The 60,479-nt window shown below is 39.3% G+C and overlaps 1 protein-coding gene and 1 pseudogene across 2 annotated transcripts in view; both read right to left on the bottom strand.

Annotated features, from left to right (window-relative positions):
* Nucleotides 1-543, bottom strand: part of LOC113025604 (lysosome membrane protein 2-like) — a 26,388-nt gene extending 25,845 nt beyond the window's left edge. For both annotated transcript variants that reach the window (XM_026173518.1, XM_026173519.1), the window contains exon 1: nt 515-543. In XM_026173518.1, coding sequence (XP_026029303.1) covers nt 515-535 — 21 coding nt within the window. In that variant the 5' untranslated portion in view covers nt 536-543. The remainder of the gene's footprint in view (nt 1-514) is intronic.
* Nucleotides 544-11,717: 11,174 nt separating this feature from the next.
* On the bottom strand, nt 11,718-41,681 carry LOC113025603 (lysosome membrane protein 2-like; annotated as a pseudogene).
* Between the last annotated feature and the right edge of the window lie 18,798 nt (nt 41,682-60,479).

Raw genomic sequence — 60,479 nt, 5'->3', positions numbered from 1 at the left:
GATTGCCATAGTAACAGGCTATTAACCCCATAACAGCCCATTTTTATGGCCACCCTCTCCAACCTCACGCGGCACACTCCTTCTGAGACACCATAGCTCCACACTGATATCTGTCTTGAAACAGTCGGCTGGAACAACTATGTTTACTCTTGTTTCTTACTTCACGCGCATCCACTTCATGCGTTTCTGAATGCTGGAATAAACTAAAACTTTACTTCTATTTTATATGACCAAAAAAAACATGCAACTGGCAATAAAACAACAGGAAAAACAGGTCATGTTGGAAAGTGTGAAGAGAATTGGAGGTATGCAAAATGAGTAGAGGTCTCACACACAGGCACACAGACAATGGCATCATTTTAGTGTTTCATCATTCTCAACACTCTCCTCGTAACAATTAGCCCCATTCACAGGGGGGAAATGCACAGTCACACTGCATTCAAGCAGCCATGCATGCACGTGGAAGCTTTAAAAGGTTAGAAGAATATACGGTGTGTGTGGTCTTTCCCTTTACCTTTTTCAGGCGGTTGTTCATTAATGTGCGGAAAAACTTGCCCTGCAAAGACAAGCCAATCCAACCGCGAGCAGGACGGCGCAGGTGATCCCAACCGTAAATGGTACACGATCTCCGTGTCATTAGTTGGGCAAGTGGCAGGAAAGAGAGAGAATGCGAGCGGGACTCTTGAATGATGAATGGATGGATGGATGGACTGGACACTTTAATGTCCCCACGTTTCCACTGCAGACACAGATTTTTCCCCCTCTTTGGCGCTTACTGAAAAAGTTGCAGAAAAGTTCTTCACGGCTATTATCTCAAGGTGTCTTGAGCGTTTAGTTTTCCAAATTACAGAGAGGCTGCTGCAGGAAGTTTTTTGTGACTTGTGGTGATAGTGAAGTTTGTCATTTATTGAACTACCACGAGGTCCCCATTCCTCTCCCATCGGTCTGAGCGGCGACCTTAAAAGTAAAACATGTGTCCACGAGGTATCTTGTAGAGGCTGGATAAAAAAACTCCCTCCCTCCTACGGAGGGAGCGCCGATTGTTGTTGAATAGGGTTTACGAGCCAGCAAGGGTTGTGTGGCTGCGGGCGTACGCCCCGTGAACGCACCACCACATGCTGAGCAACAGCCTAACGTATTCACTGTTAGCGCAACTGCTCCAAAACTGAACGGGTTTCTCCTCATGTGACTGAAGGCTGGTTATGTGCTAATCTGAAGCGCTATCTGGTGACACCAAAAATGTGGCGAGTCAATAAGTCGTCACTTTCTCGTGCTCTGATTCAAAAAGCTCAGAGCCAGATGGATATCATTTCACTCATATGCACGCGCAAACACTTCCGGCTACTCTTTTTGGTCAAAAGGCCCTTCACCTTGCTCAGGGGCAAGATAAGAATAGTAAGTTCCGCCAGTGAGCTGGAAGTGGTTAACCCAAAGAAATTTGTTTCTATTTTATAAACCGTGAGCTAAAGGTGCTGGCTACTTTCCATAAACATAGCCTTACTTCCATACGATTGTTGGGAAGACAGCCTAACTACAGGCTGAGGAGGCAAAAAATAAACTAAAATGGATAGCTTTTTTTTCCCATTATCTAGGTGAACTTTTTAAACAATGCTTTGCTTGGACTTCTTTTTCTTACAGTTGACGAATATCTCAAGGATTAAATGAGTAATTGAAACTTTTTTACACTGACAAGAGGGAAATTCACTTGTCTGGGCCTCCAGAGCAAAGTTAGGATTGCTCTTAAAAAGTGTTAGAATAAAAGCTTGCATATGGCATAATGCTTGCATATGTTTTTTAAATGGTTTAACCGAAATATGTGTGATATCAGGACACATTCCTCGTTTAAACCATTTTAAAAACGCGTTACTTGTTCAAGCCAGTGTTCCAAAGTTGGTTCCTAAAGAAACACCTATAAAAGCACAAAGGTCAACATGAAACGTCAAAATTAGAAAAAGACACCATTTGTGATTCCAAATTCTAGTGAATAACCTAATTGACAAAAAAACATATAATTGTTAAAAAATAAGACTGGATTTAAAGCTTATATATATGAATCCTCGAGCTCCTGGGAGTTTTTGAGGGGTCCTGGCAGGAATCTTAGCCTTATCATAGACTGCATGTTCTTGACTGGAGACCTCTTGATGTTGGTGATGTGTATGCTGCAATCCATAGACAAGTTGTTGTGAACTGTTGTGTGTGTGAATAGGGTGGATGCTGGACTGATGTTAAAGCGCTTTGGAGGTCCTTAGGGAACTAAAGCGCATATACAAATACAGACCAGTTTTTTATTTACCATGGTTGTGCTTATTGAATTTCCTGGAAACCTCTTTCCAGTTTTGTGGGTGTAAAGGTCCTACATGCTCCTTTTGTACGAACTGGGTCACATGAAATTTTCCTTCCATATCTGCTCCACACTGTTCTTCAGTTCTAATTTGGTGGAAGCAGCTGAAAGTGATTAACAGCCCACTCTGCTACATCAACATCCTTGATGCTCTTAACTGACTTATGGCTTCATCTCGAATTAAAAAGTGCCTCCTTTTTTTTTATCGAGCAAGTTAAATATATATATTATATTATACATAATAATTACATATACATTATTTAAAATGAAGCTAAACTAAAATTTTATGAAAACAAACCTATGGAGTTAGCATTAATGAGGAAACAAATTGAATCAGGATGAGTAGATTTTTGTGTCTTTTGGGTACCACACCACATATTCCCCATCATTCTCTGTAAAGGGGGAATGATTCACAGTCAGACAGGAGTGATGCAAAATCAGTTGACACCTGCATATTGGAAAAAGAAATTAAAGAAACAACAATGAATCGGCTCAGAGGCTGGCTCAGACACTCAGGTCTATTCACTTTATCAGCTTGGTGATCCATATGGTGAGACTCTTAATCGCAATTAATTCCGATTACTGAAGAAGGCACACATTCCCCTGATAGCTTTCGACTAGAGCTCTTGACAGTCCATCTGGTGTATGCTCCTCATGATAATTCTCATGGTTATCCGAGTCTGTGTCCAGCAGTTTTTGTTCTAGTGTGTTCATGACCCAATTTTTCTTTTTGTATACAAAGCCGCCTTTTACATATCATCACATGTTCCCGTTTTTCCTTTCACGGCAGTGATGAGCATCAAGTTTTTGAGATACTCTGCTTTGCTAGAGGACGGTCTGAGCATAGGCCGTCTTTTATCAGAACGGCTATTCTTTTCTGGTAGTTTGTGCTTTTATGTTTGTGTTACATTAACCAACAAATTAGAACACACGTGCTGTAATAACACAAAACCACCAAGCTGGTCTATTTGGCTTGTTTTTAGAGAGTGTTTTTTTTTTGCTTACTTGCAGTTTTCCTGCCACACATTTGACGGCTGCTGAGGCAGTGAATGAATATTGCATGTCTGACTGCTTTCACCTCTTAGCAAATCGCTCAAATTGCACCACTGATATACAATTGAGGGTCATCATCTGACTCATCCCTGTTGGGGGCATTTGTTTTGCTGGGCTGCGGTGCTCTGGCTTTGAATAACGTCAGGCTCAGCGTGCATATCCATCCATAACAGGCATCTGTTTTAAACTCCTTGAAATTGAAGGTAGTTGTCCTCTCCCAGATAGCAGAAATCACAGTATGTGAAATTGCGTTTCTATACGTTGCTGATCATTACACAGATTCTGCCTTCTTCTACATTACCGTATGCTGTACACCGCCGTAGAAGGCCTTTGGAGAGCGTATTCATTCACTCCCAGTCGGCTGAAATCCTATCTGTGAAAAAACCTGCCAGGTGTTTTTTTATAAGATGACCTGAAACTCCTGAAGAACACAGTTTTCATGTGAGGTCAAATGAAGTTTTCACAAATGCAAGCAATCCTTGCTGTCGTATACTTTGATTTTTCAGACAACATATGCTGTGCAAAATCTTTTTGGGTTTCTTTCTGCTTTTCAGATGCAGCGTTAGGAATGCAAGACACAGAAGAGCGCTTGAGGTTCTTGGCTTTAGGAATCTGTGATCTGCTAATGGAATGAGTCGGATATACGCATCACGGATTTCCGTGCTCGTTCACTTGTTTTATACTAATCTCAAGGCAATAATCCAGCTAAATCAGGAGATTATCACATGACGCATTAACGACTCCAGTCTCTGCAGTAATCCTGTCATGGGGTTATTGGAGTGGAGCAAATAGACACTGGACTCACCTATAGTGACTGACTCAAATGGAGAACTGAACTGTACGTTTTACTAGATAACGCTATTAGTGAGTGTGGCAGTGGGGTGCTGGCCGCTATTGGAGTCATGTGAATTCCTATTGCGCAGTGCATTTCTCAAGCATGACACACTGTGTATTGGGTGAAACGTATACTTCCTCTTGTAAGCATTAGTTTTAGGCTTTTCTAAGCACCTTACTATTATAGGTTATTAGGATCTCTGTGTGCCTGACCACAATTACAATGTTTCCAAATTGAATTAAACCAAGCTTTGAAATACCAAACTGCTCTTTATTGCAGTCTGTTTACAGATGATACAGCCCCTTATGAATTGTAAAGGTTCAAAGTTAGTCCTGAGAGCTGTCCTTGTACTTATAGCTATTGATAAAGGTGGTCATTTTTCATCACTCCCTGCGTTTTTTGTGATTTGAATCATGTGCATTATTTAAGGTCAATCTCAGTTAACTCTCGTCTTGATAATCTAATGGTTTGCTATAGACATATATATAAATGTTGTTGTTGGTTTTTTTGCCGTAATCTGTGAATTCAATCGGTTGTAATTACCCCTGTAAGCCTGTTTTGGTCGTAACTTGCTTCCTTCCCAGATCGCCATTCCAACGAGGTTGTCTGTTATGGAAAAAATCAGACCTCCAGGCAATACTGATATTGCTTTGATCCCTGCTTACTTTCATTAATTGGGCTATACACATGCTCTTCAGGTTTTCTCATGTCCAGCCTCTCCTCAACGCTTTAGTGCTAACTCGTTTAACAGAGAGATAAGATCGACGTTTGACTTCTCTTCTCATTCGCCTTTCGATACAAGAAGTAGTGTTTTAGTGTCTGTGTTTCTGTCATGAGACCCAAAATAACCAAAAAATGAATATGACATGGTTTCAAAACTGTGTATATATAAATACCAAAAATATGTAATAACCTAAAAATTTTTCGTCACAGAGAGTGACTTGTTAGTGGGTGAAATGCTTATTTCACCCACTAACACTAACACATCTTGTTTCCTGTAGATCATCCCATGATCTTTTAGCAAGGAAGGTTAGAGCCTTCCTATGCCCATGTATATATCAAGTAATATGGTTGGTGGTGTGTGACATGCTGATGCGATTCCATTGATATTTTCATGGTTTGTTGTCTGAGTCATAATACTCCTATTACTCCATAATAATTTAGTATGTGGGGCAATAGCTTTTCTTTTTGCTTCTGATGTGGGCCACAGCCACCACTCATTAAGACACAACTTTTTAACGCACATTAATCTGACTTGCTAAAGCTTTTTTGCAGCTAGTTTTTCCTCACGGTGTGACCACTCAACACACTTGCTTATTTCTTTCCCACTTTTTGGTGTTTGAAGTTTGTTGTCCACCGTCAGCATTTGCGAGAACTAGAGTACATTTCACTTTAACTCATTAACTATCAGTCCAGATAATTGACGCCTTTTTATGCAGTGTCTGCATTGTTAACTCTGCCTTTGCAACAGTGCTCCCCAGTTCATACTATAAATGGCCAGTAGACTTTAGCCCCAAAAATGTTATCCTCAAAGTACAGGACAGAGTAGAATGTGTTCGAAGCACCCGTAAAATTATCATTAAATTATATATAATCGAACTTTTTTCTCAAGGCAAACAGCATCTTCTCTGGGGACCCTCGGATTAATGGATTTTGGAGTATGAAGTCAGATTGTTTGTTTTAGTTGCTTCATAGGTGAGAGACTACTGGAGGAAACACAGGTGATTACTGTATATCTTCTCTGTTTCTCTGTGAGATTTGAAAACTTCCATCAACTGTAAATCAGAGTGTAAATACAGTTTCAATGAGAACATCCACATTTGGTTTATTAATGATAAAACCCCTGAAAAAGATGCTGTGGCCCATTCTGATGAATAATTGGAAGGAGGCTTCCACTTCAGCTGAATGACTTCACCTGGGAACACATGCTGAGACCTTTAAAACTGGAAAATGGAACTATACAAATCTTCCTCCCTGAGTGTAAAGTTCAAATACATCATATAGAGGATGTAGATTAAAAATAAAGCCTTTGAAGTTTGCTCTTTTGAGGAAATCGGAAATACTTCCACTGATCTAACTACCACTTTATATGTGATGCATTTTTATTGTGCCAGAGGACAGCTTCCTGTAATCAAGTTAATATTTAGGAAGTGCAGTCAGCCTTCTCAGTAATTACATGTCTTAATGTATATCCCCTGCCTTTTTAGGCTCTTCTGGGCGAATCATTCTTGAGGTTTTTTTTTGTGTGGGTGGGGCGGTTAAGCTGAAGTCTTTAGGCTGTGTTTTAATTGTGTGGTTTATTGATTCATAAAAGCAGTTTCTTGAATTTGTAATAACCTAGAATTAAATGCAGACATCTTAGTAAGTGTAATTTAGTATGGTGTAACGGTAAATGTTAAAAGTTTGTTGCTGTGCAATTGGTTCTTTTACTGGATCTCCCACATTATGAAATGTAAGAAATAGTTTTTTTTTACTGAAAATTGTTGCCTTGGCAGTTTAACAATAAAGTTGCATTTAGCTCATCTATAGGTAAGCTGAAATTTGCTTTTTGCCCTTGGTGACACTATTTTCATATTATCCACTTCATGCCATTGTTATAAATAGTTTGTTCGTTGTGATTTCTTGGTCGTACCATTCGAATAGTGTTTTTGAGAGAAGGGCTCAGAGTACAGGCTTGCTTGCTCCTCCATATCAAAAGGAGCAAGTTGAGGTGGATCTGTCCTAGGATGCTTTCTGGGCACCTCCTGGGTGGGTGTTCTGCGCATGTCCACACAGGAGGAGGCTTTTTGGTGGTAGATCCAGGACCAGCTGGAGAGATTATATTTTTTGGCTAGCCTGTGACACCTCGTGTTCCCCTGAATAAGTAGAAGGCGTGGCTGTGAAGAGGGAATGTCTGGATTTTCTCTGCTGAGGGATGCTGGAAATTGCACATCTGTGCTTTCACAAAGAATTCAAAACTGATTTGTTCCTGCCGCACAGACAATTTTCCACTTAGGCCCTCACTGGCATTTTAATGGGCTTTGACCAAAGAAGGTGACCGATTGGTCGCTGGATTCTAATTGACTGGTGGCTTCTTCTTGCATGTCTTTTAATGTGAAAACTCATTATCACAGACTCTTGCAGACGCTTTCCATCGCTCTGGTTTTCTCTCTCACATGAAGTACAATCTGCAAGTCCTTACTTATCTGTTTTGTGGGCTGAGACACTTTTGCTTCGCCTTGAAAGGCATAAACATGCTTTGCCATTATCCCTTATTCGTCTGCAACTTTGTAAATCCACAGGGTGTGTTGTCATTCGGAATAGCGCTTGAGAATGCAAATAACAAGGCCTGGACAGGTCCAAATGCAAACACAGTCTAATATACATACAACTTCACAGTGAGAACCCTTTGAGAATACAAATCCAGAGCCCTTTTCATGTGTTGGCCTAATTTTTATAGGAATAGGCATTAGGAAATATATCCATTGTCTTATATTGGGCCTCACTGTGGTTTTTCATTGTAAGGCTACAACGTGATGAATAGTCTTAGAACCAGCTATGTTTAAACATCAAGCATGTTACCATATACAGGACGCCATCAAGCAGAACTCAGCTGTAATAGCATGCTCCCTTCTTATGCTGTATACGAAACATTGAAGACTAACAGGATCTATGATTTACAGTTTAACAAACAACAGGAAGACAATGTCAAAGTTTATTAGACAGTAGTTTACATAAAACATGTCAATGTTTGAAGAAACTTAACGGTTTATTAGTCACATTGGCATTTAGGAAGTGTGAAAAAATTACTTTTGGCTTGAGACTTTCCTTTACTTTTCTCTTCTGGGAAAGAACCCGTTGAAAACCTCCCAGAAATTGTATGAAAAAAGCCGCATGTTTCCTATATGTATACAGCGAGAGGCTGGAGAAATGTAGAAACTATCCTCCCACTCAAACAGCAAAATTTCTGTGTTAGTCTTCATTTAATTAGCTGTTACCATCTGATGCAAGAAGCGATTCTTTCTCTCTGAACAGCTCCGCAGCTGGACGTGTTGGGTATAATGCAATCATAGCTCGCTAATCATGAAGCTATACAGAATGCTGTCCATTGTGTTGGCTCAGCCTCCTAGTAGAAACCCTGCGAGAAGTTATTTTACTTTTACGAAAGGAATTCCAAACTTTTTGAAAAAGATTTATTACTTTTAAGGGTTTAAAAAAGATCACATATCAATTAAGGAATGAGAATTCTTTACTAGTTTGAATGAAATATTATATGATTTTAATAAATGAACGTATTAATTAATACATTTTTATATCAAATTAATTGCAATATCACTTTCATTTACATTTTTTCAAATCACCGACCAGTGGTTGGGCCAAGTTACTTTGAAAAAGTAATTATTTCTGGCTTTTCTGGGGACCGAGTTATATCATCACTATCTGGGCACAGCTCACTGTACAAAAGCCAAAAACTAGATCCAGTAATTTAAACAAAGAATGTCAGCGATGTACTTATTGTGATAATATTTTATTGCCAACTATCTCCCCGTCGCTTGGCGCAGAATCGGACTTCTTCACAAAAAAAGAAAGGAAATAAAAAGAGACAAACACCAGTCAACAAGACCTGTACTGAAACTACTTTTTATTTTTTGTATACAGAATAAAAACATTCAACATTTTCAAAACAAGTATGTGTTTTATGGCAGTAACAATACTTTCAGGAAACATCTACAATCAAAGTATGGCACTGCATAGCTCAGCGAACAGTCCACGCATTGCTTTATGTGTTTTGGTTTTATCGACACAGCAAAATAATTTATTCTCTTTAGCCACAACTGTGTTTTTATACTGTTTATTGTGTATTTTTCAAAGGGATTCAGATGAATCCTGTCTTTCATCTCCTTGTGAGTTTGTAACTCTTATATAAAACACTGTGCACAAAGTTTCTAAAATGCAATCATTTTTTCCTTATTATAGTGTACGTGTTAAACACTTTACTAAAATCAAATGAATCCACTAATATCTGATATAGTCATTACGATTATCACAGTGCATATAAGCCTTTAATTAAAATGTTACATGAGCAGTAATAAAAGCCGGAATTCTGCAGCATTTTCCAGATCACATTATGACGGCACATTTTCATCACCAGCATCGAGTGAGAAAACTGTGACCCTGCACAACAACCTGCTAGTCAGGCAGAGAGTTTTCAAAGTGCAGTTTGACCCTACTGTTTGATATTAGAAATATCAAAAGGTTTTGTTATTTATTTAATTATTTTTTGGTAGCTGAAAGAAGAAGAAGGAAAAAAAGTCACGAGTAGATTTGTTGATATGGCACAGTGTTATGTTCACGCAACAAAAATCTTTAAAAGGAACAAGAAATCCAGTAACTTTAAAGACACTACTACAGCATCTAAAAGACATTTAAGTATATCACTTAGTCATAAACAGTTACACAGGGCAAAATACTGTCAACACATAAATTCTGTACTGTCTGAATCATGGTGTTACGACCCGGCTCAAAAGCCGCAACATAAAAAAGGAGACGAATACCAGAGTGTATGTAAAAAGAGGTTTATCTTAAAATGGACTATCAGGTTGGCTAAAATTGCTGGTGCCACCAAGGCAAAGACTAGTGAGCTCCCTGGGAAGCTTGCCTCAGGTATGCTTTTATCCACACCTGATTAGGTGTGGCCAATTAGCACCAGCTGAACACACTGAGCAGATTCGAGGCTGCAGAGGGACGTAACAATGGTTTCAACCAAAGAAATCTGCCGTGGTTAAGGCTTTAGAGCTTTATAAATATTTATAAAGTTCTTACATGAAATGTCTTTAATTCAAACATTTCTACAATGACACATTTAAAAAACAACAACACAAAAAACCATAAAGCAAGGTTGGTCTTACTTTACAAATTAAAATTTCCAAAATATACAGTGTTTTGTCCGATACTCATCCCCATCACACGCTGAGAGGAATGTAAGCAGTTCGTCACTTCTTACACTGTATGTATTTACAAACAAATGCCATACTCTGAAGATTCTCAGGTATGCTGGTTTTGTTAGATATCCCTCTATGCGCCATGGATGAGCAGAAAATATTATGTGACATTTTTTTGTAACATGAAATGCAAATGAGACATAGTAACACTGATTTATCATCCGGTATATTGTGCTTTCTCCTGCTTTAATAACTGCTTTACAGCTTCTAAGATGAGACCCCCTGAGAGTGAAATATAACACCCCAAAAAATCATTAGTTTAAGGATTTCATCACATTGCTCCCCAAATGACTTCGGTGCGCTTGTACAAGTAATCATTCCAAAAATCTGAAGTCTAAAGCAAGACAAATGAGTTTAGCCATAATGAAAGGAAGTTAACTATGTATGGAGGACCAAGACTGCCAAATTAAGAAAAAAAAATATCATAATTATGATTTAAATGCACTGTTGTGCCAAACATATTTGCTTTTCCAAATGAACCTCTATAAACTGTGTGTGAAGCTGGATTTAAAAAATATGTGTTTTATAACATGCTTAGTGCTATATTGCGCCAGTACAGAATATGACATTACTGGACTGGTTGCTGCTAATAGACTTACATTAGCTTATGTTAGCTAACTAGTGACACTCAGTAACTCAGCGGACAACAAGGACACTTAAAACAGTCTAATAAAGACAGTCTGGGAAAAGCAGTCTCTTTGGCTGCAACAATGAATGTTTCGTTAAAAAACAAAAACAACCAGAATATAATGTCCACTTTCACTCTCCATTCCTTAAGCAGTGAGTGGTTCTTTGTTGTTTGGCTAGTTGGGACCAAAACAGGAAATCTACATGTAACCCCAACCCACTCAAAAAACACAAAAATGCCAACAGAGAGATGAAATTAAATCTGATTGTAGATAAACAGAATAATTAGACAAATGTAAATAATATGGGAGGTCGGCAGGGGGTCGCTGACCAGTTTCTGGCCCGAGTGTGACTGAGGTGTCAATCACAACAACTCTACTATGGAGCCATAGTACAAAGGTAAATAATACAAAGCAAACACAATCATTTACAAATGCATTGTAAATAATGTAATAAATTCCATTAACCTTAATTTACTCATTTTTTTCCATGTCTTCTTAATTTTGGCAGTTTTGATCCTCCGTCATTTAAAGGGTGTTGATTGTTTTAGAACAGGGGTCCCCAATCCCAGTCCACGAGGGCCGGTGTCCCTGCAGGTTTTAGATCTCACCCAGGGTCAACACACCTGAATCACATGATTAGTTCATTACCAGGCCTCTGGAGAACTTCAGGACATGTTGAGAAGGTAATTTATCCATTTAAATCAGCTGTGCTCAATCAAGGACACATCTAAAAGCAGGGACACCGGCCCTCGCGGACTGGGATTGGGGACCCCTGTTTTAGAACCACCACAGAGCACATCGTCATCTCTGCTTACTGGATGACTGTTTACAACTATTTTACATAATTAGCAGCAGCTAGAAGAAGCCACTGTTTGTGTTCTAAACACTGTTTGTCTGGGAATAGAGTTTAGCGCTCTCTAAGGAAACCTAAGAGCATATAATACAAGACATCTGAGACTAAAAACATATCCTCTTCACCTGAGCCCTCTATGACAGACCCCTTGCACATCCTCAAGCTTCCACGTTAGCCTTAGGTGTCAGACCAATGTAGGTTCCATTCTGGGGATCCTCCTTCTCTTTATCATTAACTGGAGAGTAAGCGGTGTCGTCTTCAGCGGACGACTGTAGAGGGACATTAAGGACATAAAGCAGCATTACAAACTAATCAGGTCTTATTACAATTTGTAAAGTTATACCTGTAATGGAAAGTGGTTGCTTCCCCTTAATCATGCCATCTCACAACAATTAAAAAGACAGGCAGTATTAATATGCATGCATTAAGTGTACATTAGCAGAGTTATTTTAGTCAGGTGAAACTGGTCTAGCTGTGCAATGAAAGATTAAATGAAAAAAAGGCACTTAGGTGATAAATAATAACCAAAGTAAGACAAATGAATAAATAAAGCAGATAAAATAAAGCAGCAACACTTACAGCATAAAGAGGCTTGGGTAAACACAATGCGCTTAACTTCATTCTTCCCAGGAACACACAGTGAGAAACACCAAGCTCGGTGTTATTAGTGTGCAATTAAGCAACTCAATGAATTGTGCAAAAATTATGACTTATTAGGAGCAGGCAAATTGTAAAGTTGTTAGGACTCAGCAAAGAAGCAGTCTCATACCTTCTGTTTGCGAGCCCGGCACAGGAGGATGACAAAGACCATGAGCAGAATAACACCCAGTCCCACAATGACGAGAGGGAAGTTGGACACCAAATTGCTAATCAGCAGAAGCTTCTTTAATCTCTCTGAAGACGCATCGTCAATTTCCACGCTCTGTTTATTCAGAGAGAGAAGAGAGAGGTAAAAGATCCATCAGAGGAAGAGGGAATTCAGCTGAGCATACAGAAGATGAAGAAACCAATCAGTACTAATGCATCAAGGCTGAAAATGTGGGAAAATCTAGCCAGGCTTGACTTTTGGGAACCAAATCTACTTTGATTATGTTGGCCTTGTCTAAATCTCTTGAAAAGAAATCCTTTTGAGACTGGATACACAGCTGAGAGATACATGTTTAGTGGAAACACCAAATTTGCTTGGCAATGCTAATTTGAATCAGCTGGGCTTCTTCTTATCTTAACTGGAAATCTGCACTAGTTGCCTGTAATATCACCAGAAAAACACAACTTAATTGTGTTACTAAGCACTGGTTTAGTGCTTAATCAATGCAAAACCCATCTGTCTGTCTTTTTCTAACTGCTCAATCAGTGTGAGGGGAGGAGTCCCGAGGGAGGAACCCATGCAGGCAAGCAAACATGCAAACTCCACACAGAAGAGCCCCAGCAGGCTGGTGGATTCTAAAACAGGACATTCTTGCTGTGAGGCCCCATGTGAAAAAACACAAAGCTGTGTCTTTAGGGAGGTTATCGGGCAGGACTATTTCCTGGCTGGGGAGACAGTTACTACTTGGACTCTCTGCTCATCGCACCCTTGTGCCAGTTACATTAGTTCAGAGCCAGGTCGCTTGTTTCCAGCTGTTTTCTATCTTTGCTCCAAGTCACACTCAGCTCAGTAAAGCTAAGCTGGACCGACATAATCATCTAACTCTCAGTAACACGTGTCTTTTTCAAAATGTTGACATACTGTTTAATTTCTTTATTGCACCTCATAATAAGGATCTAGGAGTTCCTGTGTTTCAGCATGTGTAATATCACTTACCTCATTGAGGAACATTACAGGAAATACTGTTTCATTCAGGGACTAGTGGTCCTTTAAAAGTGCAGCAAAAAATATGGTTGGTAATCAAAAACAGCACCTACACGCCATACGTTTAAAACAACAACAGAAGTGTGTGTTACTCACGGGAATCCAGGGATTCGCTGCATCAAGATGTTCACCTGCGCTCTTTTGTGAGCGCGTACAATCACTCCAGTGGTCTGTCAGAAAATAATGTATATAAACATAGATACACTTCCAGAACTCCACCACTAGGTGGCGTAGCAGTACATCTTAATGTTTGACCCTAAGCCTGAAGACTTACCGGGTTTAGGTCTAGAAAAGTTTGGTGATGCGTCCTTTCAGGTGACAGTCCTTCAATGGCAGCCACATATTTGTTATCTGCCAGGTAGAAATGAGGAAAGGAGGCAACCACTGGCGCACCTGAGAGAAGAAATGAAAAATGTTTAATAAGACTCGAGCTCCCGCACGCCTCTGCTGCAAGGCCATCATTTCACACTAAACTGACCCAATCTAGAAAAGGAGAAAGCCTCTTCTCTTCAAAGAAGAGAGATCAGGATCTAGATCATGTTGTCCACTGCTTGGAAGGTTTAGTGGCTCGAGCCCTGGCAGCTCCCATCTGCATGCCAAGACATCCTCGGGCAAAATTTTGAACCCTGAATTGAGCGTGACTGTCTCAATGCTATATAGATACGAGGCTTGTAGTATAAAGCACTTTGAGTGCTCAAGCAGAGTAGAAAAGTCACGTGCTGTTGTTCAGATCATGTTTTATGTCTCCTATGTAAAACCTTCGAACCTCTTTCACACGACTATGGCGAATCTACACACGTTAAGCAAAGCGCCACAAAGATGACATAACTGTTGCCATTAAAGCGGCAGCACAGAAAACATTTAATGCCCCCATTTCCTTCATGTTTGAAGTCTGATCTAATCAAGGCATGACAACAATAACAAAACAGATCAAAAGGCGAAGAAGGTGGTGAGATACGATCTGACAGGGACGCAACATGTTACTTGGGGTCCAAGAAAAACAAAAACAAACAATAAATCATCACAAATGGACAATAACCCCTGTTGTGTGAGCAATTAAAGGCGGCAGCTGATATCCAGATAAAATTTCTTGTTAGTCTTTCTGAGTTCCTTCCTTATATTGTCAATGGAGGACTTCACGTTCCTACAACATCACCTCGGTCAAACTCGCAATCTTAAAGTCAAGTGATACATTTTTGGTGGGTGGCCCAAGCAAACACAAATGGTCCAACGGTGGAAAAACCATGTGTCCCCGCAGCAGCAGCGACAAAGCCAGACAGTTATGAGAGGAGGGGGGCAGTTAGAGGTGCTGATAAAGTGGGGCAGAGGTGAGAGTTTTCCTGCTCTCCTGTTTAGCAACAGACGTTTGACAAAAACATTGGACACACGCAGTCACCTGAGAGGCTGTTCACATGACAACTGGCAAGGTCAATGCGGGCGTGCTAACACACACACATACTGGTATACTTATAGAGGCCTTTATTTACTGCGCTTGTTCTTTAACTCCGGGCCATAAACACGCAATCAAATTTCTCTTTATGGCTAAACAACATTCAAAAATACTTTTACCTTTGAAGTGAACTGCAGTTGTTCCATTTGTTTTAGTGGACAACGAAAATCCTTTTGAGAACGCCAATCTGTGACGTCTGTTTTAATCTTTGGCACAGTTACATTATTCTGAAGCAAAGCACGGAGTTTTTCAAATGTATCACTTCACAACAATAAAACCTTGACGTGAGAAAAAACAGGGCTCGACGTTCACTTGCTGGAATAACTCTGTGAAACTAGTTAGAAATGGCTGCATGCTGTGACAGAAAGGTGCAGTACGGGCCATCAACTGCATTGACCATGTAAAAAATTCCATATTTTTTACTTTAAATATGTAAAAGAAATGTTGAAACCACAAGTACTGTGATTTTACAGGATGGAAAGATGAGGCACAGCTGAGCTATGAACACTGAGGTAATGCCCGGTCATATTCAAGGGCAGAATCAGGTGACAGGGCTTACCGCCCACTCTGCTACTGGGTCAGTCATGTCAGATGACGCCTGAGGTGTGGGGAGAGCTGTGTCACATGGGTATTTTAGGGGGGTATTAGCATTACAAACAAAAGAAGGACTTTATTGATATCAGTGTAGTAGCCATTAGTATTTAATGGCTACTACATTGGACATTGAGTCTAAGCAAAGCTTTTGTGTCATTATTAAAGAAATTGGAGAAAAGAATAAAATGGGTTATGTTGGTGCTGAATCATGACCGATGCATGGAAAGTTTCTGAGAGAAACTGTGCTGCGTCGATTACCTTTCCGACAGGGGCTGACTTTAAGGACGCCAGTTCCCAGGCACTCCTTTGGGGTGACGCAGAAACCCTCATTGTCCGGGTTCTCCTCTTTGCTGGCCAGGACAGAGGGTGGAGGTGTGAAGCGGTAGGCTGGGATCCCTTTCACCTCGACGTCTTTCTCAAACTCCATGTAGATGGTCCTGGAGAATAAAGCGAACAGTCACATTGCACAAAAACAAGTAACTTCACTCAGAGCACAGCATTTCATAGTGACACATGACTGCTGGAACTTTGCTGGAAATTCTCAGCATGATCGAGTGTGAACGCTGAATACTTCAAACTAATATTTTTAAGGACTGTACCTTTGGTGAGGAACTTCATAACAAGCAATGCGATCATGAGAAATGTTCTGTTATGTTATTTAAGAAAGACTGTTTGAACTAAGTAAAAGAAAAAAAACACTGCAGACTGACTTTCAGCAGAGACACAAAGAGGAAACCAGATGACTGACATTGATTTCAACAATATGCTAAAATCCTGCTGGGGCTCCTTCATCAGTAAATCTAGACTTGTAAGGGGAGCAGGGAAGACAAATAATATATTGTGGTGTTAACCTTCTGTTAGTACTGGGAGCAAAGACACTGTGAAATCTTTAAATGTGTGTGTGGTTTTTTTCCCAACATCCAAGAGAACTGAGAGCAGTTCATCCTTGCCCTGCATATCTGCAGCTTTGTCTTGTCGAGGGAATCCCAACCAGTCTTAGTGAGAACAAAGCACTCTATACAGTGTCTGCCAGCTGGTTGGGAGGGTGCAGCCCACCAATCGTGCAACAATACTGTACAGACCTTTCCCTTGACCTTCCTGGGAAAAGCCAAGTGAAAATCCTTGGCCTTATACTGCTAGGAATGAGAACTATTACAGTGTTACCATAGAAGAGCTCGACAGGGCAGTAGAAGGTCCTTAACCCATCAGCAGGACCAGTATCTGCTCCTTTGTGCACAGAGGAACGGGTTGCTACAAAATGACCTAGATTTTGAATGTCTTTGACCAAACATCAGAAACAGACTTCATGAGGGCAGTCTAAGGGCCTGAAATCCTCTAGTAGGCCCTGCGTTCATTGCCCAGCATTGTGGAGCCTGATTAGCATTTGCCATAGCATACCAGAATTGGCAGGTCTATCACAGGAGATCTGTGCTTTTCACAGATCACAGCAGGTGGAGGCATATCCATGGAGGTACATACAAACATCTACTGACCAGGCAATGCCATTAGGTGTCGGGATGAATCCTTGGAGCCACCACTCTGGTGCAGTGGTTCCTGGGTTCTTCCTTGTGAAAGACAATGTCCGATCTCATGTGCAGAGACTATGGAGGCAGGTCTTGAAGGTTGAAGAATTTGTTACCACTGACTGGACCCCAAGCTCACCTGATCTAAATCCCACAGAAAACTTCTGTGAGATTATGTTTCCATCCTACGCACCTCAGATTGCACAGGAGGTCAGTGACGCCCAGGTTCAGATCTAGGAGGACATCCCCCAGGGCACCATCTGTCATCTCATTAGGAGCACGCCCCGATGTTGTCAGGCTACTACTAAGTAAACCTCTGAGTTGCTGCGTAGTTGTACATAAGCTGTACATAATTTCTTTGCTTTCATTTTTAGGGTGTCTTTAAACTCAGCGCTCTGTAGGGTTCTTGCTCGTACGTAACTTCACCAAAATGTATTTGCGATGCAATTTTGTTTGAGTGACCACTAAATACAGAATGAAGGCTTTGAAAAAGTGTCACAGGGCTGGTTAAATTAAAATGATATGAGAGAGTCTATTATTTCTGTCATTTAATATTCGTGTATTTTTGACTTTCTTTTTTCAACATTTTTTAAATGAAATAAAACCCTCTAATGAAGTCAGTAATGATGATGAGCAAAAGGATGGTGAAGCTGGTATTCGAACAATGACACATGTTACCAATTCTTTTTCTTTGTAGCTCAGCTGCCAGTTTCTGGACCGAGAGGCCACCACCCGTTTAGCTCACAGATGGGAATTCTGCTGCTATGCAGTCCCAGGTGTTCTCTTTTAACTAAACATGCGTTTTAAACACAAAGTTATGTTAAGCGAGTGACTTATACATAGGGCTGAGGATCTGTGTGAAAGGTCGTCATGTATTAATGGAACACTTCCACTTCAAATGATTGTAGTAAGTACAATAAAGGGGGGAGGGGGCGTATTCCCTTTAGTCACAGTTACACAGACGCCATAATGACACAACCAGGCCAAGAACAAGTAGGTGAAAGTGCTTTGTAAATATTTGGTGCAGGGGTTTTTGACACACGTCCAATCAAAGTCAAAGGTGCAACCATTCCACTCTGACTTTCCAGATTGTTTCCACGCTCAACAACATGAGGAAGACGTCCGAAACAGCTTGTGCTCTCTAAAGGACAAACTCTTGCTATGAAGACTAGGGAAGCAGCACGTCTGTTTTGCAACAAACAAGGTTTGGGATTAAATTTGGTACTCGTTGCAATTCTCAGCAGTCATCAAACTGTCTCTAAAGACATCCTGGAAATCCTGGAGGAACCATAATAAATTTCCCCAAAAGCATTAGTTGAGAACATTTCTCACAAACACTTCCAAGAGGAAATACTTGTCCTGTGCTTAGCACAAAGTAACACTTACCATCAATCATCAAGCATTAAAAGCATTTTCTTTCTCTCTCTCTCTCTCTCTCCTTATTTTCTGTTATTCCACAATTGTCCTTGCATTCCCTCTCTCACCCTGTCCCTGATGTTCCAGACGGAAACTCTCCTAATAAGGAAGCCTTTTCATGGTGTTTTCTGGAAAATGCCACTTAAGTGTTTCAAACAGTCCTCGTGCTTTAAGCAGAAAAGTCAACAGCAAAGAGAGGTCACCCACTGAGCTGTTAGTAAGTGATCAGGATGTTAAAATAACATACCATGTGATCCACAGGCTGTGGACATTATTTCCATACTAGATGTGAAAGCCTCCACACTGGTCTGCTTGTCATGTACCAGAAATAGAACATGCAATCCCCATGTAAAATGTCCTAAATGGGACACCAAGTGTAAACAGATAGGGGCACACAGGTCCCCATGGTAACCACATTACATGTGTTTTACTGAAAAACTCTTTAATTGAAATAACACTTTATTTTTACCACATGACTAATAAAATTAACGTCAAAGCTGATGCCCTTTCCCTCCTTTGCCAGCTACAGTAATTTTTAGCTATAGCCAAGCTCCAAGAGCAGGAAAATAAAGTCAAAACTGCAGTTCCTCTAATGGCCACTTGAGGTTCTCTCCAAAAATTAGCTTTTCCCCACAGACTTGTGATAAAAAAAGACCAACTTTACAGGAAAAAAAACATGGTCACAGAATGGAATTTTTTTTTAAAAAGGTCTGGGTTTTGCTATGTATATAGTAGCTAAAAACTAAACTAAACATTAGTACAGAAAAAATAAAAACTGGTGCACAAAACTTCACCACAGTGGATAAAATGTGGTTGGCATACCACCAAAAGGGCTGGAGTGCACTGTGGTGATGAACCGTACCTGCACAGGTCTGGAGTAAAGATGTGAATGCGCTCATCCTTGTCAAGCAGGGGGTGGAAAGCACTTCCATCTGATCCAACGATGCTGTTGCTATAGTTAGATCTCCAGAAAGTCAACTCCCTACAAAACAACCAAAAAAGGCTTTTGGAATGTGCAGGCTTGTATTTAAAATCGAAAAAAAGAAAAGAAAAAAGAAAACAAATCTCATTTTCAAAATAATCCCGTCCAGTGAAAACAAATTTATCGTTTTCATCTTAATAACCATAAATTGCAGTGGTACGTTTTGATGATCAAATGTGTTTTTATCTGAAAGTCACAGTTAAAAAAAAAAACACCCAGGAGCACAAGCGTAATTAGAGGCTCCAGGGGACCTAAGACAATAAAACTGGATAAGAAGGTTCAGTAAAGGCCATTTTTAAGGCATCAGGATATCCTGCTCTGTGCTCTGTGTTAAGGGCAAAGATCAGGATGAAGGCAGGCAGACAGTATCTCTATTACTGCCAAAAAAAGTAGAAAAAAAAAGGATTTCACAGGCTTGTTAATACAAAGGTTACCCAATAAAATTTCATCACTCTGGATGAAGACAGAGAGGGAGAGTGTGTTTGCGTGAGACTGTATCATCACTACCTTTGGCCTTTCCATGTTTCGATCCGGCCATAATCCATGTAGTTCTGCTCTCCAGTGTGGTAGATAAATTCACCGTCGTTGCTTCCATTTTTCTAAATAAAAAAACAAACAAACATTCAAAACGTGTTTTTCAAATGTTATTTCTGGAGAAACAAAAAATCTTCAAGACTTCATGGAGGATCTGCTCTGACAACTTTCTTTTCATAGCTTTATATTACTTGTAAAGAGCTGTTACATGCCTTGTACATGAGTCCAAACACCGTCTCCACCTCAGGTTTGGTGCCAGCAACGCGAACCAGCAGAGGATCTTTGTAGCCCCAAAGCAGTTCATCCACAGTGCGTGTAGTGAACAGATCACTCTTGAGAGAGTTCATCCAGATTGAAACCATGGAGGCCTTCCAGAAACTATCTTTCACATTGTTCATGACAGCCTGGAGACAGGAACGGAAGCAGTTGTGAGGAAAAAAAATTTGAACTAATAATACGGGATAAGGTGGACAATGAGATGGAAATGAGGACACAATAAACAATGTTCAGTAACAAAGAGAACATAAAGTCCTCTTTAACCCACTTGGATTTCCACTTTCCTCTACTTTTTCAGTTCATGACTCACCCAGGCAGGGATGTTGACAGTGGTGATGTTATCCTCAGCTGGATCACCCACAGATTTCTCCCTCAGGAACACAAAGCTTTTCGTGTTATACGCGGAGACCATTTTGCCATTTGCCACCATACTTACGTTGTCCTTGTACCTGTACTCCCTGTGCAAACGCAGGAAAAGAGTGTCATTTAAAATCCCCAAACGCAGACCACATAAACGTAGCACTGCATTTGTATTTTAGCACAACATTGCAACCATTCATCCATCCCTGCATCCATTCTCTTCCACTTATCAGGGTCGTGGAGGGTACTGGAGCCTATTGTAGCTATCATAGGGCGAGAAGCGGGGAACACCCTGGACAGGTTGCCAGTGCGACGCAGGACTAACACTTATATTCACACCTATGGGCAATTTAGAATCCCCAGTTAACCTAAGTACATTAAGTGCATGTCTTTAGACAGTGGGAGAGAGAGAGAGACCCAGAGAGAACCCACACAGATACAGGGAGAACATGCAAACTCCACATAGAAAGGCTCCAGACAGTTTGGGGAGTCAAACTCAGGACCTTCTTGCTGTGAAGCAACAGTTTTATCATTCATCGTATTGAAATTAACCAACCCAAAACTGTTAAAATGACATTCTAGGAATAGATTATCTTGATACGCAATGTTGGCTGTTGCAACGTTTCCGGTGCTTTAGAAGTTATCATCATTTAGGGCTTAATTGAGTGCAGGATTTTGATGACTAGTGATTAAAAACTAGCAACCCACACAAAAAAATAAAAAAGGCCTCCTGAGGAAAAGACAAGACGAAAGTAATATATCGCAAAGAGGAAGCAGAAAAGCAGAAGGCCACATGACACAGCCTGAGGGTTATGACCTGTGGCCCAGCCTAGAAAACCTAAGCAAAAATTCAACATGCACAGTATATGGCAACACAGTAGTAGTGGTATTATATATATTTAATATGTTTTATACTATCACAATTGCCAAATTTTACAGCATTAATAAACCATGTTTATAGCCAGAAAAAATAAGCCTTTATAGAAGTGCCTAAAAATCTGAATTCAAACTGTAGCCCTCCAGATGGCGATAGCTGTAATTGCAAAAAGATTTACAGTCCCAGATAAGACAAACCTCTATAAACACTTTCATGGTTAGGTTACGGACTCACACAATCATTTTGAATAATACAGAATACTAGGGGTGCAACGATACACAAAATTCACGGTTAGGTTAGGTACTTTGGTGTCACGGTTCGATATTTTTTCGATATAGAAAAAAAATGTTTACGCCTTTTTAATTTGTCATTTATTAAAATTATAAATATATATTTTAACTCAAAAGTACAGTTTTTAAATTTAATGTTGCTGAAACAACAAAGTAATAAAAAAAATAAATCTATCTGATCAAGAAATCACTCATCTTTGGAAAAGAGAGTTTATTACAGAGAAATGGCTCTTTCCAAATTAAAAGCTATACTATACGCTTCTTCTGGGGTATACTCTCAGCAGCATATTAAACATATCAGGTCCCCATAAGGAGAATCACGTGCTAACAGCTGTCTAACTCGGGTAAAGTTTGTAGCATGCGTGCTTGTTGTTTTTGTCTGCTTCCACTTGTCTTTGCACTAGAATGATGTCGGCGTAAATGTGCAGTCATATTCATTTTGTTCCCACTAGTGCTGTCAGCGTTAATCTGAAATGACGTTAACGCCACAACACGGAAAATCTCCGTTAACGAAAAATCTCCGTTTTCAAAAATACCCGTGTACGTGTGGACGTAGCCTGAGTCAAAAAGGTACTTGTCATGTCCCCGTGGCTACATCCATCTTTTATTTACAGTCTCTACCCAGAGCACATTTACCAGATTGTGTGATTTCAGTGATTTCTTAGAAGACTTTTTTTTTTTTTACACTCACCATAAACATCTGTTTGCTAACATTCATGTCAACAAGAAGTTGACAAGTTCTGCTCCTGCTTCTTACCTGTACGTATAGGGTCCAATCTGTTTAACTTCTGGCTTTGTCCCTGCAAGAAACTCTTTTGGATTGGTCATATTGAAGAAGTAAAACTGCATGTAGACAGGAGGGGGAGGTTTTTTCCATGAGTCAAACACGCGGCTGCCCTCTACCAACACAATCTCCTGTTGAGACATAAGAAACACTTTTTAGTTGAAAACTCATCATCATATATAATTCAAACTCACAAATATGGTTGTGAAAAGCAAATCTTTTGGGAGTAATTAATATAAAAACGCTGACTGCACATTTTACATACTGCATTAAAACATTTTTCTCTTCAATATGGAGTTTGACATCATTTTTTTTTATGTGGTTTTCAGGTGATTTCCTGCACAAAGTGGAAACTTTTGCAACAGCCAACACATTTTGAACATGAAGTTTCCACAATGTGCTCCTAGTAAAAACAAATAGTAACAACAAATCATCCGTAGGGGGTCGTGGAGGGGAGATGCTGTCTGAGCGGCAAAAACAAGAACACTGACTGCACACATGAATGGTATGAGGGGAGGCCCTTCCACTGCTCCAATTGTTAGCGGTTGCCTGTGGCAACAGGCAGTTGGGGGAGAGCCGCTAACCGATCATGTGATGCAGAAAGCTGGATGCACACTGTTTATGCAGAACTCCAGCCTTAATGAACTGAGCCACATTCCTCAGTACTGAGCCCTTATGAGGCCCTGGAGGTGGAACACAGGCAACTATCCTGCTTCATTCTCACAGCAAACGTCATTGCCTGCGGACAACGATGCTCTGGCTGGTAGCAGGAACATTTTGAGATACTGGCAAAGAAAGAGGCAAAAAACTGAAGGCTCTGAGAGGATTAGCATTTCTTTCAAGAGAACATTAAGAGAAAATCTCACTCTGGCCTAATTGTGTCAGATTTATCTTAAAGTTAATAGCTGGAGAAATAGGTCCAGAACTGCTCGATGCTTTAGGGGAATACTCACCCCCTCTTACTCCTCCCCCCTCTTCCTCTGCGGTCCCCTCTACTTGATCAGAGACAAAGGTTTAGCTGAGTGGCCAAGGACAATAAAGCTGTCACCTTAGATTGAGGAAGGGAGAGCGTGGTCTTTCTGTGATCTTATTTCATGCTTTGAACAATCAATAGGGTAAACCTCCCAGCATGGCACTTAAAATACATGGAAAACAGGAACAGAAAAAACCCTCTTATCTCAGTATCTACCACTGCTTTCCTTACACCACTCCCCATATGAAAACACATGCAGCAGGTGATTACATAAATACACTTAAAGCTAGTGCTTTGATGTGCAGACATTCACATACATAGATGTGAACAACACTGGGCACAGCAAGAGGCCACAGTATTCATTAAGTCCTCCAGTCATGGTGCACAGGCTTTGTAGGCTCTAAATGGGTTTGCCTCAGTAGTGGTTAAAAGATTCAACAAAGCCAAACAAAGAACTGTAGACCAGCCCTGATATTATTTAAACCATCGAGACTATATCAAGGTCCATTTAGTTTTCTATTGTCCATAAAACCCACTTGCAATCAAACTGCAGAAGTGAAGAATTATGGTTTGGCACAAACACAACCAAAGGATGGAAGTTTGACTTTGGGACAATCCTGCAACTTAAATCTTAGTATAATGATTTCAGTATATGTGTGTATACATATCTATATATTTTCTTCTGAATGGGTGGGCCAATCTGAGCAAAACTTTGCACAGTAGTGATGGGATTTCCAGCTCTTTTTAGAGAACCGGCTCTTTCGGCTTGGCTCACTAAAAAGAGCCGGCTCTTTCGGCTCTGAACCGGCTCTTCAGGTTGTTTTGTTGCTTTAATTAATTTATTAGTAACAATAATATAAAATTATGCACAAAAGGAATTACTAATGTAAAAAAAGAAAGTGGTTTTATTTATATATGTTTATATATAAATATATGCGGTGGCCCCTAGAGACAAAGCACGTACAAACTCCAAAAAGCACATACAAACTCCAAAACACATTTCTAGCATGAACTGAACTTCCAAAACAGAGCTACCTAGATCACTTAAATTACACAATTAAAAGCATGAAAGCATATGTGTATTGTTTGTGTATTTATACACAAGCATTCATATATAGTCAAATAATAAAAAAAAAAAAAAGTTCATTTACCTGTTATTACCACACACCAAATCCGGTCGTTGGTACTTGCTGGCTTGTGTAGCCACTAGGTAACAAACGCTCAACACTGTGCCCTAGCATCCTGGAGCACTTCTGTTGTCTTTTGTACGTGTTTTAGTTTTTATGTGCTTCTGAGTTTTTACGTGTGTTGGAGCTATTTGTTCTTTATTTTTGTTTTTGTTCTTATTTTTGAAATTAGTTAAAGTTTGTTGTTAGTTTACTTATATTTTGGGGTTTATTTGTCGGTTAATATTTTGTTTTAAATGATTTGTTTTGTTTGTTGTTATTTTGTTAAATTAGTCAGTAAGAGCTGTAGGGCCATTTTGTTTCTATAAATAAAGAGACTGGTATAGGACCAGCATGCATTGGGGTGGGCCTATGGTTTTTTACCAGAGCAGGAGAAGCAGTAGGAAGGATCTTGTTATTGCTTGCCAAATGGATAAATAAACCAAAACCAAAACTCTCAACTAAAAGGTTTGGACAATGGACTTCTTTTGCCTGCGTACGAAATATTACCTCAGTGCAGCAGTGGCTTGTGGACTTTAAGTTGTGGGACGTTTGATCATACAAAAGTAAAGGAATTGCCACTACACAAAGTAAAAAACCTTCCCGTGGACAAAGGAATAATCCTTCATTAATGGATATAAGGATTTCAAGGATCACCGTCGAACTCGAATAAAAGTTATTGGATCGTCTGGTGAGTAATCCAGACGGATTTGATGTTGAAGCCTGGATCAACATGTCACTCGTTCGTCAAAGCTGGTGAGTGATAATATTATTTAAGCCGTAAAGGAAAACGGTGAAACTATTGGAGTTTAAAGACATAATTTCACTACAAAGACTGATGAACTGAGTTTTGACGTACTAAATTGGTGCATAATTGGATCGCTAATTGAAACATGCCAACGCCCTCTGTGGAAATGTTTGTCCGCTGCAAAAGGCAGGTAAATGGATGTCATGTTTGTACTTTAGGCTATGGACTCTCAGTGTGCTGTGCATCTTTATAAAGTTTGAAATAATCCAAGAGGACAATAAAAATGTCGGATATTAAGAGTAAACGAGAGGATGACACTGAGATGCAAGCAGAGAAAAGAAGCGTTAAATTTACGCCAAAAGGTTTGGATTTGTATATAAAGACATGCCAAGAAAAGCGCAGTTCAATGTGTAAGCAAGCATCTAAGTACATGGGGAAAATTTCCGCTTTAATGACCTCACATGAAAACGTTAAGGAAGTGTCTTCTGAATTTGGGAAGTTTATTAAATGCTATCAAGATGCAAACGCTTTGCAAGAATCCTTTTTAAGTTTGCCACTGCCAGAAGATGAAGTGAAAAGGCAAGTTGCACATTTTCAGTCGAAGGTGACAGCATTCTCTGTTTTTATGGACAAAGTAAAGGTTTGGTTGCAGGAGGCGGGCGAGCCGTATACTGAACAAAACAATACTGTTCGCAATGATAAAGCTGTTGAAAGTTTGGATGAAATAAAACCTGAAGACAGTGTCTCTAATATCTCAAGTGTAAAACCACCTTCAAAAACCTTGTCACAGCAAAGTCGAATTTCATCAACATCTTCCGCATGCATTAAAGCTGCGGCTGACAAGGCAGCGCTCATGGAGCGACTGGCTGCATTAAAGAAAAAACATTCTATCGAAGCGCAAGAGGAAAAACTGAGAAAAGAAAAGGAGAAACTGAGAAAAGAAAAGGAGACATTATCCTTGGAAACAGAGCTGGCAGCCACTAATGCAAAGCTTCGTGTCTTAAAAATAAATTCAGTTTGTAGCTCTGAGCATTCTGATGGAATGAACTCTTATTTTGAAAGAGGGCACGTACAAGAAGCGCCTAGTTTAAATCCTTGTGCCGATACATTTGTTCCAACATCAAGAGATTACTCTGGTATAAATTCTGCATCTGAATCACAAGTAATCGTACCTAGACAAAGTCAAACCCAACATCAGGTTGATGATTCAGCTCAAGTGACGCAGCAAACACAGCCTCAGTCTCCTACTTTGACTGGGAATTGCACGAAGGAGATTGTAAATATTATGCAAAAACAAAATGACATCACTACTTTGCTTGTAAAACAAAACTTATCTTCTGTCCTCCCCGCCAGAAACATCCCTGTGTTTGATGGAGACCCTTTACAGTACAGATCATTTATGAATGCCTTTGAAAATGGAGTGGAAGCTAAAACTGATAACTGGAGCGACTGTTTGCATTTTTTAGAGCAGTTCACTAGGGGGCAGCCTAGGGATTTGGTGCATAGTTGTCAGCATTTACCACCTGAGCAGGGCTATTCCACAGCCAAAGATCTTCTTGAAGAACATTTTGGGAACGAAAATAAAATTGCCTCTGCATATATGGAGAGGATTGTGAGTTGGGTACCTATTAAAAGTGAGGATGTGAAAGGTCTACAGTCATTCTCTCTTTTTCTTCAAGGATGTTCGAATCTAATGCAGCAAGTTGTTTATATGAAGGAGTTGGATTTGCCCTCAAATATGAGAATGGTTGTTATGAAACTTCCATACAAATTGAGGGAAAAATGGAGAGTTGTTGCCTATGAACTGCAGGAACAAAATGGTTACAGAGCAGTATTCACTGATCTGGTTACCTTTATAATAAAACAGGTAAAAGTAGCATCAGATCCAGTGTTTGGCAACATACAAGACTCACAATCTGGAAGCAGCTTTAAAGCTTCAAGTTCTACCAAGCAAAGAAAAAAGGGAAGTAGTTTTGCCACTAATGTCAGTACAGTGCCAGGAATCAAAACTCAATCAACTGGAAGCAGAACAACTTCCGCCGTTCTGCATAGTTGTTTGTTTTGTTCACACAGCAACCATTTACTAGAGAATTGTAAGCAGTTTAAAGCTAAAACGCATCAGGATAAGTTGACTTTTATCAAGGAAAGGGGAATTTGTTTTGGTTGTTTAAAAGTTGGTCACACAAGCAAAGACTGTAGGAGTCGTTTGGATTGCGACGTGTGTCACCAAAGGCACCCAGGGGTTCTTCATATACAGCGGGGAAAATAAGTATTTGACACATCAGCATTTTTATCAGTAAGGGGATTTCCAAGTGGACCATTGACACAACATTTCCACCAGATGTTGCCATCAAGCCAAATATTGACGTCATACAAACAAATCAGAACATATAAGTATACAAGTTAAACCACAATAAATAAAGTGAAATGACACAGGGAATAAGTATTGAATACATGGAGATAACAAGGGGCAAAATGACATAGAAAGCCAGGAGATCACCTGAAATCTGTCAGTATTGATAGAGAAATCCTGTCCCCTATCAGTACCAATTGATATCAGCTGCTTTAGTCCTAATTGATGGCCTATAAAGGCTCCTCATTACCCAGAAGGCACACAGGAAAGACTTCATGATGGGTAAAAGCAAAGAACTCTCTCAAGATCTTCGTAATCTTATCGTTGAAAAGCATTTTGATGGGAATGGTTATAGGTGCATTTCCAGAATGCTGAATGTTCCTGTGAGCACTGTGGGGGCCATTATCCGGAAATGGAAAGTGCATCAGTTCACCATAAACCTGCCACGATCAGGTGCTCCACGCAAGATCCCTGTCCGAGGAGTCCAAAGAATAATCAGGAGGGTTCTCCAAGAGCCAAGAACCACTCGGACAGAACTTCAGGAAGACCTTGCATCAGCAGGTACTGTTGTTTCAAAGAAAACTATAAGCAATGCACTGAACCGCCATGGCATCCATGCACGCTCACCACGCAAGACTCCATTGCTGAACAAAAAGCATGTCAAGGCTCGGTTAAAATTTGCGCAACAGCATTTGGAGAAGCCTGTGGATTATTGGACGACTATAGTATGGTCAGATGAAAGCAAAATTGAACTTTTTGGCAGTCATTCTACATACCATGTTTGGAGAAGAAATGGCACTGCTCACCACCCCAAGAACACCATACCAACAGTCAAGTTTGGGGGTGGAAGCATCATGGTTTGGGGCTGCTTTTCAGCAAGGGGTACTGGCAGACTTCATATTATTGAAGGCAGGATGAATGGAGAGATGTACCGGGACATTCTGGATAAAAATCTGCTGCCATCTACCAGGAAGCTAAAAATGAAAAGAGGGTGGACATTTCAGCAAGACAATGATCCCAAACACAAGGCCAAGGAAACAATGAAGTGGTTTCAAAGAAAGAAAATCAAGTTGCTTGAATGGCCCAGTCAATCACCTGACCTAAATCCCATAGAAAATCTATGGAGAGAACTGAAGATTAAAGTTCATAAAAGAGGCCCAAGGAACCTTCAAGATTTAAAGACCGTTTGTGTGGAAGAATGGGCCAAATTCACTCCTGAGCAATGCAGACGACTGGTCTATCCATACAAGAGGCGTCTAGAAGCTGTAATCACCAACAAAGGCTTTTCTACAAAGTATTGAATAAAGTGTGTTCAATACTTATTCCCTGTGTCATTTCACTTTATTTATTATGGTTTAACTTGTATACTTATATGTTCTGATTTGATTGTATGACTTCAATATTTGGCTTGATGGCAACATCTGGTGGAAATGTTGTGTCAATAGTCCACTTGGAAATCCCCTTACTGATAAAAATGCTGATGTGTCAAATACTTATTTTCCCCGCTGTAGCTCCATTCACAAATGTTGGAGTGGACTATTTTGGACCTATAAGTGTTAAAAGAGGACGAAGTCTCCTTAAAAGGTATGGAGTTCTTTTTACTTGTTTCACCAGTCGTGCAGTACATCTGGAGATTGCATGTACACTTGATACAGACTCTTGTATAAATGCTGTGAGGAGGTTCATCTGTAGACGAGGCCCAGTTTCGACCATCAGATCTGATAATGCTACAAATTTTGTTGGGGCGAATCGAGAGTTGAAAGAAAGTTTGACTGAGCTGGACCATGCCAAAATTCAAAAGGCTTTTGTTCAGGATGGCATGAAATGGAACTTCAACATCCCAGCAGCTTCTCACCAAGGCGGTGTGTGGGAGCGTCTCATTCGTTCAGTAAAGAATATTTTAGCCTCAGTTCTTAAGGAGCAAGTTCTGGATGATGAAGGACTCCACACAGTCTTCTGTGAGGTTGAAGCTATAATGAACGACAGACCCATTACTAAAGTTTCAGATGACTCAAATGATCTTGAAGCACTGACACCCAATCACTTGTTGTTGCTGAAAAATAAACCAGTTTTTCCACCAGGACTGTTTCATCCAAGTGATTTGCATGTCAGGAAAAGGTGGAAACAGGTACAGTACATGGCAGAGTTGTTCTGGAAGAGATGGCTTTCTGAGTACCTACCTTTGATGCAAGAAAGACAAAAATGGATGAGGACTAAAAGATGTCTTATACCTGGAGATGTTGTTTTAATTGCAGACGCTACAGCTCCAAGAGGATCATGGATGATGGCGAAAGTCTTAAATGTAAACCAGGATGCAAAAGGCTTGGTGCGTTCTGTGAGACTACAAACAAGGACCAGTGTTTTGGAAAGGCCAGTGACAAAACTTATTTTGCTACTGGAAGCCTCATCGTGAAGAAAATCCTCAATGAAAATTAAGGATTTGTTTAAGGGAATAGCTCCTCCTTTTGGGACTTTAAAGTAATTGTGATTGTATGCACAATTAGGGGCCGGAGTGTTGGAGCTATTTGTTCTTTATTTTTGTTTTTGTTCTTATTTTTGAAATTAGTTAAAGTTTGTTGTTAGTTTACTTATATTTTGGGGTTTATTTGTCGGTTAATATTTTGTTTTAAATGATTTGTTTTGTTTGTTGTTATTTTGTTAAATTAGTCAGTAAGAGCTGTAGGGCCATTTTGTTTCTATAAATAAAGAGACTGGTATAGGACCAGCATGCATTGGGGTGGGCCTATGGTTTTTACCAGAGCAGGAGAAGCAGTAGGAAGGATCTTGTTATTGCTTGCCAAATGGATAAATAAACCAAAACCAAAACTCTCAACTAAAAGGTTTGGACAATGGACTTCTTTTGCCTGCGTACGAAATATTACCTCAGTGCAGCAGTGGCTTGTGGACTTTAAGTTGTGGGACGTTTGATCATACAAAAGTAAAGGAATTGCCACTACAACGTGTTTTGGAGTTTTTACGTGTTTTTACGTGTTTTGGAGTTTGTACGTGCTTCAGGGTTTGTACGTGATTTGTCTGTAGGGGCCACCGTAAATATACTTTTATTTATTCACTCCACATAAAATGTAATAAATAAATCATATAATACAAAAATCAACTATTCACATTTCAACTTTTAACTATTTAAATTTTCAGCTTTTTCCTTTTACAAATTTAAAGTGAAACAACACAAAACACTGCAAACCACAACACAATTAAATATAAATTAAAATATGAAAACAAAAAGAACATGCACATTCTCTGTCATATAGGCTTGCATGAATAAACTTTCTGTATCCTTTATCATCCGCAACTGAAAATAGTTGTGGATGAGTACTATACCTTTCTAATGTGCTGTTGTTATCCCTGGCTCCCTCCTGCTCAGTGTTGCCAACTCCTCAGTAAGGAAAATCGCTATTGGTTGTCCTAAAAGTCGCTAGAAGTCGCTAAATGACGTCATCGCCTAATTTGCATAATTGGTCATGCTAATCTAATTGTAACCTATGTTGTTGGAGAGAGAAATAACATCGTGGAAGAGACATAAAGTGAGTAAAAAACGTCCTAAATGCATTTAGAGTTTATTTAGAACTACAAATTAAATTTCTTTTAGCAATTATTGTTTTTTTAATGTCACAATTCCAACCCTGCTCCTTTACCCGGGCCTGGACTGGCAAAAGTGACCCGAAATAAGCACTCTGGTGGAGTTACTTTGTGTGTGTGTGTTTATAAGTAGTTTTAAACCTTGTGATCCACAAAACAGCATAAGAGTAAAAGAGTAAAAGAAGAACTGACTGTGTTACAGCACCTGCTGCTTGTTGAGAGTAAAAGCGATACACGTTTTCACGTCTTTTTTAGCGACTTTTTTTTTAAAAAAGTATGAGTATGACCTTAGCGACTTTTTTTTTAAAAAGTCGCGACTTTTTAAAAAAAAAAAGTCGCTAAGGTGTCTGAAAACTCGCTAAATATAGCGACAAAGTCGCTAAGTTGGCAACACTGCTCCTGCTCTGTTCCTGTGCTACTGAGTGTAACTACCGCCCCTCCCCCCTCTTCCCAGCGTAAAGCACAAGGCTCGCACGAGTGAAGCGGAAAAAAGTGCGAGCGGGTGAGAGAAAAAAAACAAAAAACAAAAAAAAAACGGCTGGTGATAAGGAGCCTCTAACAGCCATTTCATTCGCTACCGACCCATCACTATTGCACAGACATCATCACACATACAGCAATTACTAACATCCATGCATTTTAAATTTATATTCATAAATTAAATTTAAATCATATTTTTGTATATATTAATTAATTTCATCATCCCACTGCGAATTCAATGTTACATTCACCGTTTACATTCGTTTCACGTGTCACGTACATAGCTTTATACTCACAAATATTTCTATCCGGGACAGAATTTTGTTTGGCTCAACACTAAATATATCGAATTAAGAATTCAAAATAAAGCAGTGATCACAGGCGTAAAGCTTAAAGGGCGACAATTCATTCCAGTAAAGCTGAAGACATTTTTGATGACCGTGCAACACGTACCTCTAAATTTTATGTAAAACTTGTGGAAGGAAGCATCGTGGTGGTGCAGAATTAAATATTTATGTTTAAATTCTTAAGTGAAAGATTTTCCCCTCACACTGCAAAGAGGTTGACGAGGTTTACATGAGCATGACTAACAAGTTGGCCACAACATTTCCCTAAGTTAATATACAAATAAGCTTATTTTACTTGCAAGTTGTGCACCTTCACCAGCTTTATTAAGCAGGTTAACATTTTCAAAATAAAACCACTAAGCAAAAGAAAGTCCAGAGACGAGACAGTAGTCAGAAACTATAGTGAAGATGGTAATGATGGTGAAATTTCCTTTCAGGAATCAGTCATTTTTCATTATCACTTCACCAGTGGGTCACTTACACTGACCCTGGTTGACTCACATATGAGCTGAGAGACTGCCAGCCAGTTTCCCAATAAATCTTTCAACCTGAAAGAGGCTTAGCACACAAAGAGAGTCTACTGCTGGGAGGGTATCCATGGGAAGAGACCCTTCATGCTGGTGCAATGTGGAAAAGGCAGTAACTTGACACAGCTGAAATATATCATATTGCCAAACTAGCAGATAACTGAGTATGTCTCCATGTGAGTTAAATGCTTGTGTCACTCCCACAGATACATTCTTCTTTCCAGTTTCCACTTAAAAATGAAACTTGATATCTTCTCCAGCCATTTTATTAACAAACATCTATCTACTTGCTTGAACAAGTGAAGAAGAATTCTTTTATGAAACATGGTGTACTTTGCAAAACTTTCATTTCTTGTTTTAACAGGACTTGATATGAATTAATGTGACCATTAAAGCCACAACAATGATCATATATAGCAACTCCTGGGTAAATTCCAGAGTGTTCATCTGGGAAAATGCAAACATTTTCATTTTGAGCTTGAACACTTACATATGAACATGTGTTTACATAAACAATCCGGTCCAAAATCGGATTAATTAATTTTAATTTGTTTAATTTGTTTCCAAAACCCCGCAGTCAGGACATGCTATATTGTATTTAGATAGAAGCTAGCGAGCTAACTTCCTGTTAACTTATAACTCCGTTAAATGTCATAAATTCCGTTTTCATGGATGCCTGGATGTTAAACTCAATTGTTACACCTGGTAGAGCAGAACGCTGATCATTTTATTAAAGATGGAAGACTTTAGACTGTTTTTCAACTCTCAGTAATGCCACAGTGATCGTTTGATATATGGACCTGCAGCGGAGTTCAGGCCCAGACACGGCTAGTGACGTCAGACTGAACAACCGGATAAGTTATAAAAATTACTGCTCCAACCTCTACACATATTTCATCTTAGCAAACCATAGTTGATTTGGACATCTACTTTATGCAAGACACAAAGACATTTTTTCAACTACTTTTTACAGACAGATTACTTCACTTTCAGTCCAGTAATGCCAGAGGGTAAGAAGCTCACTTGAGTTATGTCACCTCGATACATCTTTTATATATATATATAAATCTTGCTTTAAGTTTGTATCTGTCTTGTGTGAAACTTGTATGAAAAGCATACAGTCAAACAAACAAACAAACAGATATTGCAGACATAAACAAAAAGGCTAATCCAAAAGAAGAAGCCACTGCTCCAAAACTGCCAAAAATACCCCCGATAAAGATTTCCTGTTCTTGAGAAATGTCCTTGGGTATGACGAAACTGTTTGGTCATGCACAACCCCAACCCAAGCGAAGTTTACAAGTTTACAAGAAAAATATCACATTACTTTACAGAAAAAAATACTTCACACTTCACTAAATACTTTTTTTCTTATGCAGGCTAAAATATGGGTATATAAGTGGAAGCTACAAACCATGAACCAGAGAGATGAAGCTTGTTGTAAACGGGTCTTTCAAATGGAAACTAATCTGAACTCTAAAGATTGTAACCAAAGACTAGGGTTGTCAAAATGCTATCATCTCAAGCTTAGTATTGATATTGATAACGAATACTGATCTGTGCAAATGTTTGTAGGAATAACCTCTGTTACCTCATGTGCTTCTGGTTAATTTGCATCACATTTTTGTTGCAGATTAAATATTTTTAAGGTAGACTTCTACCCTTTCTATCTGGCTGCTGGTAGAGTTTTCTTAACTTTAATCAGGAACTTTAAGACAACGATATCACATTTAAGACAAATAACTATTTATATTATATACGGACAGGACCATTAACATTTGCTGCCTACTTCTCTCCCAGTTTAATAGAGTGGTTTTATTTTTCATCATTTCTGCTCGCTGCTATATTAATGATAAATAATAGCTAATGTTTATGATGCTTCACCAAGTTTTTTTTGCTGCTCTTCATGTATTTATCTGCTAGCGAAAGCGAGGGCTGTGCCCCTGCTTGTCTGGGTGTGGTTGTCAAGTTATGTGTCAGATAAAGGAGGTGATGATGACACTGTTGGCATCAATATTGCTGGAAATGACTGGTGCATCAGTAATTGTTTTTAGTATCAATTAATATCTGAGTAGCAACATTATGTTATGTGTGTTGACCTTGTACCTTGTTAACCAGCATACTCTGCAACTTCTCTGTTTGGAAAACATGCTTGATAGAGCACAATCACAAAACTCAGCTGATCCAAGCAGAGTTGTGCACTGTGTAAAGGAGTAACCCAAATTGTACTCTGACAATAAAACAAGAATATTTAAACTATAGTACACACTACAAGTAGGGTTGCCACGATTAGTCGACTAGTCACGATTACGTCGACTATCAAAATCGTCGACGACTGATTTAATAGTCGATGCGTCGTTTGAAGCTTTGTAAGATCACAAAAGACGCAGGAATGAGTAGTAGGATTTAAGAGTGTAATAACGGACTGAAACAGAAGATGGCAGCACTGCATGTACAAGGATGCCAGCTGCCGTTAAACCCCGAAGAAGAAGAAGAAGCTGTGTCCCAGAATTCATAGCGCAGCCCTGCTCAGTTTCCAACAATGGCGGCAGCTAGTTAGTTTTAATAATACTCTTATTATTCTTTCTGGGTCACAAAATAAACTTTTAACATATTTTCAGGCGAGAATGTAGCTGTGTAAACCTCAAATATCTGCTCAGTTTATCAGGACACCACATATTATCAAAATCGCTCCGACGCCTGTTACCCCACTAGCTCGTTAGCGAGCCGGGGGCAAGGCTCACTAGCGCCGTGAGAACACCGGACTCGGTGCAAATCGTTTTCAAACCCACCGCCGTCTTTAGCTACTCAGGTTAAACATATATAAGTCACTTAGATAACTTAAAAATGTTATTGTTTGGCTTTTTTTAGTATTTTATTTATTCCTGAGTAAATTGGTTTGGCTGAGATTAAAGTTATAGTTTTTGCACAGCTGAATAAACGTCAAGCAGACAGCTGATTATCAGAAGTGTGAGATGCTCGAGAATTTACTCCGGTGTCCCGTTATATTTTAGATAGCAAGGAGTTTATTAAACTTCACTGAAATAATCTGCAAATTCCATTAAAATTTAATAAACTATCATCTTGTCTTTATTTTTAGTTACCACAGACCTGAAACACTTAAAGCTGTAAGCTAATGATAGTTATATAAGAGCAGATGCTGCTGGTGCAATAAGCTGTATGCTGTAAGTCCAATGGATGCATGATCTGATTAGTCGACTAATCGCAAAAATAATCGGTGACTAGTCGACTATCAAAATAATCGTTTGTGGCAGCCCTAACTACAAGGCATGTAGTAGGACCCCCAGACCCCCCTCTTCAGAATAACGGTAACCACCAACCCTCCACCTTGTCTCTTGACCTCAATAACTTAATGGCCTGTATGTTCTTGTTTTGTTCTGGACTAGAAACTGACTGTACTTGAGTTTTACTAATGGGCATTAAAGTACCTAAACCTCTTTTAGAAAGAGCTACTGTGCAATCCACTTACATAGAGATTTTCTTAAGGCTCCAGACTTTGAGTCAAAAGTATATTTATCACTGTAAGTGACGTGCTACTGATTAATATAAATGTCACATAATTGTGTTATTTAGCGACTAAAGACTATTCTGTTACAGACGACTAAAAATTCTGACAACTTTCTTGTTCAAGTGTGAAAATAATTTAATGACATTAATCAGTTCTGTGACATCTGTGATCAAAATATACTAACTGCAGAAGCTCATCTTCAGCTCATTACCTTTTTGTTTTTTTCTCCATTTTCAGAATCAGAATCAGAAAGGGTTTTATTGCCAAATGTTGAGCGGGTTTACAAAATTAGGAAATTGCTGCGGTGCTTCAGTGCAAACATACTGTTTCCACACCAAGCCTAACGGTCAAAGAAAATGAAAATTTTCACATCATCAATAGAAAGTCTTGCATATGGTTGTCGACCTCTAAAGTCTGCGAAGAATAATCTGATACCTGTTATGAAGTCTTGATATGAAAACAAGCATGAAGGTGTGCCATATGAGAATACTGACTGTGGGCCAATGGGTCTTTCATGTCCGCACTATTATTAAGGAAAAGTGAACCTTTTGGGAAAGCTCCACTACTTTCTACCATCTGAAATGTTGGAAATCATCGAAATGTCTGGACCTCAGTGACTAAAGATATGATGAACATTACTACAAATGTTTTCAATGTTGGGCAGATGCTGGATCAAACATTGATCGCAAAACTGTTGCATTCAATGCACCCGTCCAATTTGATAAGTTTCTGACCCATTTTTAAGTTTATGCAGCAAGACTAAGCGCTTCAGTTAGCTTTAATTAATTAAAACATTTAGAAATCAAAGACCATTGTTCAATGTACTACGAAACACAATGGCTAAAAAACAAGAGTTAAAGGAAGTGAAAACAGTAGCTATTCTACATGTTGAGAATGCAAACTTTCTTTTGAAGATGCACAGATGGCACTGTTCTTGGCCAATACAGATTATTTTTAAAAGCATGACCTGCTAATTCTGATTTTCTTTTCTAGGAACTATGACTGGCAGCTGAATAAGCATAAATTCACTGAATAAGCATAAATTCACTGAATGCACGACGCCCTGACAGTGTGTTTATTTGTAGTTGTGTCCCTCTGACCTTTTCACCTTTGGTTCTCAAGATAATCCATCTGAGAATCCTCTAAACCCACAAAACTCTTGAAACGGGATGACTTGACTGGGGTCTGTGTGGGTGACAATTTTGATGTTAACATTGCTCTAAGTATGAGTTTCCCATAAGCAACAGTAAAAAAGCATTAGGGCTACCATGATTAGTCGACTAGTCACGATTACGTCGACTATCAAAATCGTCGACGCGTCGTTTGAAGCTTTGTAAGATCCCAAAAGACGCAGGAATGAGTAGTAGGATTTAAGAGTGTAATAACAAACTGAAACAGAAGATGGCAGCACTGCATGTACAAGGATGCCAGCTGCCCTTAAACCCCGAAGAAGAAGAAGTAGCTCTGTCCCAGAATTCATAGCGCAGCCCAGCTCAGTTTCCAACAATGGCTGTATCCCAATTCAGGGTCTGCAGCCTTAAAGTACGCAGCCTCAACGATCCTCAAGGGCCGCGTACTCAAAGACCGCTAAGGCCGGAAGTGCGAGGCTTGTGAAATGGGACGGTCTAGCCTCTGTTGCGCTGTCCAGGTTGCCTAGCAACCATGATACTAACAACTGGAAACATGTCATACAGCTTTGTTTGACAGAAATGAAGGAGAAAATCTTTTGTTCATTTGTTTGTTTGTTTCTACATGAGCTTTGATCATTCTCTGTAAGATTAAGCTCAGCTATTGAACGGTGTATATTTTAAAGTAAAGGCTATAAAACCAAGTTAGTACAAACGTCACTAATGTCACATAACTTTGCCAACATGTGGCCAACAGTAATGTTTTAATGTTCGTCGTTATTAAACATTTGCACATAAATAAGTGACATAATATTCAGTACTTACTTAAAGTTTACTCTTCGGGCGCCCCTCATCCGCCGTTTTTTTTCGGCAAAATTATCCACACCCACCGCCGCGCTATGCATTCTGGGCCATGAAGTCTACACTGCCACAGCCTTAAAATTCGGGGAAATGAAGGACGCATTTCAGGGCCGCATTTCGAGCAGCCTTTGAATTGGGACAGCCTTCGGCGCGCTGCTGTGACGTAATCGGCCTTGAAATGCGTACTTTAAGGCTGCAGACCCTGAATTGGGATACAGCCAATGGCGGCAGCTAGTTAGTTTTAATAATACTCTTATTATTCTTTCTGGGTCACAAAATAAACTTTTAACATATTTTTAGGCGAGAATGTAGCTGTGTAAGCCTCAAATATCTGCTCAGTTTATCAAGACACCACATATTTTCAAAAGTGCTCTGACGTTTTCGGAGACGTCTGTTACCCACTAGCTCGATAGCTAGCCGGGGGCAAGGCTCACTAGAGCCCGTGAGAACACCGGACTCGGTGCAAATCGTTTTCAAACCCACCGCCGTCTTTCGCTACTCAGGTTAAACATATATAAGTCACTTAGATAACTTAAAAATGTTATTGTTTGGCTTTTTTTTTGTATTTTATTTGTTCCTGAGTAAATCGGTTTGGCTGAGATCAAAGTTATATTTTTTACACAGCTGAATAAACGTCAAGCAGACAGCTGATTATCAGAAGTGTGAGATGCTCGAGAATATACTCCAGTGTCCCATTATATTTTAGATAGCAAGGAGTTTATTAAACTTCACAGGAACCCACAAACACAGGTGGAAAACGTCCTCTCAGCACTGACAACACATACACTGCATTTATAGAAAGTTCTATAAATAAGTAAATTAATTATGTAACACTTCCCCCCATGGATATGTCTCCCCAGACCATAACTATCCCACCACCAAACTAGAGATGCTGAATGTTCTGTGCAGCTTCTCCTCCTTCTCACATGTACTGAAGGTGAACCTGCTCTCAACTGTGGAAATCAGACAGTACCAGTGATGGACCTGCCAATTCTGGTAATGATCAGGCACCACAGTGCCAGGTGGTGAGCACAGGACCCACTAAAAGGACCCACCTTCATAAAGTCTGTTGCTGATTGTTTTGTCAGAGACAGTCACACCAGTGGCCTGCTGGTGGTCATATTGTAGGTAATCTGGCAGTGCTGAAACTGTCCCTCCTTGCACGAAGGAGCAGATACTGGTCCTGCTGATGGGTTAAGGACCTTCCAGCTTATCTAGATTCAAGCTCTCTCTCCTACAGTAACAGCCTGTCTCCTGGAATCTCCTACTCCTAATGCTCTTGAGAGTGTGCTGGGAGACACAGCAAACCTTCTGGCAATGGTACGTATTGATGTGCCATCCTGGAGGAGTTTGACTAGCTGTGCAACATCTGTAGGGTCATCATATCACCTCAAGCTACCAGTAGTGACACTGACTCTAGCCAAATGCCAAAGTAGTGAAAAAACTGTCAGAAAAGATGAGGAGGTAAATGTCTGTTTCCTCCACGTGTGAAACCATTCCTGTTTTGGAGGTTGTCTCATTGTTACCCCTCTAGTGCATCTGTTGTTAATTTCATGAACACCAAAGCAGCTGAAACTGATTAACAACCCCCTTTGCTACTTAACTGATTGCTATACTCTGACTTAAACATTTTCCTTTAACTTTTTTGACCAGCGTAAACTGTAGTTAGCATAGTTAGATTAGCTAATATCAGAACCAACTCCATGAATTCCACATTTGTCACTGCCATGACAAACAAAGTAGGAAGATTTAACATTAAAAACAGAACGCTAAAAATGATACCGGGAACTACAAAAGGTATTCATTATTATTTTTCCACATATTACTAATTTAATCTTTAATATCCCCACTAAGGGCATTAATCATCACTGGCAACAGTCGTTGATGGCCAAAGGTGGGACTGATTTTACTCGGCAAACACACAAAGGCGGATAGTAAAACTTTGTAGGCCAGTCCACAGCACATAACTAATTCTGAAGAATTAGCGCCATGACGTCCATTAGCTTTGCATGGCAGTTCCATATTAGCATATTAATTGCAAGTTATCCAAACTTGCTCTATCTTACCCATTGCACTGGTGTGGGATGTTGAAACAGAGTTTACACAGCTAATATTTTAGTTTAGAGTGGCTGCGGCATCTTAACTTGTTACACTTAATTTAAAGTCAATGAAAAGTTATGTTGTTACGTTTAAGTTGACTTCTTATCTTGTGTGGACAAGAAAGTAACTTGTTTGCACAAGAGGAGTGACTTGTTGGGACAAGATATACATATCACAATATAAGAGATCAATAGGAATTTCTTTAGATCAGTCATTTCCTAGGAAGAAGTATTTATAGTCATGTGTGTGCTCATGGAACTGGGACTGAGGCTATGTAACTGTAGAGAAGAGAAAGTGCTGATTGCATAGTACAGGCTACTTAACCCATAACAGCCCATTTTTGGCCCATCCCCCTCCACCTCACGCGGCCACTCCTTCTGAGACACATAGCCCATCACTGTCTGTTTGAACAGTCGCTGAACAACTATTTTACTCTTGTTTCTATTCAGCGCAATCCACTTAGGTTTCTGATGTGGATAAATAAAACATTACTTTATTTTAATGACCAATAAAACAATGAATGCAATAAAACCAACAGGAAAAAACAGCTCATGTTGGAAAGTGTGAAGAGAATTGGAGGGTATGCAAATGAGTAAGGGTCTCACACACAGGCACACAGACAATGGCATCATTTTAGTGTTCATCATTCTCAACACTCTCCTTGTAAACAATTAGCCCATTCACAGGGGGGGAAATGCACGTCATCACTCATTCAAGCAGCCATGCATGCACGTGAGCTTTAAAAGGTAGAAGAATATAACGGTGTGTGTGTTTTCCCTTTACCTTTTTCAGGCGGTTGTTCATTAATGTGCGGAAAACTTGCCCTGCAAACAAGCCAATCCCAACCGCGAGCAGGACGGCGCAGGTGATCCCAACCACGTAAATGGTACACGATCTCCGTGTCATGTTGGCAAGTGGCAGGAAGAGAGAGATGCGAGCGGGACTCTTGAAGGATGAATGGATGGATGGATGGATGGACACTTTAATGTCCCCACGTTTCCCCACTGCAGACACAGAATTTTTCCCCCTCTTTGGCTTACTGAAAAAAGTTGCAGAAAAGTTTCTTCACGGCTATATCTCAAAGGTGCTGAGCGTTTAGTTTTCCAAAATTACAGAGAGCTGCGAGGAAGTTTTTTGTGACTTGCTGGTGATAGTGAAAGTTTTATTTATTGACTACCACGAGGTCCCCATTCCTCTCAGTCGGTCTGAAGCGGCGACCTTAAAATAAAACATGTGCCACGAGTATTTGTAGCAGGCTGTAAAAACTCCCTCCCTCCTCACGAGGGAGCGCCGATTGGTTGATACGGTTTACGAGCCAGCAAGGGTGTGTGCGCGGGCGTACGCCCCGTGAACGCACCACCACATGCTGAGCAACCCTAAACGTATCACTGTTAGCGCAACTGCTCCAAAACTGAAACGCGGTTTCACTCTATGTGACTGAAGGTGGTTATGTGTAATCTGAGCGCTATCTGTGACACCAGAAAACGTGGCGAGTCAATAAGTCGTCCACTTTCTCGTGCTCTGATTCAAAAAGCTCAGAGCCAGATGGATATCATTTCACTCATATACACGCGCAACACTTCCGGCTACTGCTTTATGTCAAAAGCCCTTCACCTTGCTCAAGGGCAGATAAGATAGTAGTTTCCGCAGTGAGCTGGAAGTGGTTAACCCAAAGAAATTTGTTTCTATTTAATTAAACCGTGAGCTAAAGGCTGCTGGACTACTTTCCATAAACATGCCTTACTTTCCACTACAGTTGTGGGAAGACAGCCTAACTACAGGCTGAGGCAAAAATTAAACTAAAATGGATAGCTTTTTTTTCCCATTATCTAGGTGACTTTTTAAACCAATGCTTGCTTGGACTTCTTTTTCTTATGTTACGATATCTCAAGGATTAAATGAGTAATTGAACTTTTTTACACTGACAAAAAGGGGAATTCCACTTGTCTGGCCTACAGAGCAAAGTAGGTTGCTCTTAAAAGTTGTTAAGAATAAAAGCTTGCATATGCATATGCTTGCATATGTTTTTTAAATGGTTTAAACCAGGAAATGTGTCTGATATCACACATATTTCCTGGTTTAAACCATTTAAAAAACCGTTACTTTTCAAAGCCAGTGTTCCAAAGTGCTTCCTAGAAACACCTAATAAAAGACAAAGGTCAAATGAAACGTCAAAATTAGAAAAAGACACATTTGTGATTCCAAATTCTAGTGAATAACCTAAAATTGACAAAAAAAATATAATTGTTAAAAAATAAGATGGAATTTAGCTTCATATATATGATCCTCGAGCTCTGGGAGTTTGAGGGTCCTGCGCAGTATCTTAGCCATTATTAGCACTGCACTGTTCTTGACTGAGACCTCTGATGTTGGTGATGTAGCTTGCCATCAACAGTGTGTGAATGTGTGTGTGTGAATGGGTGGATGACTGGATGTGTAAAGCGCTTTGGGGTCCTTAGGGACTAAAGCGCTATACAAATACAGACCATTTACCATGTTGTGCTTTGAATTTCCTGAAACCACTTTTCCAGTTTTGGGGTTAAAGGTCCTAATGCTCCTTGTACCACTGGGATCACATTGAAATTTCCTTCCATATCTGCTCCAACTGTTCCTTCAGTCTAATTTGGTGAAGCAGCTGAAAGTGATTAACAGCCCACTCTGCTACATCAACATCCCTGATGTTTAACTGACTTATGCTTCACTCGAATTAAAAAGTGCCTCCTTTTTTTTTTTGAGCAGTAAATATATATTTATATATACATAAATATACATATACATTATTTAAAAAAAGTAAACTAAAATTTTATGAAAAAAACCTTATGGAGTTAGCATAATGAGGAAACAATGAATCAGGATGAGTAGTTTTTGTCTTTTGGGCCACACATCATTCATCCAATTCTCTGTAAAGGGGATGTTCACAGTCAGACGAGTGATGCAAACTCAGTGACACCATGCCATATTGGAAAAAAAATTACAAGGAAACCAATGAATGGCTCGAGGCTGGCTCAGACACTCAGGTTATTCCATTTATCAGCCTTGTGTCCATATGGTGAGACTTTAATCCAATAATTCCGATTACTGAAGAAGGCACACATTCCCCCTGAAAGCTTTCACAGAGTTCTGACAGTCCTCTGGTGTATGCTCCTCAATGATAATCTCATGGTTATCCGAGTCTGTTCCAGCATTTGTTCCAGTGTGTTCATGAACCCAGATTTTTCTTTTTGTATACAAAGCCCATTTTACATATCATCACATGTTCCCGTTTCCTTTACCGGCAGTGATGAGATCAGTTTGAGATACCTCTGCTTTTACTAGAGACGGTCTAGCATAGGCCTCTTTTATCAGAAACGGCTATTCTTTTCTTGGTAGTTGTGCTCTATATGTTTGTGTACATAACAACAAATTAGAAACACAGTGCTGTAATAACACAAACCACCAGCTGGTCTATTTGCTTTTTAGAGATGTTTTTTTGCTACTGCAGTTTTCCTGCCAGCACATTTGAGGCTGGGCAGTGGAATGAATTATTGATGTCTGACTGCTTTCAACTTTAGCAATAGCTCAAATTCACCTGATATAAATTGAGGTCCATCATCTGTCACTATCCCTTTGGGCATTTGTTTTGCTGGCTGCGGTGCTCTGCCTTTGAATAACGTCAGGCCAGCGTGCATATCCATCCATAACAGGCATCTGTTTAACATCCCTTGAAAATTGAAGGTGTGTCCTCTCCCAGATGCAGAAATCACAGTATGTGAAATGCGTTTTCTATACGTTGCTGCATATTACACAGATTCTGCTGCTTTTCAATTACCGTATGTGTACACCGCCGTAGAAGGCCTTTGGAGAGCGTATTCATTCACTCCCACAGTGGCTGAAATCTATCTGTGAAAAAAACCTGCCAGGTGTTTTTTTATAGGATGACCCTGAAACTCCTGAGAACACAGTTTTCATGTGAGGTCAAATCGAAGTTTCACAAATGCAAGCATCCTCTGCTGTGTATACTTTGATTTTTCAGACAACATATGCTGTGCAAAATCTTTTTGGGTTTCTTCTGCTTTTCATATGCAGCGGTAGGAATGCAAGACACCAAGAGCGCTGAGTTTGGTTTAGGAAATCTGTGATCTGCTAATGGAAGTCAGGATAACGCATCAGGATTTCCGTGCTGTTCACTTGTTTTATACTAAATCTCACAGGCACAATAAATCCAGCTAAAATCAGGAGCATTTATCACATGACGCATAACGACTCCCAGTCTCTGCAGTAATCCTGTCATGGGGTTATTGGAGTGGCAAAATTAGACATGGACTCACTATAGTGACTGATCAAATGGAGAACTGAATGTAGTTTACTAGTAACAGCTATTAGTGGTGGCAGTGGGTGCTGCCGCTTTGAGATCATGTGAATTCCCTTTGCGCCAGTGACATTTCTCAAGCATGACACACTGTGTTATTGGGTGAAAGTATATTCCCTCTGTAAGCATTAGTTTTAGGCTTTTAAGCACTTCTTTAAGGTTATAGGATCTCTGTGTCCTGCCCCACAATTACAATGTTTTCCAAATACTGAATTAAACCAGCTTTGAAATACAAACTGCTCTTTATTGCAGTCTGTTTACATGATACAGCCCCTTATGAATTGTAAGGTCAAGTAGTCCTGAGAGCTGTCTTGTAACTTTACATATTGATAAAGAGTGGTCATTTTTCATCACTCCCTGGTTTTTGTGATTTGATCATGTGCATATATTAAGGTCAATCAGTAACCCTCTCAGTCTGATACATCTAATGGTTGCTTAGACATATATATATATGTTGTTGTTGTTTTTTGGCCTAATCTGTAATTCATTGGTGTAATTACCCTGTAAGCCTGTATTTGTCGTAACTTGCTTCCTTCCAGATCGCATTCCAGAGCGTGTTTGGAAAAAATCAGACCTCCAGGCAATACATGTATTGCTTTGATCCCTGTTACTTTCATTAAATTGGTTAAAATGCTTCAGGTATTTCTCATGTACAGCCTCTCCTGCAAACGCTCTTGTGCTAACCTGTTAACCAGAGATAGATGACGTTTGACTTCTCTTCTTCATTCGCTTTGATACAAGAAGTAGTGTTTCTAGTGTCTAGTGTTTCTGTAGGACCCAAAAATAACCAAAAATAATATGACATGGTTTCAAACTGTGTAATATACTAAATACCAAAATATGTAATAACCTAAAAATGTTTTGTCACATAGAGTGACTTGTTAGTGGGTGAAATGCTATTTCACCCACTAACACTAACACTAACACATACTTGTTTCCTGTTAGATCATCATGATCTTAATAGCAAGGAAGGTTAGAGCCTTCCTATCCCCATTATATATCAGTAATATGGTTGGTGCTGTGACATGCTGATGCATTCAGATATTTTCATGGTTGTTGCTGAGTCATAATACTCCTATACTCCATAATAATTGTAGTATGTGGGGCAATAGCTTTTCTTTTTGCTTCTGATGTGGGCCACAGCAGCACCACTGCATTAGACACACTTTTTAAGACACATTAATCTGATTGCTAAAGCTTTTTGCAGCATAGTTATTTCCTCACGGTGTGACACTCAACACACTTGCTTATTTCTTTCCCCATTTCTTGGTGATTTTGAAAGTTTTTGTCCAACCAGTCAGCATTTGGAGAACTAGAGTACATTTCACATTTAACATTAACTACACCAGATATTAGCTTTTATGCAGGTCTGCATTGTTATACTCTGCTTTGCAACAGTGCTCCAAGTTCATACTCATAAAAATGCAGTAGACTTTAGCCCCAAATATACTAAAGTACAGGACAGAGTAGATGTGTTGAAGCACCCTAAAATTATCATTAATTCATATAAATACGACTTTTTCTCAGCAACAGCTCTTCTCTGGGGATCTCGGATTATGGATTTTGGATGTGAAGTCAGATGTTTGTTTTAGTTGCTCCATAGGTGAGAGATACTGGAGGAAACACAGTGATTACTGTATATCTCTCTGTTTCTCTGTGAGATTTGAAAACTTCCATCAACTGTAAATCAGAGTGTAAATAACAGTTTCATGAGAACATCCACATTTGGTTTATTAATGATAAAACCCATGAAAAGATGCTGTGCCCATTCTGATGATATTGGAAGGAGGCTTCCACTTCACTGAATGACTTCACCTGGGACACATGCTGAGACCTTTAAAATGGAAAATGGAACTATACCAAATCTCCTCCCTGAGTGTAGAAGTTCAAATACATCATATAGAGGATGTAGATAACAATAAAAGCCTTTGAAGTTGCTCTTTTGAGGAAAATGGAAATACTTCCACTGATCTAACCTACCACTTTATATGTGATGCATTTTTTGTGCCAGAGGAAGCTTCTGTAATCAAGTTATATTAGGAAGTGCAGTCAGCCTTCTCAGTATTACAGTCTTAATGTATATCCTGCCTTTTTAGGCTCTCTCTGGGCGAATCATCTTGAGGTTTTTTTGTGTGTGGTGGGGCGGTTAAGCTGAAGTCTTTAGGCTGTGTTTATTGTGTGTTTATTGATTCATAAAAGCAGTTTCTTGAATTTGTAATAACTAGAAATTAAAGTTGCAGACATCTTAGTAAGTGTAATTTAGTATGGTGTAACGTAAATGTTAAAAGTTTTGTTGCTGTGCAATTGTTCTTTTACTGGATCTCCCACATTATGAAATGAGAAATAGTTTTTTTATACTGAAAATTGTGCCTGGCAGTTTAAACAATAAAGTTGCATTTAGCTCATCTATAAGCTGAAATTTGCTTTTGCCCTTGTGAACTATTTTCATATTATCACTTGATGCATTGTTATAATAAAGTGCTTGTACCATTCAATAGTGTTTGAGAAGGGCTCAGAGTACAGCTGCTGCTCCTCCATATCAAAAGGAGCAAGTTGAGGTGGATCTGTCTAGGATGCTTTCTGGGCACCTCCTGGGTGGGGTGTTCTGAGCATGTCCACACAGGAGGAGGCTTTGTGGTAGATCCAGGACCAGCTGGAGAGATTATATTTTTTGGCTAGCCTGTGAACACCTCGGTGTTCCCCTGAATAAGCTAGAAGAGGTGGCTGTGAAGAGGGATGTCTGGATTTCTCTGCTGAGGATGCTGGAAATTGCAACATCTGTGCTTTCCACAAAGAATTCAAACTGATTTGTCTGCCCACAGAACAATTTTCCACTTAGCCTCACTGCATTTTAAATGGGCTTTGACCAAAGAAGGTGACCGAATTGGTCTGGATCACATTGACTGGTGGCTTCTTCTTTGCATGTCTTTAATGTGAAAACTCATTATCACAGACTCTTGCAGACCTTTCCATCGCTCTGGTTTTCTCTCTCACAGAAGTAAATCTGCAGTCTTACTATCTTGCTTTTGTGCTGAGACACTTTGCTTAGCCTTGAAAGGCACATGCCTTTGCCATTATCCATTATTCGTCTGCAACTTTGTAAATCCACAGGGTGTGTTGTCATTCAGGAATAAGCGCTTTGAGAATGCAAATAACATGCCTGGAAAACAGGTCCAAATGCAAACACAGTCATAATATACATACAACTTCAAAGGAGAACCCTATTGAAGAATACAAATCCAGAGCCCTTTTCATGTGTTGGCCTAATTTTATAAATAGGCATTAGGAAATATATCCATTGTCTTATATTGGCCTCCTGTGGTTTTCATTGTATAGGCTACAACGTGATGAAAGTCTTAGAACCAGCTATGTTTAAACATCAAGCATGTTACACATAACAGGAAAACGCATCAGCAGAACCCTCAGCTGTAATAGCATGCTCCCCCTTTTGAAATGCCACTGTACATAGAAACATTGACAGACATAACAGGATATATAGATTTACAGTTTAACAACAACAGGAAGACAATGTCAAGTTTATTAGACAGTAGTTACATAAACATGTCAATGTTTGAAGAAACTTAACGGTTTATTAGTCACATTGGCATTTAGGAAGTGTGAAAACAATTACTTTTGCTTGAGACTTTCTTTACTTTTCTCTTCTGGGAGACGTTGAAAACCTCCCCCAGAAATGTATGAAAAAAGCAGCATGTTTCCTATATGTATACAGCGAGAGGCTGGAGAAATGTAGAAACATCCCTCCCACTCAAACAAGCAAATTTCTGTGTTAGTCATTCATTTAATTAGCTGTTACCATCTGATGCAAGAAGCAGATTCTTTCTCTCTGAAACAGCCGCAGCTGGACGTGTGGGTACTAATGCAATCATAGCTCGCTAATCATGAAGCTATACAGAAGCTGTCCATTGTGTGCTCAGCCTCCTAGCTAAAACCCTGCGAGAAGTTATTTACTTTTACGAAAGGAATTCAAAACTTTTGAAAAAGATTTATACTTTTAAGGGTTTAAAAAAGATCACATATCAATTAAAGGAAATGAGAATCTCTTTACTAGTTTGAATGAATATATATGATTTTAATAAATGAACGTATTAAATTAATACATTTTTATAAATTCAAATTAATTGCATATCACTTTCATTTACATTTTCAATCACGACCAGTGTTGGGCAAGTTACTTTGAAAAAGTAATTAATTATAGTTACTAGTTACTTCTTCAAAAAACAAATGAGTTAGTAACTGAGTTACAAGATTCTAAAAGTAATTAATTACTTGAAAAGTAACTATTGTATTACTTTAAAAAAAAAAAGTTTAACCCTCTGGGGTCCAGGGTATAATTGGCCATTTTTAACTACTTTTGATTAAACCTCTATATTTCACCTTTAAAAACTATTTACTTTGCCTTGTTTGGTGTCATTCTTTTCAGCACAACCACACATGTCTGAATTTACATTTATGTTTTCATTTTGACATACTGTATTAACACAATTGATCTTAAATCAGACAAAAAAACATATAATCCGAGTAGAAAAAGTTATATTTTTTTACTGTAACAGCCACAAACATGTTTAATGAATCATATTTTATAACTTTAAATGCAAATATAAATTGTCAATTTTAAAATCATATGCACAAGCTTTGCAAACAACAAAGTTATTTGCAGCCATTTACCTTTTACCCCTTTTTTAAATAACCATTTCAAACTATTTACAGAACAGTCAGCTGTTCTGCATCAATAAGATTCCGCACAAAATATTTGTGCCACTCCAAAAATTTCTGTCCACTATAAAGGAGAACATCACAGCCTGATATCTGCAGGTCTGACAGCAGCAGGTGTATCACTCATGTTTTCTACCTGGAGACAGCAGTTACCTCATTGTTCTGACACACAACACGAAACTAGTCACAACACTAGGGCAGGACCATATCATGCCGTTCACGGTAATACCGGTACAATGTTAGGCAACGATAAGAAAATGAAATATCGTGATAGAATATGGGTAAAAGGCGCATGCACAGTGCCTTTGTTTTCATACGCACATGGCCGAAAAAGCATGGCGGTAACGGAGAATGAGAAGGGAGAAAGCAGATCGTTGAGTGAAACGGATGAACCAGAATAGGTTTGTAAAAATGGTGCCACTTCAGTGATGTGGAACTGGTTTGGTGTTTGTCCGTCAGATACCCACCAAAGCACATTTTTTTTGTAGAACATGCCGTCGTTATTGCCGTTATTCCCATCACTGATTGCGACCCCCCTTTTTTTGTTGTAGAAGCTAACATTTTTTTAAAAAGTTCATGTGAAAATTGAGTGCTCTGTAGGCACACCGTCCACCTCCTCTGACATGCATAACTTCTCCCTTAATTCCCATGGGGTTGCCATAACAGATGGATCCATCTGTGTTCAGACTTGGTACAGATTTTACACCGCATGCCCTTCTTGATGCAGCCCAACCCTTTACCCAGCCTTGGAACCACTACTAGGTGTACTGTAGCTTGTGATGGCCTGTAGTCATGCAGTTTTCTTGATATTTTGTTTTGAAATGTAAACCCTGCTTCATTCAAAATAAAGTGCTGCCTCTGATCACAATGGTAGCGCAGTATAATTAGCAAAGGCAATTTAGTTTTATAGGAATGGGATTTCTGGAAGGCAGGAAATGTGGCCTTGAGTAACATTTAGTTGTTAAGCAATCTCAATTGTGTTTGACTTTTAGTTCTTGTATTAACATGCTCTTATGAACAAAAGCCACTTTAGCTACAAACAGTCTGTGTGCTCAGAAGAGCTCAAACATCTGTATTTCTTTCTACTCCGGTGCCCAGATATCTGCGGTTCCTCCCACCTGCTTCTCAACCTGACCTTTCCCCCTTTTCCCAGCAGCTGAAAAAGTGGGTGGGTAGCAGCACCAGATGTCAGCTCTCCCATTGCACAGCTCTTTGATCTTAGAGATATCCAACTCTAAAGAGCTCTCGTTAGTGAGGGGGATCAGAGACTCTGTGATAATGTTTTGATAATTATATCAGGCCTTCTTACTAAGAGAAGTAGGAGTACACCTTATTATATTGTACGATCTCAAAAAAGCAGCTATGATTTATGACTGAGGGCTTTGAATAGACAGATGTCATCTTATACCCTTGAGGCCCCCCAGGTCCTCTGGTCTGATGACTGGTTGTTTAAAAGAAAGAACATGACCATTTCTTTTTAAGCTTTGATTTCAGTTGGATTCCCCGTTGGCCTTCGAACTGCTGATTGTGTTGTTTAACAAAAACATGCTATCTCAGTCTATTTTGCATTACTTTAACTATGTAAGTAAGTAGTAGTTTCATTTACTCATATTAGTTGAGTTGTGCAACAATATTTTAGCTGTTCATTGCAATTTATATTGTGCTCTTGTACAGTTTTTTTTTTTTTTGCACACAGACCATACTATTTTCCATAGGAGGGAACTCTGGGCTCTCTAACATGATTTTTTATTTTTTATTTTAATTATTTTACAATGACAATGTGCAAAGTTGTTGACCCTACCTGTGGATCCCCACGTGACTCCACTCATTCCCACTGCAATTGTCATTTATAATTCTGTTTAATCATACACAGAGGTGTAGTGCCGCTGGAGAGCAAGGGAGCAATGACTTTCCAAGAAAGGACATAAATTACTCATGCTCAGCCTAACCAATTGGAGCTCAGTTGTCACTCCAAGAGTATTTTATGCAAGAAATTAACAAAGATAAAATGATTGGTTCTCTCATCATGACATATAGGGTTGCTGGACTGAAAGCCTCTTTTGGCATGAAAAAGCCAAAAAAAGGCACAGTGTTAGTTTTGTGACTGTGAAAAAAATCTTTGTCTAAATGTTCCTTTCCCGCGCTGCACCACTGCAACCTGGTAAAGTCACCCAGCTACAATGTAGGCAACAGTAAATAGTTGCCATGGCTCCCCCCCCCCCCCCCCCCCTTTGATCCAGAATTTGTATTGTTTCACGTCAAGGTTCAGCTGTGTGCTCAGATTTGTTGACGTTCTCACAGCACCCAAACCTGTTCATTTAAACCCACAGAACTGCTGAACATCAAGGTGCTATGCCGATGCATCCATCGTGTTCTCAGAAAATACAGTCATTACAATTACATGTTAAGGTGAGTCAGGGGAGGTAATGAGTTTCTTGTTGCTGATGACTTTATTACTAACAACTGTTATATTGCAGGCTGTGCTTTAGCTTAGATGTTAACACAGCATTCTTTTACTGCTTATGTTTCTGCAAAGTTCAAATTTTACTTCTCAATAACTTTAGAACGAGTGACGTTGGATTTACAAATGAATACAGTAGGTGCGTTTGCTGGGCTGAAGAGTAGCACTGGCAGTAGCTGTTTTTTTTAAATATTGCTTTAGCCTAGCCAAACCTACCTCGATCTGTGTGGAAAATAACTGATCTGAAACACACCACTAAGTCCACCTCTGAATGGCTAAAATAATAAAAGTTAGGGTTTTGGAGTGATCTAGCCAAAGTCCAGGCTTAAATCTGATTGAGATGCTTTGGCAGGACCTTAAACCTCTGAAACCCTCCGGCGTGGCTGTATTAAAATGTTTCTGCAAAGAGGAATGGGCCAAAATTCTTCCACAAAGATGTGAAAGAGTCTTCGCCAGTCATCACCAGAGATGGGCAGTAACGCGTTACTTGTAACGCTAGTCTTTACAAACCGCTAGTATTTGATTTTATTTATTTTCTGCTGTGTTTTACTTGCATCTATTTGAAAGAGTGAGTGTAAACACACACACAAAAAAGTTATGTGCTGGAATGTGCAGAAAATAGATTTAAATATTAAACAAATTTCTTCCAGTCAGAGAATGTTGCATATAATTACATTTTTGCTTGATGCATAAAGTTAAAAGATTAAAACTAATAAAACAAGTTTTAAAAAGAGACTTTTCCATTTGATTACATATTTTATGATGGATTATGTAGAAAGAGTAGAATTGGGCTGAAAGATCTATCGCTTTATCACCTTTTCAGGTTGTAAATCGTGTTTTTAAAAAGTAACTAAGTAACTAAGTAATTAATTACTTTTTAAAATAAGTAATCAGTAAAGTAGCGGGATTACTTTTTGGGGAAGTAATCAGTAATTAGTTACTGATTACTTTTTTCAAGTAACTTGACCAACACTGGTCATCACAAATGCGTAATTGCAGGTCTTGCTGCCATGTAAGCCTGCCAAAAGCATATCATATGCATCTTGGCTATGGCACGATTACAGGAAACAACATTGCCACAAACTCCCTGCTGTTATTTAATTTTCTTATGACTACAAGTCAGCCTCATCAAACAGGCCAGAGTAAAATCTAAATTGCATTGGTTTGAAAAACAATCCGTGTACTCTGGATGATTAAGCCTGTATGTTTGGTGGCACGGTTACAATGAATAAAACATGCTCATTCTTCCAATTCCTTTTCCGCTGAAGGCGCCTTCTCTCTTTCACACATCATCGCTGTCACTTCTCATTGTGTTCCGACTTTGGGAAAAGATCTCAAACAGGACAGTCAAAACATCTGAAATCAATTTTTTGTCTGTCTTGGGGGGAAAGAAAAACTTGGTGGCCTTGCTCTTCCTGTACTGATTAAGGCAGAACTCCAACACAGTGACACTTTCTCAAGGAAAATATATTCAAGGCAACACTTTCTGAATAAGGTTTTGTCAGTGAAATGATCCAGAGTTTATTTTAACATTATTTATCTTGGCATACAAGTAGTTTGAGTTTACTATCCAAGAACCTGTCAAGATGTACTGACCAAAAAAATTAACAGTGAACCATTTCGATTAAAAAAAAAAAAGTAATATATGAAAGGTAACTTTATGAGCCTCATATTTTTTGGAAAAATTCACTCGTGGCCCTTCACGTGTGCCTCACACCTTTTATAATTTGAATTTTTTCCTTTTTTTTCCAGTGAACCGAAGGAATTTTCCAAGCATCACCTCCGTTCAACTTTGAGATCCTTACCGTCCACTGCACAGGATGTATCGTGTCCTTGGACATAGCATGCATGTTTATCTCATTTCCCAATGTTTTTCTGCGCAGTTTGAGGATACAGAGTAGGAAGTATTGAAGGACTATAGAACACCCCACCCAACACAAACAAAGGAGTAACAGGTTGATGCAATACCCTGTTACATTTTTAAATGAGATTTAAGGTTGGAGGGGGTTTCCCTTTAAAAATAATGACATTCACTGACACATGTTGTATTTTGTTTCTGAATTTATCACTTTGCATTTAGTTACTGATAATTTCTCCAGATGACCTTTCCCTCAATTTGGCTGAGATGATACAGAGGAACCCCAAAATAGCTGGAACCATTGTTACATTCTGTCTGCATTTCCAATTAAACGTGTGTTACAGCATGTTCTTTGTATGATTTATTACCAATTGTTTTTTTTCACAGCTTAAAAGCTAAAAGATTTTTATCTGAACTGCCATCGGCTTACATAATAGCAATCATAGGAGCAATAAAGTTAGCATGTTCTCTGTGAAGGGCAGGTTGTCTAACACACACACACACCCACACACACGCACGCACACACGCACGCACGCACGCACACACACATCTTAAACAGCAAGTTTGTTATTATAAAAACAAATTTTTATTGAGTTGTGCTTGCCTGCCAGGTACTAGTTCAGGAAGCACACACAGTATGAGTGTTTTTTTTAATAACATCATAAAGAACAACACAAAAACAACACAAACACAAATGTCATTAAATGCAGTGCAATAAAACTATCACAAATCTGTGGATGTTGATACGTGCCTATATGTGGAAGCCGCCAAATAAGGCCAAATGAGTGAACACAATGTCTCAATGGAAAAGTCTATTTTAGAGAGTTGTTGTCCAGACAGTGCTTACAAACATATGGTTGCATGACTGATGGGGACACCTATCCTGTGCTCTTCGCCAAGGTCGTAGACAGGGGATTTCTTCAAAGATGATGAAACAAATGAAAACAATAGATAGGCGCATTTACTTAACAGGAACAGAGCTCTGTGCAAAACATGTAATATTCACGTAAAAGTATATGTATTTGTTTCTTCTCTAAAAGGCAAAAATGTGTACTGAATCAGGCAATATTTTACCACTGCAGTTTCTTGTGAATAGCAATGTTATACATTATATCAGCTTTTAATTTTTTTATTTTTTAAATACTAAGTTAAAGTAAATGATTATGGTACAGCGGGCAACTCTATGAATTGGCATCAGGAACAGTTTCTTAAGATAAAGTAAAAATTCATCATTTGATAAAGACATTACTGATTCAGCCTCAAGTCATAGATGCAGGTTAGAAGGTCTACAGACTGTACACAGACAGAAGCTCCTCTGCTAGAGGAATATTAGCAGTATTAATAAAAATGTGTGTTATTTCACTTTTTTAAAATGCCAACACACTGTGAATTCATATTTACACAGCAGGACACAACTGACTCAGTGTGTGAGCTGTATTTCTTAATACACAGCTGTAGCCAAAAGTGACTTTTCTTCTGTCAGTTACAGTGCATTTCCTATGTTTATGACAAATTTTACATTTAAATTAGGGTTGATGTTTTTCGCTGTGGATGGCTGAAACTAGATGTGCCTGCAAAAAGTCAGGTTCTGTCTTATTTTTTTTAAAGTAAGTACAGGTGTTATTTCAGTACAGTGACCCTTTATTTATACATGTTAATCATTAGCTTTCTTTGCTGCTCACTGTGCTTTCAGGACCTTTTTATCGCTATGTGCACATCTGTATCCGTTAAACAGAAAACGCTGAATGACAGTTGAGTTTGTGCTCTGAGCATTAAATTTTGTAAATGCTTCTTGTGTATGTCTCTTCAAGATTTCCCCCAAAGATTTTACAAACTACAGCCATAAAGTGCTAAAAAAGAGATAAGATAATTAGCAAATAATGCACATAGTTAATACTGGGCCACAACTTTACTGATAAATAAGTTGTTTATAGCTCTGATCAAATAACCAGAGTGACCTTTGGAGGAATTATCTGGAAGTCACATAGAGCCGCGACTAGTCCATCCTTGGTTTCCTTCTCTCGTGCTAGTATTTGTTGATGTGTCTCCCTCTCTCTCAAACAGAAATCTAAACAGAGAGAAAACCAGAGACTCACCGACATCCTGGAATTGTCTTGGCATCCGATCTCTTTTACGGCAGCAAGGAAAAAATATATTACTGTCTTAACATGCAGGTAAGCCAACTCTGAACCTATTGTTTTGTGCACATATGATCATTTTGTAAAACAAAACTAATGGGATCATAAATCATTGCAAACGTCCATCGATGGCCCTTCATACCATTAATTCAGGCCACAGACAGAGCAGGTAAACAATACATTTCTAACTCTAACCTCCAGTTTCCAGTACTTCTGACATCATGTTACAGTAAATTAGCACAAAATTCCAACTCTCATCGGACACGCAAACACTAAAATAGTAGTCTTTGCTTTTTTTTGGCTTTCGTTTTGTTCTCCAACCCTTGTTTATGTGCTGGCCGCTTAAATTGACACTAAGTGGCCAAAGTTTTCATAATCCAGGCCTTATCATTTATAAGGAGGTCTTACTTGAAAATGACTAAGTACGTAGCATTTTAAACATATAAGATAAATGCATTCCTATAGACTCATCTGCTGGCTATTATTAGATTTATTGCACATGCTCTCCCTCTCCCTTCAGTCTTCCTCGGTGCAAAGTCCGTGTTGACAGTAACCATCACGCGGCAGTAATTGCATTTGTGTGTTTGTGCAACGAATAAAGATCCTTACCTTTATCGACTTTTGTCATGCACCATGCTCAAACTCACAGATCCCTGATTTCTACTGTTGAGCTAAAATATAGACTAAGAATAGGTTTTAAGTTTGAAGCAACATCAAACAGGAACTTCAAATCCAGTGAAATAGACTTGTTTTTTGTTTTTTTTAGAGCTAAACAGGAAATATAACTAATTGCAAGTATAGATTTGAAGAGCTAATATAAAAGTAACAAGGAAAACAAAAATGTTCTTTGTTCAATTTTAATATATATTACTTATGCATATATTATAAGCTATTACTAGTATTAATAAATATAGACTAATGCTATTTTTTTTAAACAACAGGTACTTTTTAGGAACAGCAGAACCAATAAATTACATACTTGATACGTATGCACCGATACCGATACTGGTTTCGGGGTCGATACTGTAAAATGTGTGTGTACTCATACTCGTAAAAGTTAACCGATACCATGAACCGATACCAACTTATTTCATTTACACGGGTGGCTGTAGCTCAGGTGGTAGAGCAGGTCATCTACTGATCGGAAGGTTGGTGGTTCGATTCCCGGCTTCCCCTAGTCTGCATGCCAAATATCCTTGGGCAAGATACTAACCCGAAATTGCTCTCCGATGCATTCATCGGAGTATGAATGTGTGTGAATGTCAGTTGTGCTTGTGCGAATGGGTGTGAATGGGTGAATGCACAAGTTGTGTAAAGCGCTTTGAGTGCTCAGAAGAGTGGAAAAGCGCTATATAAGAACTAGTCCATTTATCAGAGGGTGGCTGGTCATTTCTGTTGTAATTTTTTAGATTGGCCACTAGGGGGACATACCGCACAGACTTAGGCGAGTGAGGCTGGCGGCTCCAGATAAAAAAGAGAAACTGGAGGCTGCTGTAGCTAGGCTAAACAAAATGTCAGCAGTGTGGACCAGAACAGCCAACTTAAACTCAGGCTTTGGAAAAGCAACAAAAAATCCACGGGCAGTTAAAATAACAGAGGCTCTGACTCATTTTATTGCTCTGGATGACAGCCACTGTCGGTCGTGGAAAACATAGGATTGCACCGTCTTCTCAGCATACTCGAGCCGCGATATAAAGTTCCCAGCCGGCCATACATCAGGGAGATAATGGTGCTAAAACTTTCTGAAGAGGTAAAGACAAGCAGTGTGTGCGCGATGTCAGTCCTCAGTTTAACGGCGCAGTGGATTGACGAGGAGTTTGTTTGTTTGTTTGTGGTCATTTTTATTAAGATTTTATTTTTTATCGGCAGAGAATAAAATAAGATCTGTCTTCCAATTCAATGCACTTGTGTGTTTGTGGTAGAAGTATCGGTTTTTGTACTCTGTATCGGCAAGTACTCAGATCCAAGTCTCGGTATCGTATTGGTTTGAAAAAAGATCAAGCTTTGAGATCAAAGCTTAGCCTTTTCTTTACAGACCCTGTTTCTGGAGCGCTGAGGCGCTGGCTTGATGAAACAGGAAAAGGAATTCCTCAAACTGTCTCCAAAAAATAGACACATTGAATAAATCAAGTATATATTTTTTTGATGTGCTTTTCCCCCCCACTACTCTCACATTCAACCATCTGAAGATTAGGTCCTAATCTTCACTTTGGCACATTGCCAAGTCTCTGTATCCTGTTTGTCTTATCATTCGTCTTCAAACGTGGTCGTGAAAAACATTTAGCCCTCTGAGCATACTCTATCTTTAAAGGGGCCTGCGCTGCCCTCTCTCTCTGCATGTGTCCAAATGCTTATGCCCATGCACGTATTGGCGTGTGGGGATATAATCAAATCAGAGATAACTAAACAACAACAACAAGAAGCTCAACTGAAACCTGCTAAATAAAGAAAAAAGAAAGAAATACATGCACAGATTAGAACTTCCTTCTCTGCATTTCTTGTTTCAGATTGATGCGCTTCCTTGTTGTCTCATCTATCTGTCAGCAGGTGTCAGCGCTTTCAGAAATGCTGTCATCCCTTCATCTCCGCAGAATGACAGTGGGATAATTTTTGCTCTGTGCACATAGGAGTACTTCAAAAAAACACCTGAAACACAAATACTGAAAAGCCACATCGCTGCATGTTAATGTTGGAACTATCTGTCTATCTATGTGAACCAGAAACCATCGTTTGTGGATTATTTGTAAATTTTAAAAAATCAATTACAGTACATTTCATAGTTGTGCAATTCAAACCTACTGTGCTTTTAAGGTGTTTTTAGGCATGTAGATTGGCTATAAACTGTTAAAATCCATCTGAACACAGCCAAACAACAGGGTATGCTGTCAAGCCTCCACCTCTAGTGATCCATGTCAATAAGAAACTGCATTGTGCAAATGTAATTCCATTTAGTCTAGTTAGATATTAACTGGATTACTGACACTTATCTGTAAGTAATTGTGCTTGAATGCTAAGAAAAGAAGACAATTTCCTATATGTATTGAATAAAAATGGTTGCCAGCTGTTGAATGTGAAACGTGACTTTCTTTGCATCCTCAAGTGAATGCACGGCCGAGGAGGGTTTATAGCTTAATTGGAAGTCTGGTGACTATCAATGGATACAAACACAATATATCGGTTACATTTTTCCTAATCTTTAATCAAAATTCTGGAATTAGCAGAAATGCTTCTAGGAAAAAAAACGTTTCATCAAAATTAAATCCGAACATTCGAAATCTCCTGCATGCTGCTTGACAGAGAGCTTTGAAACTCACCTGCACACCTAGAGGTGTTGCAGAGATCATTTCTGCATGAACACATGTAAAGGGACACACACACACACACACACACACACACACACACACACACACACACACACACACACACAAGAAACAGTTCATTCTCTTATAGTTTTTCTCCCTGGACAAAGCACTAAATCATTAGCAGTTTTGCTCCACAGTTAATCCAACACATTGTCAACACAACTTGTTTTAAATGGCTAGCCAACAGAGGGAGGCAGAGCTCTGCAGCATCACTTACTCTTCTGTCACATAATCACATCAGCTGAATCTAAACTCCAGCGTCTTGACTTGCAGGGTGGCTGACAGGGAGGCGTTCTTTGCAAAATCTGCTCCGGTTTTCACAGAATTTTTGCCAGCCCCTGAACAAAAGTCACTATTATGCTGCGTCTGTTCACAACAAAGACAAAATGATGATGCCCGAGCTGCTGTTGAGCTGTAGTTCAAATCTACAACATTTTGCTCTGTGGGAGTGTTATTTACCTCTTTGTGTGAGGTGTGTGGGTCTGTGGCGATAATTGGATGAACATTCCTCAAGAAAGTGCAGCCAGACTATTCAGTCTTTCAAATCGAAAGAGCTGCTGTTAGCAGAATGGCCCTATTGGCAACAGTGCACCCAGGTGTGTCTATTACATGATCATTAAAAACAAAAATAAGGCACTTCAGCATTCAGGATTGTATTTTTCCCCGATAAATATTTCCATTTAAATCAACAGAAAAATTAGATAAATTGATGATTTGTGTTAGTGAACCTTACAATAATTTGTCTCACAAACAAATTCAACAATCTTAATGTTTCTTTTGAGGTAATTAAACCATGATATGTGGAAACACCCCGCAGATATCCCAAGATATCTCCATAATTCACAGAAAATCCTTGAGGCAGCTCATTGTAAGTATTCCACCCAGTGAAGGATGAAATAACACACATTTGAAAATTTAAGCCTCCCGGTGACTGAACAGAATTCATGTCTCTGCTCGCTGCTGGCCTGACCTGTAATGCAGATTAGGCTGTTTATTAAAATCATGTTTGTGGCCCCTTCATAGCATACGAAAAAGCAAAAGTCTTTTTCAGACCCAGTTTCATTAAGACATGAATCATTGGTTACAGTGGTTACTGCACTATGGTGATCATTTATTCTTATTGTTGGAGTCACCTGTCAA

Source organism: Astatotilapia calliptera, chromosome 7 (genome assembly GCF_900246225.1).
Source record: "Astatotilapia calliptera chromosome 7, fAstCal1.2, whole genome shotgun sequence".
NCBI classification, from domain to species: domain Eukaryota; kingdom Metazoa; phylum Chordata; class Actinopteri; order Cichliformes; family Cichlidae; genus Astatotilapia; species Astatotilapia calliptera.
The sequence above is the reverse complement of the archived record's forward strand: the minus strand, read 5'-3'. Positions and strand labels throughout refer to the sequence as shown.